General features: G+C 39.2%; 4 protein-coding genes and 1 long non-coding RNA gene across 5 annotated transcripts in view; 2 read left to right on the top strand and 3 right to left on the bottom strand.

The window, feature by feature from the left end:
- Nucleotides 1-15,976: 15,976 nt before the first annotated feature.
- LOC124264226 lies at nt 15,977-16,459 on the bottom strand. The gene is made up of 2 exons (XR_006895079.1): nt 16,404-16,459; nt 15,977-16,052 (listed from the first exon to the last, which is right to left on the bottom strand). It is a non-coding gene; the product is annotated as an uncharacterized LOC124264226 (long non-coding RNA).
- Nucleotides 16,460-18,750: 2,291 nt separating this feature from the next.
- On the bottom strand, nt 18,751-24,004 carry LOC124264227 (serine/threonine-protein phosphatase 6 regulatory ankyrin repeat subunit B-like). The gene has a single exon (XM_046698964.1). The coding sequence runs from the start codon at nt 23,752-23,754 to the stop codon at nt 19,810-19,812; it is 3,945 nt and encodes a 1,314-aa protein (XP_046554920.1). The 5' UTR covers nt 23,755-24,004; the 3' UTR covers nt 18,751-19,809.
- LOC124264213 lies at nt 23,760-36,508 on the bottom strand. Its single transcript, XM_046698952.1, has 5 exons — nt 36,435-36,508; nt 30,489-30,539; nt 25,386-25,409; nt 23,926-24,815; nt 23,760-23,777 (listed from the first exon to the last, which is right to left on the bottom strand). The coding sequence occupies exons 2-5, from the start codon at nt 30,508-30,510 to the stop codon at nt 23,760-23,762; spliced, it is 954 nt and encodes a 317-aa protein (XP_046554908.1). The 5' UTR covers nt 30,511-30,539; nt 36,435-36,508.
- Nucleotides 36,509-39,901: 3,393 nt separating this feature from the next.
- Nucleotides 39,902-48,791, top strand: LOC124264212 (indole-3-acetic acid-amido synthetase GH3.8-like). The gene is made up of 7 exons (XM_046698951.1): nt 39,902-39,910; nt 42,403-43,107; nt 43,891-44,097; nt 45,207-45,334; nt 45,683-45,816; nt 47,244-47,326; nt 48,558-48,791. Exons 1-7 carry the CDS (start codon nt 39,902-39,904, stop codon nt 48,789-48,791), a joined length of 1,500 nt encoding a protein of 499 aa, XP_046554907.1.
- Nucleotides 48,792-57,409: 8,618 nt separating this feature from the next.
- The window catches only part of LOC124264208 (dynein beta chain, flagellar outer arm-like), a gene marked incomplete at its 3' end in the record, with an annotated part of 23,233 nt that continues 8,553 nt past the window's right edge, over nt 57,410-72,089 (top strand). The window contains exons 1-7 of the mRNA XM_046698946.1: nt 57,410-57,542; nt 63,440-63,609; nt 65,736-65,929; nt 67,151-67,276; nt 68,359-68,580; nt 70,712-70,860; nt 71,136-71,247. Coding sequence (XP_046554902.1) covers nt 57,445-57,542; nt 63,440-63,609; nt 65,736-65,929; nt 67,151-67,276; nt 68,359-68,580; nt 70,712-70,860; nt 71,136-71,247 — 1,071 coding nt within the window. The remainder of the gene's footprint in view (nt 57,543-63,439; nt 63,610-65,735; nt 65,930-67,150; nt 67,277-68,358; nt 68,581-70,711; nt 70,861-71,135; nt 71,248-72,089) is intronic.

Here is a 72,089-nt window from a genome sequence, read left to right as displayed (position 1 = left end):
TTGGTCTTAAAACGTCTGGTATATGCTACATCTAGTCTATTTATTGGTCTTAAAACATCTGGTATATGCTAAAAATCTAGTCTATTTATTGGTCTTAAAACATCTGGTATATGCTGAATCTAGTCTATTCATTTGTCTTAAAACATCTGGTATATGCTAAACCTAGTCTACTTATTGGTCTTAAAGCATCTGATATATGCTAAATTTAGTCTATTTATTGGTCTTAAAACGTCTGGTATATGCTAAATTTAGTCTATTTATTGGTCCTAAAACATCTGGTATATGCTAAATCTAGTCTATTTATTGGTCTTAAAACGTCTGGTATATGCTAAATTTAGTCTATTTATTGGTCCTAAAACGTCTGGTATATGCTGAATCTAGTCTATTTATTGGTCCTAAAACGTCTGGTATATGCTGAATCTAGTCTATTTATTGGTCTTAAAACGTCTTACAAGTGTGTGCTTTATGTTTTCTGCTTGTTGATCTTATATCCTTCCTGACGTCAGCAGATCACGGTTACCTTGTAACAAGCATGGTGTATGCTTAATCAATGCTTATATGACATGTCCAATAAAGAAGAAAATATTTAATGTGCAAGATGTCCATGTCACTTGACCTTACACAATTTGTGAGTGAGTGAGTGAGTTTGGTTTTAGTCACCTGCGTTGATGTAGTCGAGGAAGAAGTGGTGACACTGAATAACCCACAGAACCGAACACCCCTTGGGATGTCGTTCAAATGTAAATCATTTATTGTTCGAACTGAGCTAACGTTCTATCCAGTTGTAGACGTCGATCATCGCATCCCCGTTCTCTGGGGGGGAGGCAGAGCTCGAGCTAGTGCTTTGTTTCTTGCACTGGTGCAGCACAATATTACAAAGTGCAACCTAGTTATGCCTTTTGGAATGATCTTTTCCCATAGGATGAGAGTCGAACTTTAGGAATGACAAGTAGCTGGTGATTCTGGGATCGTAATGGTCGGGTTGGGATGTACTGACACAGACGACTGGAGAAGTATTCAGGTGTTTGTCCATGTACAGCTTTGAAAGTGATACAGAGAATTTTGAAGTAAATCTGGAATTTGACAGGGAACCAGTGTAGAGACATCAGTGAAGGTGTGATATGATCTTTCTTGGACTTGAGGCAGACGATGCGAGCTGCTGAGTTCTGTAATTTTTGAAGTTTATGAAGTTGAGTTGAACTGATGTTTATGTTCCCTGAACAACCGAACAACTCCATGGTAATTTTGAACTGTTTGAAACACGGGTATCGGATCATAGTATGGAGCACCAAACGACAAGACAAAAGAAATAAACAAATAGAGTTATCTCCCTTCCATCGATTTGCATTCGCAAAACATCGGTAATTTCCGTACTTCATACCAGAGATCTATTATAACATATTATCTGATCATATGTGATTCAATGTTATTCGAGATAAAGAATTACTACTACAAAGTACCCAATGAATTTGGTATTCCCAGTGGGGTACATAGAAAATGTTACTCGCTTGCAAGCGGGGTACATTGAAAATAATAGAAGAGCACTCAGCCAATCAGAAAACGACATTTATGTGCGAGGCAAGATAACTGTGAATATCTTCAGGCAGCTTGTATTCACTGGCGTTTTCCCCCGATTGATTGCTTTTTCGCAAAGAGATTATCAGGGAAGTTGTGCATCTGTTTATGTCAACCCCAAGCATTAGCACTATTATCCAAATAGCACAGTTGAATAGGTAGCATTGTCATATTGATAAGTATGATATGGGCAGCAAAAGTGTATGCTTACAACACTTTGAGTATATTCACTTGAGCGGTAATTTGTTACAGGTCCCGGACTTGGAGTTTTACTTCTTCTATTAAGTGTTGTCTTGATGGACGTCATAAGATTGGACCCAAGTCGTCATCATACATGGACATCGCTTTTGAAGCAATGTATATATGGATAAAGAAATTTTATATCAGATCATACTTGACACCCAGCTACCTTCCTGTCCTTAGAGATGCAATAAATCAACAAAGAACCGTTCTTCGAAACATTCTCAAGTGGGGTTCAGAAACCGCTTATGGACTCGATAACGCCTTTGATTCTGTTACATGTCTCGAAGAATTTCGGTCTCAACAGCGTCTCACCTCACATGAGAACTATGACAAGTACATCCAGAGTATCATACAAGGAGAGTCTGATGTCATGTTTCCAGGACTACCTGACTATTTCACTTTGACTTCCGGGACTTCTTCAGGGAAAAGTAAGCTCTACCCCAGACAAATGGCGTTCGATTTCCAGAGGATGATCATTCATAGCGTCCACAAAAAGAGACAGTTGTTTAAAATACCCAACATAGGCAAGCTCAAATTCTGGCTAGATGTGAGGACAGCGCCATCTCTCACGCTATCTCCGGCTGGGGTCAGACAAGGTCCTGCGAGTGGAGCTGGGGCCTTCGTCTGTCCCTTTAGACCATCGCCTGATGCTGCATATGAAATAAGACAGGAGCAGGCATCTTTGTATGTCCACGCATTGTTCGGTCTGACGTGTAAAGACGTCACCTTGCTAAGCTGCCTCACAGCACCTACGGCCTTGAACTTCTTCAGGGTCATCGAGACACGGTGGGAAGCCATTTGTGATGATATAGAACGTGGAAACATCTGCAAGTGTCCTGGTCTGCAGGACGATGTGAGGCTCAAGCTTCAGAAGCATCTGACTGCTGATGCAGAGAGAGCTGGTGAACTGAGATGTATCTTCAAGGAAGGCTTCCACAATATTGGATCACGAATCTGGCCATGTTTGTCAGTGTTCCACACAGCGGCATCTGGAGCCTACATTCCAGTGGTGAGAAACTCACAAGCATTAAATGTTGTAACTATATAAATTTACCCAAAGTGTCATGTGTGAACACAATATCTGTTGCCAGGCTGTTGAGAAAACAATCTCTGGAATCAGCTACGGAGGTTGTATTCATGCGTCACCTTCAGCCAAACTACGTATTTGCATACCACCGTTTAATGTCAATAATGTGCCACGTTTAACCGAGTTATAATATTTATGACTACACTCGTTCAGATTGTATTTCGAGGGAAATTTGTAAGAAATAGAAACACTATCTAACGGAAGCACATGTGTAGATTTCGCAATCTCTATACATTTAATAACTCGTCCAGATTGTATTTCAAAACGTATATAACTAGAGAACGATAACGTCAACGCATACATGTTGTCGACATGGTAACAAACTCAGAATTAAGACGAATAATACGTAGACGAAGACCAATGAATACGTTGAGATCCAACTTCAAACTTCAGATAGTCAATCTTTATTTCGTACTGAAGAGGCCACAGGCCTTTAGTACATATACATATATAATGGGGAATTACATAAATAAATATATTTACATTACAGTGATAAAACTTTTGTTCTATACAACATTGCAATGTGGATGAACATGGCACGATTTTGTAATATATTTTGATTTTTACTGCTTATAAGGGTAGAGAATTTTATGATGCTTGGGTGGATATAGTAATATCTTTTAATGTATTTACATCGTATTGAATTATATGATGGACAGATGAGGAGAAAGTGATATTCATCTTCGATTTCATTTAAACGACAAAGTTTACATATTCTCTCTTCTCTTTTAACATTTTTATATCTGCCGCTTTCAATCAACAAATCGTGAGATGAACATCGGAATCTTGCTAGTGATCGCCTAAATTTCTTTATATTAACACATGATAAGTATACTTCATTGAATAAATCTTTTTTAAATTTTGAATAGTAAAAACATTTACTTGACAAAGATATTTTCTCACACCATGTTTGAAGATATATGTCTTTAAGTCTTATGGTTAACGACTGAATGAATGACGATTATCGCGATTCTACATATTGTGCATTCAAACGTTTCCGAAGCCAATAGAGAATAAGAAGTTCTTAACATGAGATGTCCACCTTCTTTGTCCATTTTCATCATACAATAACATCATATTATAACATTTTTTCGGTAACCGATATGAAGGCATATTTAACAGTTTTAACCAATATTTGACAACTTTTATGCTTGTAAACAAGTGCATTGGATATCTGCCATATTCACCGTAAACTACTGTATTAACTGTATTCAATTTAACACCAAGATATTTCTTGCATGCATACAAGTGTATTCTTTCTATTTGATGAAAAAGTCTGCTAATCCCCAGATTTCTGCTCCGTACGTCAAAATTGGGTTTATCTTTGCATCAAAAATCTTGAAAAAGGTTTGTAACTAATATCTCCAAGTGTACTTACTGTCTTCTCATAATACCAATAAGTGCCTTTTGCGCTTGGAGCGAGGCATATTTAACATGCATGTTCCAAGACAAACCATTGGTAAAATACAATCCCAAATATTTATAATAGCTAACACAGTCTAGATGTATACCATTAAACAACCACTTTTCTTTTTAGAATGTTTACCTCCCTTTTAAAGACTATGATTTTTGTTTTCTCTCTGTTTACTGTTAATTTCCATTTATCGCAGTAATGTTCGAGTTCATTTATTTGATTTTGGAGGCCACTAACGGTGCTTGAAAACAACACAATATCGTCTGCAAAACAACAGAAGGAAGATTTTAAATATTTCTGGGGTGAAGTTGTATGCCACTTGAACAATTAGTTTCGATTTGAACAGCAAGCTCATTGATGAAAAAAAATGAAAACAGGAAAGGGCTAAGTATACATCCTTGCCTCACACCAAGTTTTAATTCGAACGTTTCCGAAAAATTCTTGATTATTTTAACACATGCCTTCACGTTCTCATACATATTAGTCAAAAGTTTACTCATTTTGTTACTGAGACCATGATATTGAAATAAAGACCAAAGCTTGTTGCGTTGGACAGAGTCAAAAGGCTTTCGCAAAATCTACAAATAGGGCATATACTTTTCCTCCTTTTAAATTCAAATATCTCTGTATTATACTTTTGTTAAATAAACATGTTATCAACAGTGGTATATCCATGTCTAAATCCAGCTTGCGATTCATTTATCTTATCCATTGTATCTCCCGAGCTTACAAGTCTCTTTATTAACTATAAAAGTGAAAATTTTACTAAATATACTATGAAGTAATGTTATTCCTCTATAGTTATTTGGGTTATTTGCATCACCATGTTTATGGATCGGAACAATGATACCAATCGTCCAACATTTTGGGAAAGTACCATTTTCCAATATGATATTAAATAGTAGTTCTAGGTATGGAGCGATAAGGTCGAACGAGTGTTTAAATAATTTGATATCATTCCATCAAATCCTGGTGATTTGTTCGATTTAAGATTGTCAATACTTTCAAAAAATCTCTTTTCTAGTGATTGGTGAATCAAGTATATCTGCCGTAAGTTCTGAATTTTGCCGGCTCAGGTTGGTCTGCTCTATATTGTCATGATAATTATGGTCATTTTATTATCTACTGTATGAACACCACAAAAGAGTTGCCCAAAGTGTGCCAACCAATCGTGTGTATCTGAATATTGTTTTGCCTTACTTGATGGTTATTTAAACGTTTAAGTTCAGACCAGAAATGTTTGGAATTAGATATGCTATTTTCTATTGTTATTCGTTTTTCTCTAAAATAGTCAGTACGTTTTTCTTTGCAAAGTGCATTATATTGGTTTCTTACGATGCAATATTGATCAAATGAATGCTTGTCTTTACATTTCGGAACTTATTGAGAAATTTGCATCTTCGGTTTTCAGTTTTCGCAATCTGAGTCAAACCAACTTTTTCAAGTATGCTTTTTATCGACCAACTTTTTCTCATACAAGAAGCCGCTGAACAGATCGCATCTGTCATATATCGTATACTTTCATCTATACTAGTGAAAGCACAATCAACAGATTTATCTAGCAATTCCTGAACGTTTTCAGATAGCAAATTTTCCCTGAACTGTCCTGACTTATCATTATCCCAAGTAAACCTGTACGTAATTTCAGATCTTTTTATCATGTGTATCAGCTTTTCTATTATGATTTGATTTTATTCGTAATATAATGGAAGATGGTCTGATTCTATGCGTGATTGTATACTGAAATCATTTACATAATCAAATAATGCTGCTGACGAAATAACATAATCAATAACACTGGTACCATTCAGACCTATGTAAGTAAAATCTCCGAGTTGTGCATCACTGCCACAACGACCATTCATAATATGAATATTAAAAACGGAGCACATGTCAAGAAGTGTTTTACCAAACCTGTTTATAACCTTGTCGGCGGAGAACCGTTTAAGATGGAAATAGTCTATAAGAAAGTCCCAGTACGAATGGTTTTGAGTTTCAGTGTACTCCAGCAGATCATCCTCGATAAAATCGGGGTCTATTCCGGTACGCGCATTGAAATCTCCACCACACAAGATATAGCAGATCTGACGTGTAAAGACGTCACCTTGCTTAGCTGCCTCACAGCACCTACGGCCTTGAACTTCTTCAGGGTCATCGAGACACGGTGGGAAGCCATTTGTGATGATATAGAACGTGGAAACATCTGCAAGTGTCCTGGTCTGCAGGACGATGTGAGGCTCAAGCTTCAGAAGCATCTGACTGCTGATGCAGAGAGAGCTGGTGAACTGAGATGTATCTTCAAGGAAGGCTTCCACAATATTGGATCACGAATCTGGCCATGTTTGTCAGTGTTCCACACAGCGGCATCGGGAGCCTACATTCCAGTGGTGAGAAACTCACAAGCATTAAATGTTGTAACTATATAAATTTACCCAAAGTGTCACGTGTGAACACAATATCTGTTGCCAGGCTGTTGAGAAAACAATCTCTGGAATCAGCTACGGAGGTTGTATTCATGCGTCACCTTCAGCCAAACTACGTATTTGCATACCACCGTTTAATGTCAATAATGTGCCACGTTTAACCGAGTTATAATATTTATGACTACACTCGTTCAGATTGTATTTCGAGGGAAATTTGTAAGAAATAGAAACACTATCTAACGGAAGCACATGTGTAGATTTCGCAATCTCTATACATTTAATAACTCGTCCAGATTGTATTTCAAAACGTATATAACTAGAGAACGATAACGTCAACGCATACATGTTGTCGACATGGTAACAAACTCAGAATTAAGACGAATAATACGTAGACGAAGATCAATGAATACGTTGAGATCCAACTTCTTTAGCTGGTTATACAGAACATGACAAACAAATTTACAAGACATCAATGAGCTGGGTTGCCGGCTCAGACATTAATGAGGTCTGCGGAGTTCCAGCTCAACATTAAGGCGTTTCCTACGGGCGGCATTATCCTGCTCGCGGTCGTCCCTACACAGACAGTCGGAATACCGGACTGGTGACAGTGAGTGAGTGAGTTAATATTTAACGTCACATCGGCAATATCTCAGCCATATCGTGACGAAAACAATTTATACAATATAAAGAGAAAACGTTTTGAAAATTAAAACCTGTCAACGATGGACAGTAGAGAATCACAGATATGAATAAAACTAGCGAGCAAAGCAATTAACATTTCAATTAAAGAGGACAATACAGTATAAAACACGGGCTATAGATCGCCAACAACTTAAGGTAGATCACCATACTAGGAACCATGAGGACTTACATTACTTTTGCTACCTGCATGGACCCTAGCTGGATTTACACCATCCCTTCAGCCGCTGGCGATTGTAGGAAAATGTAGCCGGCAGGTAAAAGAACAAAGATACTACGTTTAAAATATAGTAAATTTACATTTTACTTTGAACGTTTTGGGACTTACTCTCTGAGGAGGACTGGACTGGTGACAGTACAGATATGAACATATATATAGTTATAGACAACAATGGACAGACGAAGAGTTAACAATGGACATGTAGAGAAACAATAGCATTGCCGTGGAGATGTGATGGCAGACATAAGGAGATGACTAATTAAGGCTATTAAAGTCATTAACAGTTATTAATGAAAATGACAGAGTGGTAAGGGTTCGCTGGCAAGACAATGTACAATGCTGGGGTGAATAAGAATTAAGAATAAAAATTAGTGTCCTATAAATAGTTCCAATCAAGTCTCACATGTCTTAGCTACATACGTTTTGGCCTTTGGAAATATTTGAACAATGACTGTCCTGAATCAGCAGCTGCGACAATAAAGACGGCATTAAACAGGAAGACATTTCATAACCTCTATATGATTAATGACACATGGAATAGCGCACCAGTATTACACCAAGACACGATGCATATTACCTGGCCTCATATACTGAAGAAGTTACTCTCTCAGTAGAACAGGCATTTAAAGATCATTAAGTCTTTTACATTGATAGCACCTTGATTTTCAGGTGAATATTCTGAGACGGAAGTACATAGTGGACATCCCAATAACCTCCAGCACACACGTGGCTTCCGAGGGGTTGTATGGCATCAACATGAACATTATAGACCAGATGAAGATGGAGTACACCAGCCTCCCCTGATCAGGTGTTTTACGAATTCATCCCTGAAGTAGACGTTGATCAAGATAATCCACAGACGTTGCTGGCTCATGAGGTAGATACATTTTTCTTTGTTTCTTTTGAAAGACTTGGCACACATAGAGTATATTATGTCACTGGTTTCGAATCTGCAAGTTTTGTGGATTTACGATACGGCAGAGGAGTTCCTGCTACACGTGGCTCAGTGTTTCTGTTCTGTTCTTCTGTATGTGAGGTACTGTAAGAAGTATCCTAGAGCGGCTAGTATGGTTATGAGACTGACTAGTCCTTCGCAACTGTGTCCTCCAGGTGGACATTGGGCAGAGTTATGAGATGGTCATCACAAACTGGTCAGGTCTGTACAGGTATCGTACAGGAGATATCATCCGTGTTACCAGCTTCACAGGCCAGACCCCAAGCTACGTCCTACTGCAACGGTGAGTACAACGGGCGATGATGTTGTGGATGTTGTGGTTATGTCTTCACATGCTTGTCATTGAACAGATGCTGCTGTGAACAGTGAAACCTCGTCAGTCAGAACAGGTGCTTTCTCAGTGGAATTGTGCATTGATATGTGCAGATTAATGAATCACAGAATTACTTTGTTTGCACCGATGATGTTCCAGATTGTATTTTATTTGACAGCAAATCTATCAGTATGAGTTGATAGAAATCTCAAAGCTCTGACAATCTTTGTCGATGTGTGTGTGACTCTGTCTCTCTCTCAGACTGTCTCTGCAAAGTGGAATCTCTCTCTCTCTCTACAATTTGCTCGTTTACTCTCTCTCTCTCTCCCGGCAGATCTCTGCATGTGTGTGTGTGTGCGTGGGCGCGCGTGTGTGTATACATTACGAAACTTGGTTTAACCCGTAATGTTGCTCACTGTTGCATCCTACAGGGCGGGAGACGGGTACGACAAATACCCAGAGTTCCTGTTCACTGAAGCTGTTTTGAGAGCTTCCAGAACGTGGACGTCAGGGACGATGTTCAACTATATGGCTGTCGGCAACTTCATCGTTGAGGAACTGACAGGTGAGTGGAAACTCAGGATAAAACAGGAAGCAAATTGTGGTAATGGATTGTTACTAAACCTCGCTGAAGTTAAGGATCCTTTTGGAAATGCCAAATTTTAACATAAAGGCATTTCTTTAATAGAAATTCAAAGCTGTGTTTGGTAGTGAAGTTTGTTTAGTATTGAGGCAATGTGTTTGGTAATGAAGTGTGTTTAGTGGTGAGACAATGTGTTTGAGAGTGAAATGTGTTAGGTGATCAGGCAAGGTGTTTAGTAGTGAGGCACTGCGTTTGGGAGTGAAGTGTGTTTAGTAGTGAGGCACTGCGTTTGGGAGTTAAGTGTGTTTAGTAGTGAGACAATGCGTTTGGGAGTGAAGTGTGTTTAGTAGTAAGACAATGTGTTTGGGAGTGCAGTGTGTTTAGTAGTAAGACAATGTGTTTGGGAGTGAAGTGTGTTTAGTAGTAAGACAATGTGTTTGGGAGTGAAGTGTGTTTAGTAGTAAGACAATGTGTTTGGGAGTGAAGTGTGTTTAGTAGTGAAACAATGTGTTTGGGAGTGAAGTGTGTTTAGTAGTAAGACAATGGGTTTGGGGGTGAAGTGTGTTTAGTAGTAAGACAATGTGTTTGGGAGTGAAGTGTGTTTAGTAGTAAGACAATGTGTTGGGAGTGAAGTGTGTTTAGTAGTAAGACAATGTGTTTGGGAGTGAAGTGTGTTTAGTAGTTAGGCAATGTGTTTGGGAGTGAAGTGTGTTTAGTAGTGAAACAATGTGTTTGGGAGTGAAGTGTGTTTAGTAGTGAGACAATGTGTTTGGGAGTGAAGTGTGTTTAGTAGTAAGACAATGTGTTTGGGAGTGAAGTGTGTTTAGTAGTTAGACAATGTGTTTGGGAGTGAAGTGTGTTTAGTAGTGAAACAATGTGTTTGGGAGTGAAGTGTGTTTAGTAGTGAGACAATGTGTTTGGGAGTGAAGTGTGTTTAGTAGTAAGACAATGTGTTTGGGAGTGCAGTGTGTTTAGTAGTAAGACAATGTGTTTGGGAGTGAAGTGTGTTTAGTAGTAAGACAATGTGTTTGGGAGTGAAGTGTGTTTAGTAGTAAGACAATGTGTTTGGGGGTGAAGTGTGTTTAGTAGTAAGACAATGTGTTTGGGAGTGAAGTGTGTTTAGTAGTAAGACAATGTGTTGGGAGTGAAGTGTGTTTAGAAGTAAGACAATGTGTTTGGGAGTGAAGTGTGTTTAGTAGTTAGACAATGTGTTTGGGAGTGAAGTGTGTTTTAGTAGTGAAACAATGTGTTTGGGAGTGAAGTGTGTTTAGTAGTGGAGACAATGTGTTTGGGAGTGAAGTGTGTTTAGTAGTAAGACAATGTGTTTGGGAGTGCAGTGTGTTTAGTAGTAAGACAATGTGTTTGGGAGTGAAGTGTGTTTAGTAGTAGTAGACAATGTGTTTGGGAGTGAAGTGTGTTTAGTAGTAAGACAATGTGTTTGGGAGTGAAGTGTGTTTGAGTAGTGAAACAATGTGTTTGGGAGTGAAGTGTGTTTAGTAGTAAGACAATGGGTTTGGGGGTGAAGTGTGTTTAGTAGTAAGACAATGTGTTTGGGAGTGAAGTGTGTTTAGTAGTAAGACAATGTGTTGGGAGTGAAGTGTGTTTAGTAGTAAGACAATGTGTTTGGGAGTGAAGTGTGTTTAGTAGTTAGACAATGTGTTTGGGAGTGAAGTGTGTTTAGTAGTGAAACAATGTGTTTGGGAGTGAAGTGTGTTTAGTAGTGAGACAATGTGTTTGGGAGTGAAGTGTGTTTAGTAGTGAGACAATGTGTTTGGGAGGGAAGTATGTTTAGTAGTGAGAGAATGTGTTTGCCAGTGAAACGTGTTTAGTAGTGAGACAAAGTGTTTGGGAGTGAAGTGTGTTTAGTACTGAGACAAAGTGTTTGGGAGTGAAGTGTGTTTAGACAGGAGGAGAAAGGCAGGAAGAGGGACTGCAACTGACGCAAGAGTGTTCATAACGGATTCAGTGTCGCAGGTATTTGATATCCATACCACTTGCAGGTGAAATATCGACGACAGCGCACGTGTATGGAGCTTTGACTGATCGAGGAAAACGTGTGGTATGTTAACAAAGTTCCAGAGAGTACATTAACTTTGTTTCTAAATAATTACAGGATTTGAAAGTTTTTAACATATCCAAGATAATACATGCCTTCAACTAAACATTTATACACAAACTCTGAGCAATGCCAAAACATGGATATATTATTTGTCAACTTGGCCATCAGAAGATCTAAAAGATGAATAATATCTCCTGCACATACGACTATTTTTAGTGTGTGAACAACTGATGACCAAACGTTCAGAAAACGTCGTAAAGGTTGCATTCCCGCGGGATGCATGTATCTACTCGATGTTTAGTATTTTTCTCATGGTTATGCATGAATATTGTATTTGAAGGTCACATGTCCTCAACCAGCAATGTTGTTGCAAGAAGCGACTAACGGGATCGGATGGTCAGGCTCGCTGACTGGGTTGACACATGTCATCGGTTCCCAATTGCGCAGACCGATGTTCATGTTGTTGATCCCTGGATTGTGTAGTCCAGATCCGATTATTTACAGACCGCCACCATATAGCTGGAATATTGCTGAGCGCGGCGTAAAACTCAACTCACTCACTCACTGAACCAGCAATGTTGTGAGTTCTTACCAGCTAGCTGCTCTGTGGTGAGGTAAGGTGTTTAGTGGTGAGGCAAGGTGTTTGCCTAGACACCTATCTCCTGTCTTTACGCCTGGAACCTGCGTACATACGCATACAAACCATGTTTATACACCTGCAACTTGTGTCTAGACACCCATGTCTATATTCTTGCGAATTTGCGCTGACACATCTGGAAGCTGTATGTACACACCTGGAAGCTGTGTCTGTACACCTGAAACATGTGCCTGTAATATGCAAGTTGTGTCTTTACACCTGCGACCCGTATCTGTACATTTGCATGAAGCGTCTATACACCTGTCACACTGTGTGTTTATTCGTCTAAAACGACAATTATTTTCACTGCTGATCTACATTTCTTACCACACTGACACTTATGTCGCTGTAGGTTTAAATTATCTACCACCCTGACGCATATGTCGCTGTAGATCTAATTGCCAACTCTCACGTCAGTTACTGTAGCTTTAAGACTTTTATTTCATAGCCAGTGACATTGTTCTTGTTTCCAGATCGACGAGAGTCTTCAAGAAACCCAAGATAGGTACAAACGTTTCCGTTCCAGTGGAAGCTATGTCCCTGCTGTTGTCGTTCAAGTGAGGCCTGGGACGTTAGAGGAAGTGAAGAAGATCTACATGAAGCTAAACCCGATCTTTACACAGAACAGTTCAAGTACCCAAAGTTCATAAAACACAAAGACGTTGTAGCTTGCTGGCTCTCTCGCAGAGTGATGTCTACCAGCTGAAATTATAGTATGACCAGAAATTATTGAGAATTTTAGGAATATGTTTAATTGGATTTCTAGTATAAACAACCTTGACCAGATATCAAGTGCTTGGTTTCATTCAAGAGAGACAACTCCGTTAATCCTTTTTCATTAGTTTGTGAAGAGTTACTCCCCTTTGTTACTTGCTAGCAGACATTTTCAGTGATCCTCAGTGTGGATGATTTAGAGAAGAGGAAGTTCCAGCTGACCTAACTAACGTGCAGTCTTGATTCAGTAATCTCGTTAATCTCAATCTCGTTAATCTCAATCTCGTTAATCTCAATCTCGTTAATCTCTCACAGAGGCTTCACCGCGAAGCCTCACACAACAACGCAATAATGTTCAAGAGAAACATTTTTTATGGATAAAAACATCTTTATTGCAATAGATGTGACGTATCAGTGTAGATGGTAACACCGTCATCAAGCAAGGGATACACAACATTGGCAAAACAAGCAACAATGTTCTTCGAGATTAACAAATGTCTGAATATGTTATGTGGTGAAAAGAGTTTTATACAAAAGGATCACATTAAATATATGATGATGGGATATGTTATATACTTCTGGTACCGGAATAAAATGCGCCCATGACCCATCCTATCTCTCAATATCCCTTCCGGAAATCCCTACATTTTCCCATTAAGTCCTGTGATTCACATTTTTTAAACGGAATCTCTGTAGCTCTACCCGGCAGTCGGAATTCAAAGTTATGTAAGATTCTATCCGGTCTATCCACCACTTCACTGTCTGGTTTGTTTCACCCGAGTTTCAATGGTCATTGAACAAACGTTCAAGAAAGTGAATCCTCTGGATCCGCCTATGCAGGCGTTTGCAATTTTAATCCATTCTTGTGAATGGTTGGTGCTACCGGTAGGTTAGAACTTGCTTACCATTTTTGGGAACACCCGGTGTCATCACATAATTTTCACAAATATCATTTCCCTTTACACCAAACGAAATGTATTTCTGAGGATAGTCAAGACTAAGTGTTATTTTGCATTGACGATCTACATATATTGTTGTCTACATATATGGTTGTCTGCATGTATTGTTGTCTACATATATTGTCGTCTACATATATTGTTATCTCAAACAGTACCATCACTCGATGCTCACCCTTCTGCCAATGAGTTGCAATGGGATAACGTGAGTCTGTGAGGTAGTGTGGACCATCACAGGGACCGTCCAGCTTTTGGTTGGTCAAGCTACTACCTTCACACACAACCTGACAATAATAAGTCATATATACTTGGGCCACTATAGACAGTAAACAAATCAGAACAGTTCATAACAACCTGACAATATTTAGTCATATATACTTGGGCCACTATACATAGTAAACAAATCAGAACTGTTCATAACAACCTGACAATATTTAATCATATATACTTGGGCCACTATATATAGTAAACTAATCAGAACAGTTCATAACACCCTGACAATATTTAGTCATACATACTTGGGTCACTATAGATAGTAAACAAATCAGAACAGTTGATAACAACCTGACAATATTTAGTCATATATACTTGTGCCACTATATATAGTAAACAAATCAGAACAGTCCATAACAACTTGACATTATTTAGTCATATATACTTGGGCCACTATACATAGTAAACAAATCAGAACAGTTCATAACAACCTGACAATATCTAGTCATATATACTTGGGCCACTATAGATAGTTAACTAATCAGAACAGTCCATAACAACCTGACAATATTTAGTCATATATCCTTGGGCCACTATAGATAGTAAACCAATCAGAACAGTCCATAACAACCTGACAATATTTATTCATATATACTTGGGCCACTATACATAGTAAACTAATCAGAAAAGTTCATAACAACCTGACAATATTTAGTCATATATACTTGGGCCACTATATATAGTAAACTAATCAGAACAGTCCATAACAACCTGACAATATTTAATCATATATACTTGGGCCACTATATATAGTAAACTAATCAGAACAACTCATAACAACCTGACAATATTTAGTCATATATACTTGGGCCACTATAGATAGTAAACTAATCAGAACAGTTCATAACACCCTGACAATATTTAGTCATACATACTTGGGCCACTATATATAGTAAACTAATCAGAACAGTTCATAACACCCTGACAATATTTAGTCATACATACTTTGGCCACTATAGATAGTAAACAAATCAGAACAGTTCATAACAACCTGACAATATCTAGTCATATATACTTGGGCCACTATACATAGTAAACTAATCAGAAAAGTTCATAACAACCTGACAATATTTAGTCATATATACTTGGGCCACTATATATAGTAAACTAATCAGAACAGTCCATAACAACCTGACAATATTTAATCATATATACTTGGGCCACTATAGATAGTAAACTAATCAGAACAGTTCATAACACCCTGACAATATTTAGTCATACATACTTGGGCCACTATAGATAGTAAACAAATCAGAACAGTTCATAACAACCTGACAATATCTAGTCATATATACTTGGGCCACTATACATAGTAAACTAATCAGAACAGTCCATAACAACCAGACAATATTTAGTCATATATACTTGGGCCACTATATATAGTAAACAAATCAGAATAGTCCATAACAACCTGACATTATTTGGTCATATATACTTGGGCCACTATACATAGTAAACAAATCAGAACAGTTCATAACAACCTGACAATATTTAGTCATATATACTTGGGCCACTATATATAGTAAACTAATCAGAACAGTCCATAACAACCTGACAATATTTAGTCATATATACTTGGGCCACTATATATAGTAAACAAATCAGAACAGTTGATAACAACCTGACAATATCTAGTCATACATACTTGGGCCACTATACATAGTAAACTAATCAGAACAGTCCATAACAACCTGACAATATTTAGTCATATATACTTGGGCCACTATAGATAGTAAACTAATCAGAACAGTCCATAACAACCTGACAATATTTAGTCATATATACTTGGGCCACTATATATAGTAAACTAATGAGAACAGTCGATAACAACCTGACAATACTTATTCATATATACTAGGGCCACTATACATAGTAAACTAATCAGAACAGTTCATGACAACCTGACAATATTTTATTCATATATTCTTGGGCCACTATATATAGTAAACTAATCAGAACAGTCGATAACAACCTAACAATATTTAATCATATATACTTGGGCCACTATACATAGTAAACTAATCAGAACAGTTCATGACAACCTGACAATATTTAGTCATATATACTTGGGCCACTATACATAGTAAACTAATCAGAACAGTTCATGACAACCTGACAATATTTAGTCATATATTCTTGGGCCACTATACATAGTAAACTAATCAGAACAGTTCATGACAACCTAACAATATTTAATCATATATACTTGGGCCACTATACATAGTAAACTAATCAGAACAGTTCATGACAACCTGACAATATTTAGTCATATATACTTGGGCCACTATATATAGTAAACTAATCAGAACAGTCGATAACAACCTGACAATATCTAGTCATATATACTTGGGGCACTATAGATAATAAACAAATCAGAACAGTTCATAACAACCTGACAATATTTAGTCATATATACTTGGGCCACTATACATAGTAAACTAATCAGAACAGTTCATAACAACCTGACAATATTTAGTCATATATACTTGGGCCACTATAGATAGTAAACTAATCAGAACAGTCCATAACAACCTGACAATATTTAATCATATATACTTGGGCCACTATAGATAGTAAACTCATCAGAACAGTTCATAACACCCTGACAATATTTAGTCATACATACTTGGGCCACTATAGATAGTAAACAAATCAGAACAGTTCATAACACCCTGACAATATTTAGTCATACATACTTGGGCCACTATAGATAGTAAACTAATCAGAACAGTCCATAACAACCAGACAATATTTAGTCATATATACTTGGGCCACTATATATAGTAAACAAATCAGAATAGTCCATAACAACCTGACATTATTTGGTCATATATACTTGGGCCACTATACATAGTAAACAAATCAGAACAGTTCATAACAACCTGACAATATTTAGTCATATATACTTGGGCCACTATATATAGTAAACTAATCAGAACAGTCCATAACAACCTGACAATATTTAGTCATATATACTTGGGCCACTATATATAGTAAACAAATCAGAACAGTTCATAACAACCTGACAATATCTAGTCATACATACTTGGGCCACTATACATAGTAAACTAATCAGAACAGTCCATAACAACCTGACAATATTTAGTCATATATACTTGGGCCACTATAGATAGTAAACTAATCAGAACAGTCCATAACAACCTGACAATATTTAGTCATATATACTTGGGCCACTATATATAGTAAACTAATGAGAACAGTCGATAACAACCTGACAATACTTATTCATATATACGAGGGCCACTATACATAGTAAACTAATCAGAACAGTTCATGACAACCTGACAATATTTTATTCATATATTCTTGGGCCACTATATATAGTAAACTAATCAGAACAGTCGATAACAACCTAACAATATTTAATCATATATACTGGGGCCACTATATACAGTAAACTAATCAGAACAGTCGATAACAACCTAACAATATTTAATCATATATACTTGGGCCACTATACATAGTAAACTAATCAGAACAGTTCATAACAACCTGACAATATTTAATCATATATACTTGGGCCACTATATATAGTAAACTAATCAGAACAGTCCAAAACAACCTGACAATATTTAGTCATATCTACTTGGGCCACTATATATAGTAAACTAATCAGAACAGTTCATAACAACCTGACAATATTTAGTCATATATACTTGGGCCACTATACATAGTAAACTAATCAGAACAGTTCATAACAACCTGACAATATTTAATCATATATACTTGGGCCACTATATATAGTAAACTAATCAGAACAGTCCAAAACAACCTGACAATATTTAGTCATATCTACTTGGGCCACTATATATAGTAAACTAATCAGAACAGTTCATAACAACTCTGACAATATTTAGTCATATAGTCATATATACTTGGGCCACTATAGATAGTAAACTAATCAGAACAGTTCATAACAACCTGACAATATTTAGTCATATATACTTGGGCCACTATACATAGTAAACTAATCAGAACAGTTCATAACAACCTGACAATATTTAGTCATATATACTTGGGCCACTATACATAGTAAACTAATCAGAACAGTTCATAACAACCTGACAATATTTAGTCATATATACTTGGGCCACTATACATAGTAAACTAATCAGAACAGTTCATAACAACCTGCCAATATTTAGTAATATATACTGGGGCCATTATATATAGCAAACAAATCAGAACAGTCCCTAACAACCTGACAATATTTAGTCATATATACTTGGGCCACAATACATAGTAAACAAATCAGAACTGTTCATAACAACCTGACAATATTTAGTCATATATACTTGGGCCACTATATATAGTAAACAAATTACAACAGTTCATAACAACCTGACAATATTTAGTCTTACACACTTGGGCCACTATAGACTGTAAACAATCAGAACAGTCCATAACAACCTGATAATATTTAATCATATATACTTGGGCCACTATACATAGTAAACTAATCAGAATAGTTCATAACAACCTGACAATATTTAGTCATATATACTTGGGCCACTATAGACTGTAAACAATCAGAACAGTTCATAACAGCCTGACAATATTTAGTCATATATACTTGGGCCACTATACATAGTAAACAAATCAGAATAGTTCATAACAACCTGACAATATTTAGTCATATATACTTGGGCCACTATGGACTGTAAACAATCAGAACAGTCCATAACAACCATCGCAGATGTTTATCTTATCTGTAATCTATGATGCATATGTATGAAGGGCAGTGGTCCCAATAACTGAAAGATACACAATCTATCAAAGTGAACCAACCACAAGAGATCATGACAACCTGTCAAAAACTAGTCATGTATACTTAAGGCACAATACAAAGTGAACCAAATACAGTGGAAGCTGTCAAAACCGGCAGCTGCCCAACCCGGCAAGTTGTCAACACCGGCACCAAATCTCAGTCCCGTCCAGGGCTAGTTCATTTATCGTCATATAAAAGCTCTGCAATCCGACATCTGTCAATTCAAGATCTCGGCATGAAATGAGCCGCCCGAATATGTGTTTATACAGTAATCAGCGCTGTCTAATCCGGCGTGTGGCGAGGAGTTGGTTGGATATGTATTGTCACCAATTAATCCTGCGTTGAAACTACATGCTTGCCGACAAAGATAATTTAATCTTAGTTCAATATGGGTATACTTGTATATGTAATTAGTGAGTTGAGAGAGAAATTGAGAAAACCATGTTATACAACAATGTATATGAGAGTGATAAAACTGGTTCAGTTCTAGTCTTAGGTAACCGTGTCAGCTCTACAATTCGGCACTCTGTCTAAAGTGGATTATTTCTTCAGTCCGGTTGTGTGCCGGTTTACACAGCTTCCACTGTACATAACAAATCAATATTTGATCAACTGGACATAGCCAGCTTCATGTTGTACCAACTCCATAACACACAATTGCAAGTACTGATTATATACACTGTAGAAAAATTACACAGAGAGAGCGAGCTTCATGACTAACTGAAATTGACAATTACTGATAAAACAAACTAGAGGCGATGTTAATCAGCCCCATAACTCTCTTTCTTTCTCCTTCAATCCTCAAAGTTCTTCATATCTAATTTGTTGATAAATCAATGACCAAGAACAACACTATCTTCTGTACACAATCACAGTGACTGCTTCTGAGCAACACGTCCCTGCAAAAGTGTAACGCTAGTTGTTTTCCCACCACGAGTTGCATAGTCAAGGGCTGTCATCCCTTGCTGGTCCGTTACAAAGGGATCAGCACCATTATCTAGTAGAAGTCTGACATTCTCACTGCAATAACCTTCAGCTGCATAGTGAAGAGCTGTTTTCCCAAGTTGGTCGCTCAGTGTTGTCCCAGAGCCTTTGTTCAGAAGTAGACGTACAGACAAACTAGAGTCACGCGCTGCTGCAAAGTGCAGTGGAGTTCTTCCTTCATTGTCCTGCTGACTTGCATCCACGCCATTGTCTAGTAATACCTTAATATTGTCTCCGTGTTTTGTTTCTGCTGCATAGTGAAGTGGAGTTTTCCCTTGTTGATCTTTGGCATATGGGTCTGCACCTTTCTCCAAGAGCCGTTTAACATTGTCACTTGTTCCTTTGGCCGATGCATAGTGGAGTGGTGTTTTGCCTTCCTTGTCTTTAATGAATGGGGTAGCATTATCGTCCAAGAGAAGTTGCAGGCTATAAACGCTACCGCTCTCAGCTGCACAATGAAGTGCAGTTTTACCTTGATTGTCCGTCACAGAATGACTGCATCCGTTCTCAACGAGGAGCTTAGCAATACTCTTCGTCTTCTTGATTCTTTCGGATACAGCCCGATAAGATGTGTCAGTGTACCTACAGATGTTAAAGACATACTCGGCTTCAACTGCAGCATGCAGGGCCGTTTTGCCTTGTTGGTCCTGTATACAGGGATCACCTCCACTTTCCAACAGGAGATTGGCACACTCCCAATTATTATGCTCTGCTGCATGGTGAAGGGGCGTTTTGCCTTCTTTGTCCCGTATACGCGGATCTGCACCCTTCTCCAACAATAAATCAATACTCTCTAGTTTGTGAATTGCTGCCAAGTGAAGAGGCGTTTGGCCCCCATCATCCTTCGCACAAGGATCAGCACCGTTGTCCAAAAACAGTTTCACACTCTCATCGCAGTTTCCCTCTGTTGCAAGGTGAAGAGGAGTTCTCCCTGAATGATCCTTTGTATTGGAATCAGCACCATGAGCCAACAGTTGCTCCACGCTGTCTTTATTGATATCTGCTACGTAGTGAAGGACCGTCATGCCTTTTTTGTCCCTGAGAGACACATCAGCACCTTTGTTCACAATTAACCGAACATTCTCATTGTGTCGATATTTGGCTGCATAGTGAAGGGGTGTTTCACCATTGTGGTTTTGTACACACGGGTCGAAGTTCTTATCTAAGAGAAGCTTAACAATATTTGAGTATTTTGTTTCTGCTGCATAGTGAAGAGGGGTCTTTCCATCTTCGTCTTGTACGTCCCATTCTTGACATCTTTCCAGAAGTAGCTCAACGTTCTCAGTGTTGCAATACAGTAATGCCCAATGAAGAGCTGTCATGCCTTTGTCATCCTGTACAGGGGAATCAACACCTCTCTCCAGGAACAATCTGAGAACTTCACTACATTTATTACGGGCAGCAAAGTGAAGTGTAGTCTCGCAGTGTTGATCCTGAGTGTGTGGATTTGCTCCATGATCCAATAACAGCATGACATTCTCTCTATCAAGACATTTTGCAGCAATGTGAAGTACAGTGGCTCCAAACGTATCCTGTACACAAGGACTGGCTCCATTTTGCAGGAGTAAGTTCATAATGACACAGTTCTGACTTTTCACAGCATAATGAAGGGCATCTCTGCCATAGATATCTGATACACTAGGATCTGCTCCTCCATTAAGCAGAAGCTTAACAGTCTCAGAGTCTTTAAGTTCTACTGCAAAGTGAAGGGCTGTTTTACCATTTTTGTCCTGAACATCTGGATTGACCCCTTTTTCTAAGAACAGCCTCACATTGTGAAAGTGTTGTTTCTTTACAGCTTGTAGGAGCACAGTCCGACCTTTTTCATCTGGAACACGTGGATCAGCGCCTCCTTCTAGAAGTATTGTCAGTTTGTTCTTGTCCCCCTTGATTGCAGCATAGTGAATCACTGTACGGCCCTGTTGGTTCTTTATGTTTGGATCAATACCATGGTTTAGCATTAGCTTAATAAAGCCATCTGATGTAGATATTGCATCTACAAGTGGGTTTGGGACAAAGGCATATAACAGTAAACTGTTCCCAAAGTTATCTTTTTGATTGAAGTCAATTTTTCTAGACGATAGAAAGTGCAGAATCTCCAAATACCCACTTTGTAAAGCTGACTTCACAGCTGGAAATAAGACAGTCCTTCCCAAATGGTCTTTTATACTCAAAGGCACCTGCTTCGTGTCAAGAAGATATTGAAGTTTCTCCACAGCATCAATGGGGGATGCTGCAGCCTTGTGAATTACTGTTTCCCCATTGTCGTCAGCTACGTCAACATCAGCACCATGTTCACAGAGCAACTTAACAACGTCAATATCAGCATTTCTACATGCAGCAAGAATAACTCTCTTACACAACTTTCGTTCTTCTGTGAGGGGCATAAGGGTAATGTTCATATGTTGTGTATCGATGTTCACGTTGGCTCCCTTGTTACACAGATACTTTACAAGAGCAAGATGTCCATACTCTGTTGCTTTATAAAGAAGTGTCCTGTTTTGTTCATCAACCTCATTAATGTCGCTTCCTGCTTTTATGAGTTGAGTAACAATGTTCAGATCTGGAGGGGATGTAAGTTCCATACACAATAAAGGTATACACCCATTGCTGTTTTTCATGTCAACCGGTGCATGCTTTGAAAGTAGTAAGTCAACAATTTCCACCTGGTTGTGTTTGACAGCAATATGAAGCGGTGTATTTCCATTTCTATCTAGTGTATTGACTTCAGTGCCTTTCTTTAGCAGCAGCGACGCACATTCAATGTTACCATGTTGAACTGCAGTGTGCAATAAGAACGCAATGCTGTAAATTACTTCTCGTTCCTGTTCCATATCCGACTTCACCTGTCCAGCTTGTGTGCAACTGAGGATTTCTTCCAGACAATCCCCTCCTCCATAGGCTGCTGCCTGTTGTAGAGGCGTTGGATAATATTCCTCTGTGCTGAACATGTCTTCACCATTTGAATATATATCCTTCACATGCACACCTTGCTCAAGAACAAGTCGCAAAACAGTTGCATCAGCATGAGTTGCTGCTTGCAAGGTGAGATAGTCAAAATCTACCTTGCATCCTGTGCCAAGGAGAATTCTGACTATTTCACTTAGATGCCTCATGTCATAGGGCATAAACAGAGGACACCTATAGCCTTTACTAAGCTCCCTGACAAGCTCTACTAATACATTACTGAAGATCCCCAAGCTGTGTGTGTCACCCTTTAACCTTTTGACCAGTAAGTGTACAATATGTACGTTTCCATTCATTACAGCTAGCCCAAACAGATCTCTTAGATTGGATATGGAATCCCATGTGAACCTTCTGTGCTCTGTCACAACAACGTTGAAAATAGTCTCGGTGACATCGGCGTCTATTTGTCTTGCTGGACAAAGAGCTCTGAAGCAATTTTCATCTGGTGTTGCTCCATTGTCAAGTAGGTTCTTGACAAGCTCATTTCTTCCGACAAACACAGCACAAGACAAACACCCCTGGAGGACGTCTGCACCTGTGTCTCTATTCATAGCAATCAAAATATCCACAAGTCTTTTGATGTTCTTAAAAATCAAACAGGGAACTATCTTCCGAAATCCAAACAGTGACACATTGTTACCTGGACTGGTGAAACACAACCGTTTTTCAGGTTCAAATGCATGCTGCCAGATAGCTTGTATTTTATCTTCGGATTTCCAGTTTGATATCAAACACTGAATGAAGTCGTCATCATGAAAAGCAGCATGGTTCAAGATTTCTATTGGAGCAGTTGGGCCCAACAATAATGTTGTAATCCGATCAGCAAATGTGGGATAGTGATCTTCAGTCAGTAATATGACCATCTCAGTCACATCAGGATAATTTCCTTTCGTTTGAACAAGTTCCAAAAGCAACTGTACAGGGCATGTCTTGATGCAGAGGTTGGTATCGATCTTTGACAATGTGACGAACACACACTCTGATATCGACTGATGCTGAAACTCATATCCATCTTGAGTGCGCTCTAAGTATACACCACAGAGTGAATCAGCCTTTTCTCGGATTCCAACAAGACTTGGATTCTCAGGTATGTCTGCACACACATCTTTTAAAGTTTCAGCTATGTTGCTGAACTCTGGCGTCCTCTTCTTAAGAAGTGTGTGTTTTATGCACCCGTTTTGCATTAGGATCAGGAGAAGAACTAGGTACCCCAAACCATCACTTTCTTGTAGTCTGTTTATCTCCTCTAAGACATACTCATGTGGTCGAAGGAAGAAACTAACTCCCTTACCCTGTGCTTGTTTGCTGTTTGCAAAGAACTTGCAACACTGAGGAAAACCCAGGGCTGCTCTTGATGCAGTAATAACTTCTATATCCTCCGTTGTGAAGCCACTCTTGATTGGACAGATAGTCTGCAGCATTTTCCCTTTCTCACTGTGCTGAAGTGCATATTCTCCCTCATCCAAATTGACACACGGTATGTCCTTCATCAAATTATATTTCTTCAGTTCAGCTTCACACTTGACACTTATTTCTGGTCTCGAAGTGATGACAAGAAGGATATGCTGTGATTCGATTGATGGCCACATAATATTAAATGTTTTTCCCCATTCACCTACTCTTGAAGGGACTAAGTTACTGGACCCAAATATGTTATCTATCATCACAATGTACCTGCGTCGATCACGGCCAGTTCTTTTGGGTATCAGTTTCCATTCCTCCGCTGATGTCAGTAAAACAGGTACTCTGCTGTTGTCTTCAGATAGTTTCGACAGAAGTCTAAGACCAAGCCTTGACTTGCCAGAACCAGATCTCCCTTTGATGAATATTCTTCCGTGGTCTGTCAACAGTCTTAAAGATGACCTCTCGTAATAGGTGGACACGAATGCTTTGTCATCATAACTGATAAGATCATTCGTTGAATCTGAAAAAGAAGTAGATTCGTTTTTACAATTCATGAAAGAAATGACGGTTAATTTTGTGTTAATTTTCCAAATAAAATTCAACTCAATGTTCAAAGGTTGGTAAACGAACTTTCCTTGAGTGTGCGTAGAAACATTTATATGCTGAAGTCATTTTTTCAGGCATGACATCACTTGATCATATCTTGTGAGGTGAGGTGAAATGGGGTTTAACGTCGTACTTAAGATTATTTCGCTTATATGACGACGTGCATGTGTGTGTATGTGTGGCTGCTTGTACTAGCCCAGACTTAAGCTGGTTTTATGGTGCCATCTCACTGAGATACCATGCCGCAGTTAAGCATGAATACCCTACTCAGACACATTATACTGACTCCGAGCCGATCAGCCGAGTACCAGGCAGGAACCAACAAATTCCCTAATTTAACGTCTTTTGGTATGAAGCGGGGGATCGAACCCGCGACCTTCCATTCTCCGGGCGGACGCTCTAACCACTACACCACGGAGGCGGTCGATCATATCTTGTGAAAGCCAGTTTGGGATCTGAATATTTTGAGTAACACAGTACATACCACACATATTTTGGAAACGTCTACCTGAAATGAAACAGAATAGAAACGTTAACCACGTGAAATACAATGCTGCATCTGAGACTTTTTTCAATTGGACAGTTTGTATATGAGCGATGGGATTTTTCTATTTAAGCTAAGCCCGTGGCTTGTTTGGTAGGACTGACTCATTAGTTTTGCAAACCCCATCTGTCATATACACACTTACAGTGAGTGTAGATCGGTTATTTTCAGTGGCATGTCAAAGTTAAATGTCAAAGTCCATGTCAAAGGGTCATCACTTCGATCTAACTAAGTATCGCTCTTCCAGAAGCCAGAAGAATCTCATTAACATTTGCAGGTAGAAGGTGCATTCATATGTCTCTCATGCAGTATTGTGTCATCGTGGTCAAAATGTTTACCGAAATGTTATTCCACTCAAGTGAAATATCGATTTGTGTTCTTTCACATATTTTCACAGATTAGACAACTCCATTTATTCTCTACCATTAATAAGTGATGATAATAAATCAATTACAGCCATATTGATGACATAACGTTATACTCCCAGTAAGAATGACATCACGTAATATTATCTGTATGTGTGATATCACAGTATGTTCTCTGTAAGTATGACTCTAATAATACTCCTTGTATGTATGGCATTATATAATACTATCGGTGTGGAATAATGCTCTCTGTAAGTATGACGTCAAATAATACTCCTTGTATGTATTGCGTTATATAATACTATCGGTGTGGAATAATGCCCTATTTGTGTGTAAGTATGACTCTAATAATACTCCTTGTATGTATGGCGTTATATAATACTATCAGTGTGGAATAATGATCTCTTTGTGAGTAAGTATGACGTCAAATAATACTCCTTGTATGTATGGCGTTATATAATACTATCGGTGTGGAATAATGTTCTCTGTAAGTATGACTCTAATAATACTCCTTGTATGTATGGTGTTATATAATACTATCGGAGTGGAATAATGCTCTATGTAAGTATGACATCAAATAATACTCCTTGTATGTATGGCGTTATATAATACTATCAGTGTGGAATAATGCTCTCTTTGTGTGTAAGTATGACTCTAATAATATTCTTTGTATGTATGGCGTTATATAATACTATCGGTGTGGAATAATGCTCTCTGTAAGTATGACGTCAAATAATGCTCCTTGTATGTATGGCGTTATATAATACTATCAGTGTGGAAAAATGCTCTCTGTAAGTACAACTCTAATAATACTCCTTGTATGTATGGCGTTATATAATACTATCGGTGTGGGATAATGCTCTCTATAAGTATGACGTCAAATAATACTCCTTGTATGTATGGCGTTATATAATACTATCGGGGTGGAATAATGCTCTCTGTAAGAATGACGTCAAATAATACTCCTTGTATGTTTGGCGTTATATAATACTATCAGTGTGAATAATGCTCTCTGTAAGTACAACTCTAATAATACTACTAGTATGTATGGCGTTATATAATACTATCAGTGTGGGATAATGCTCTATGTAAGTATGACGTCAAATAATACCCCTTGTATGTATGGCGTTATATAATACTATTTGTGTGGAATAATGCTCTCTGTAAGTATGATGTCAAATAATACTCCTTGTATGTATGGCGTTATATAATACTATCGGTGTGGAATAATGCTCTCTGTAAGAATGATGTCAAATAATACTCCTTGTATGTTTGGCGTTATATAAAACTATCAGTGTGGAATAATGCTCTCTGTAAGTACAACTCTAATAATACTCCTTGTATGTATGGCGTTATATAATACTTTCGGTAAGCAAGTGTGGAATAATGCTCTCTGTAAGTATGACTCTAATAATACTCCTTGTATGTATGGCGTTATATAATACTATCGGTGTGGAATAATGCTCTCAGTAAGTACAACTCTGATAATACTCCTTGTATGTATGGCGTTATATAATACTATCGGAGTTGAATAATGCTCTCTGTAAGTATGACTCTAATAATACTCCTTGTATGTATGGCGTTATATAATACTATCGGTGTGGAATAATGCTCTCTGTAAGTATGACGTCAAATAATACTCCTTGTATGTATGGCGTTATATAATACTATCAGTGTGGAATACTATCAGTGTGGAATAATGCTCTCTGTAAGTATGACGCTCTAATAATACTCCTTTGTATGTATGGCATTATATAATACTTTCGGTAAAAAAGTGTGGAATAATGCTCTCTGTAAGTATGACTCTAATAATACTCCTTGTATGTATGGCGTTATATAATACTATCGGTGTGGAATAATGCTCTCTGTAAGTATAACTCTAATAATACTCCTTGTATGTATGGCGTTATATAATACTATTTGTGTGGAATAATGCTCTCTGTAAGTATGACGTCAAATAATACTCCTTGTATGTATGGCGTTATATAATACTATCGGTGTGGAATAATGCTCTCTGTAAGTATGACTCTAATAATAATCTTGTATGTTGTATGTATGGCGTTATATAATACTATCGGTGTGGAATAATGCTCTCTGTAAGTATGTACTCTAAATAATACTCCTTGTATGTATGGCGTTATATAATACTATCGGTGTGGAATAATGCTCTATGTAAGTATGACGTCAAATAATACTCCTTGTATGTATGGCGTTATATAATACTATCGGTGTGGAATAATGCTCTCTGTAAGAATGACGTCAAATAATACTCCTTGTATGTTTGGCGTTATATAATACTATCAGTGTGGAATAATGCTCTCTGTAAGTACAACTCTAATAATACTCTTTGTATGTATGGCATTATATAATACTTTAATAATACTCCTTGCATGTGTGGAATAATAATCTCTGTAAGTATGACTCTAATAATACTACTTTGTATGTATGGCGTTATATAATACTATCGGTGTGGAATAATGCTCTCTGTAAGAATGTACAACTCTAATAATACTCCTTGTATGTATGGCGTTATATAATACTATCGGAGTTGAATAATGCTCTCTGTAAGTATGACTCTAATAATACTCCTTGTATGTATGGCGTTATATAATACTATCGGTGTGGAATAATGCTCTCTGTAAGTATAACTCTAATAATACTCCTTGTATGTATGGCGTTATATAATACTATCGGTGTGGAATAATGCTCTCTGTAAGTATGACTCTAATAATACTCCTTGTATGTATGGCGTTATATAATACTATCGGTGTGGAATAATGCTCTCTGTAAGTATGACGTCAAATAATACTCCTTGTATGTATGGCGTTATATAATACTATCGGTGTGGAATAATGCTCTGTAAGTATGACGTCAAATAATACTCCTTGTATGTATGGCGTTATATAATACTATCGGTGTGGAATAATGCTCTCTGTAAGTAAAGTACATCTAATAATACTCCTTGTATGTATGGCGTTATATAATACTATCGGTGTGGAATAATGCTCTCTGTAAGATGACGTCTAATAATACTCCTTGTATGTATGGCGTTATATAATACTATCAGTGTGGAATAATGCTCTGTAAGTATGACTCTAATAATGACTCCTTGTATGTATGGCATTATATAATACTATCGGTGTGGAATAATGCTCTCTGTAAGTATGACGTCAATAATACTCTTTGAATAATGCTATCGGTGTGGAATAATGCTCTCTATAAGTATGACTCTAATAATACTCCTTGTATGTATGGCGTTATATAATACTATCAGTGTTGAATAATGCTCTCTGTAAGTATGACTCTAATAATACTCCTTGTATGTATGGCGTTATATAATACTATCGGTGTGGAATAATGCTCTCTGTAAGTATGACTCTAATAATACTCCTTGTATGTATGGCGTTATATAATACTATCGGTGTGGGATAATGCTCTCTGTAAGTATGACGTCAAATAATACTCCTTGTATGTATGGCGTTATATAATACTATCGGTGTGGAATAATGCTCTATATGTACAACTCTAATATGTAAGTATGACGTCTAATAATACTCCTTGTATGTATGGCGTTATATAATACTAATACTATCGGTGGAATAATGCTCTCTGTAAGTATGACGTCAAATAATACTCCTTGTATGTATGGCGTTATATAATACTATCGGTGTGGAATAATGCTCTCTGTAAGAATGACATCAAATAATACTCCTTGTATTCATGGCATTATACAATACTATCAGTGTGGAATAATGCCCTTTGTAAGTATGACGTCAAATAATACTCCTTGTATGTATGGCGTTATATAATACTATCGGTGTGTAATAATGCTCTCTGTAAGAATGATGTCAAATAATACTCCTTGTATGTTTGGCGTTATATAATACTATCAGTGTGGAATAATGCTCTCTGTAAGTACAACTCTAATAATACTCTTTTTGTATGTATGGCGTTATATAATACTTTCGGTAAGCAAGTGTGGAATAATGCTCTCTGTAAGTATGACTCTAATAATACTCCTTGTATGTATGGCGTTATATAATACTATCAGTGTGGAATAATGCTCTCTGTAAGTACAACTCTAATAATACTCCTTGTATGTATGGTGTTATATAATACTATCGGTGTGGAATAATGCTCTCTGTAAGAATGGCGTCAAATAATACTCCTTGTATGTATGGCGTTATATAATACTATCGGTGTTGAATAATGCTCTCTGTAAGTATGACATCAAATAATAATCCTTGTATATATGGCGTTATATAACACTATCGGTGTGGAATAATGCTCTTTGTAAGTATGACGTCAAATAATACTCCTTGTATGTATGGTGTTATATAATACTATCTGTGTGGAATAATGATCTCTGTAGGTATGACGTCAAATAATACTCGTTGTATGTATGCCGTTATATAGCACTATCGGTGTGTAATAATACTCTTTGTAAGTATGACGTCAAATAATACTCCTTGTATGTATGACGTCATATAATAGTATCTGTAAGCTAGTATGCCGTCAAATCTGGCTCTATGTAATTATGATGTCAAATAATACTCGTTGTATGTATGACGTAACATTATCTGTACGTATGACGCCATATAATACTATCTGTAAGTATGATATCACGTAACACTCCCTGCAAGTGTACTGTGTTTCAGACTATCGCCGCGTCTACTACCTGTGCATTGTAGAATCTCCATTTTCTGTCTTCCTACTTCTTGTTGCAAATCTGTGAAACAAATGTTTTTGGTAAATTCTTTGGGAGCTTTACATCAGAGAAAGATTGCGTTGAACTTAATACACTATTCAAGGGAATTCGCTTAATAAACAAATGATACATTTCAGCTCATTTACATCGTTTTAGAAATAATCGTATATATTCGCAGAAAAACATGAATCTGATATTTTTTCTTTTCACGACTCGATTGTACTATTTAGGGCTTGCTATCGTTATAGATCATGGATATCGGTAATCGTTCACAAAATATCGATCGATTATCGAAAAATACGACATAACCTAGGGCAAAAATGTAAAGTTACTGTTTTCCCATCAAAATCTTCCCTCTTCGTTGATCGATTCCCAACGTGTTATAGACTCGTACGAATAGACTTGTCGACCGGTCTCAGGGTAGGTGGTGCAGTCTCGGAGACTATATCCTAAGGTAACTGGGGATATCAAATGTAACTTACCAGCTGATTTTTAGCTTGTGTATGTAAACTGTCTTTATGTTAAGCATCGCTAGCAAACCGCCTACAATGAACTGATAAAAACTACAGAACAGAGCACTCCAGCCTCATTGCCAATTAATCCCATCTGTCATGTATACTTTGTTCCGCTACCTTGGCTTCCTCCCATTGTTATTGTATCATTACCTACCCCACCTGCTATGTACACCTTGTTCCGCCTCCTCAACATTGGCTTCCTCCTATTGGTATTGTATTATTACCTACCCCATTTGCTATGTACACCTTGTTCTGCCTCCTCAATATTTGCTTCCTCCCATTGTTATTGTATCATTACCTACCCCATCTGCTATGTACACCTTGTTCCACCTCCTCAATATTTGCTATGTACACCTCCTCAATATTTGCTTCCTCCCATTGTTATTGTATCATTACCTACCCCATCTGCTATGTACACCTTGTTCTGCCTCCTCAACTCTGGCTTCCTCCCATTGTTATTGTAATATTACCTACCCCATCTGCTATGTATACCTTGTTCTGCCTCCTCAATAATGGCTTACTCCCATTTTTATTGTATTATTACCTACCCCATCTGCCATGTATACCTTGTTCTGCCTCCTCAATATTGGCTTCCTCCCATTGTTATTGTATTATTACCTACCCCATCTGCCATGTATACCTTGTTCTGCCTCCTCAACATTGGCTTCCTCCCATTGTTATTGTATTATTACCTACCCCATCTGTTTTGTATACCTTGTTCTGCCTCCTCAATATTGGCTTCCTCCCATTGTTATTGTATTATTACCTACCCCATCTGCCATGTATACCTTGTTCTGCCTCCTCAACATTGGCTTCCTCCCATTGTTATTGTATTATTACCTACCCCATCTGCCATGTATACCTTGTTCTGCCTCCTCAATATTGGCTTCCTCCCATTGTTATTGTATTATTACCTACCCCATCTGCCATGTATACCTTGTTCTGCCTCCTCAATATTGGCTTACTCCCATTGTTATTGTATTATTACCACCCCATCTGCCATGTATACCTTGTTCTGCCTCCTCAATATTGGCTTCCTCCCATTGTTATTGTATTATTACCTACCCCATCTGCTATGTATACCTTGTTCTGCCTCCTCAACATTGGCTTCCTCCCATTGTTATTGTATTATTACTACCCCATCTGCTATGTATACCTTGTTCTGCCTCCTCAACATTGGCTTCCTCCCATTGTTATTGTATTATTACCTATCCCCATCTGCCATGTATACCTTTGTTCTGCCTCCCTCAATATTGGCTTCCTCCCATTGTTATTGTATTATTACTTCCCACCCCATCTGCCATGTATACCTTGTTTCTGCCTCCTCAACATTGGCTTCCTCCCATTGTTATTGTATTATTACCTACCCCACCTGCTATGTATACCTTGTTCTGCCTCCTCAACATTGGCTTCCTCCCATTGTTATTGTATTATTACCTATCCCATCTGCTATGTATACCTTGTTCTGCCTCCTCAATATTGGCTTCCTCCCATTGTTATTGTATTATTACCTACCCCATCTGCTATGTGTACCTTGTTCTGCCTCCTCAATATTGGCTTCCTCCCATTGTTATTGTATTATTACCTACCCCATCTGCTATGTATACCTTGTTCTGCCTCCTCAACACTGGCTTCCTCCCATTGTTATTGTATCATTACCTACCCCATCTGCTATGTATACCTTGTTCTGCCTCCTCAACTCTGGCTTCCTCCCATTGTTATTGTATTATTACCTACCCCCATCTGCTATGTATACCTTGTTCTGCCTCCTCAACACTGGCTTCCTCCCATTGTTATTGTATCATTACCTACCCCATCTGCTATGTATACCTTGTTCTGCCTCCTCAACATTGGCTTCCTCCCATTGTTATTGTATTATTACCTACCCCATCTGCTATGTATACCTTGTTCTGCCTCCTCAACATTGGCTTCCTCCCATTGTTATTGTATTATTACCTACCCCATCTGCTATGTATACCTTGTTCTGCCTCCTCAACACTGGCTTCCTCCCATTGTTATTGTATTATTACCTACCCCCATCTGTTATGTATACCTTGTTCTGCCTCCTCAACTCTGGCTTCCTCCCATTGTTATTGTATCATTACCTACCCCATCTGCTATGTATACCTTGTTCTGCCTCCTCAACACTGGCTTCCTCCCATTGTTATTGTATTATTACCTACCCCATCTGCTATGTATACCTTGTTCTGCCTCCTCAACTCTGGCTTCCTCCCATTGATATTGTATCATTACCTACCCCATCTGCTATGTATACCTTGTTCTGTCTCCTCAACATTGGCTTCCTCCCATTGTTATTGTATTATTACCTACCCCATCTGCTATGTACACCTTGTTCCGCCTCCTCAATATTGGCTTCCTCCCATTGTTATTGTATTATTACCTATCCCATCTGCCATGTATACCTTGTTCTGCCTCCTCAATATTGGCTTCCTCCCATTGTTATTGTTTTATTACCTACCCCATCTGCCATGTATACCTTGTTCTGCCTCCTCAACATTGCTTCCTCCTCCTCATTGTTATTGTATTATTACCTACCCCATCTGTTTTGTGTATACCTTGTTCTGCCTCCTCAATATTGGCTTACTCCCATTGTTATTGTATTATTACCTACCCCATCTGCCATGTATACCTTGTTCTGCCTCCTCAACATTGCTTCCTCTCATTGTTATTGTATTATTACCTACCCCATTTGCTATGTACACCTTGTTCTGCCTCCTCAATATTGGCTTACTCCCATTGTTATTGTATTATTACCTACCCCATCTGCTATGTATACCTTGTTCTGCCTCCTCAATATTGGCTTCCTCCCATTGTTATTGTATTATTACCTACCCCATCTGTTTTGTATACCTTGTTCTGCCTCCTCAATATTGGCTTACTCCCATTGTTATTGTATTATTACCTACCCCATCTGCCATGTATACCTTGTTCTGCCTCCTCAACATTGGCTTCCTCCCATTGTTATTGTATTATTACCTACCCCATCTGCTATGTATACCTTGTTCTGCCTCCTCAATATTGGCTTCCTCCCATTGTTATTGTATTATTACCTACCCCATCTGCCATGTATACCTTGTTCTGCCTCCTCAATATTGGCTTCCTCCCATTGTTATTGTTTTATTACCTACCCCATCTGCCATGTATACCTTGTTCTGCCTCCTCAACATTGCTTCCTCTCATTGTTATTGTATTATTACCTACCCCATCTGTTTTGTATACCTTGTTCTGCCTCCTCAATATTGGCTTACTCCCATTGTTATTGTATTATTACCTACCCCATCTGCCATGTATACCTTGTTCTGCCTCCTCAACATTGGCTTCCTCCCATTGTTATTGTATTATTACCTACCCCATCTGCCATGTATACCTTGTTCTGCCTCCTCAACATTGGCTTACTCCCATTGTTATTGTATTATTACCTACCCCATCTGCCATGTATACCTTGTTCTGCCTCCTCAATATTGGCTTACTCCCATTGTTATTGTATTATTACCTACCCCATCTGCCATGTATACCTTGTTCTGCCTCCTCAATATTGGCTTACTCCCATTGTTATTGTATTATTACCTACCCCATCTGCCATGTATACCTTGTTCTGCCTCCTCAATATTGGCTTCCTCCCATTGTTATTGTATTATTACCTACCCCATCTGCTATGTATACCTTGTTCTGCCTCCTCAACATTGGCTTCCTCCCATTGTTATTGTATTATTACCTACCCCATCTGCTATGTATACCTTGTTCTGCCTCCTCAATATTGGCTTCCTCCCATTGTTATTGTATTATTACCTACCCCATCTGCTATGTATACCTTGTTCTGCCTCCTCAATATTGGCTTACTCCCATTGTTATTGTATTATTACCTACCCCCATCTGCTATGTATACCTTGTTCTGCCTCCTCAACATTGGCTTCCTCCCATTGTTATTGTATTATTACCTACCCCATCTGCTATGTATACCTTGTTCTGCCTCCTCAACATTGGCTTCCTCCCATTGTTATTGTATTATTACCTACCCCATCTGTTATGTATACCTTGTTCTGCCTCCTCAACTCTGGCTTCCTCCCATTGTTATTGTATCATTACCTACCCCATCTGCTATGTACACCTTGTTCTGCCTCCTCAACACTGGCTTCCTCCCATTGTTATTGTATCATTACCTACCCCATCTGCTATGTATACCTTGTTCTGCCTCCTCAACATTGGCTTCCTCCCATTGTTATTGTATCATTACCTACCCCATCTGCTATGTATACCTTGTTCTGCCTCCTCAACATTGGCTTCCTCCCATTGTTATTGTATCATTACCTACCCCATCTGCTATGTACACCTTGTTCTGCCTCCTCAACATTGGCTTCCTCCCATTGTTATTGTATCATTACCTACCCCATCTGCTATGTATACCTTGTTCTGCCTTCTCAACAATGGCTTCCTCCCATTGTTATTGTATTATTACCTATCCCATTGTTGTTGTTGTTAATCCCTTTGATGTATTCCCTCATGTTTTCTTACTTAATCCCTGTTACATGTATATAAGTCGGTTCTGTGCTGTAGTACTTTACTCTTGATTGACAACGGTATAAGAAGTCATACCGAAACGTCGCTTCATATCAAATAAAGAAGTTGTTATCCATAAAATATGATACTTTTCTTTTGAATGTGTGTGGTAATGACATATTATACATATTTCATGTATGTTACATGTTAACATCACACTTCTTGACAGCTAACACACACATTAAAATTACATCTTAGTTTTCGTTAAGGCAAAACAAAGATCGGGTGTCATCTCATTGCGGGCTATGTCATAACAACCTTATTTGGCCTCAGATCTCATATCACTCATTCGTGACCCACTCGTGTCATTCAGGGAAATGCCGAAGAATACGGAAAGGGGCGATTTGTGACAAGAACTAGTAATGATAATTCGTGACCCATTCGTGACCAGCTCGTGTTATTCCGGGACATGCCGAATAGCGAGGTTACGGAAAGGGGCGACTGGTAACGAATGAGTAATGATAACACAGATTGCCTCCCTTACCTGAAACCTGTGATTTTACAACCGCTCTTGTCAGTATGTTTACACGACAATAAGGGTCAAGCGGCTCTTTATAACAAAAGTCGTTTCGTCTCCTCCATGAACACATTCAGTATAAACAGAAGACAAACTGGCTCTGGAACACACCAGGGAAATCCATGAGAGGCATAACTGACGGACGTGTATGGGTCTTGTTGAGATAACAATGTTTGACCTTTAAAAGTCATACAGACATAACAGGCTATAAGCTGAAGCAAGAAGCTGCACCCGAAACGGTTTTGCTTGCCTAGATAATAATGTATATGAATGACAAATATGAACAGACAATGAAATATGATTTACCTGCTGGAAGACGAGGAAGGGTGGCAATGCGGAAACGAAGAGCAATTTTCCCGGAAGAGAAAAGTTTCCTACCCGCTTACCTCCCCTTATCTCCGACCACCCTGGTAGATTTTAAGTCCGCCACATGTTTTGACAGAGGTGCTGCTTGTGAACAGGTGCAAAGCAAATGATGAGAAGTAAATACACATAGTATCATAGGCGGACCCAGAGGAGTGTGTGTGCGTGCTCGTGCGCGTGCGCGTGCGTGCCACCTCTGAATAAAACAGACGACTTAACGAAGGTATCACCGTGACGTAATTGGCGGTCGGCCGTTTTAATGATATAAGCTGCAGTAAGTTGTGAAATACAGATTTGCGGTTAATACAGCCTTAAAATCAGGCGTGGCAAGAATTGTCATAGAAAAAAGATCCATTACAGAACAGAACTTTTAACACGCTCATAAGAGGTGCAAATACGCAGTTAAGATACATAGGATGTCGGGATGGTTTTCATGAAACATCACACGTGTCGCAGAGGTTACACGTTCTTTCTTCAGGTGGAATTTTGTGCCACCTTCCTACAATACTTTTATAACGAACACGGATAGGACGAACTGACGGCTATAGCGTACTGTTTTAAAAGTCCCGAATAAACCTTATATTATCATATGAAAAAGTGAATAACGAACACGGATATGACGAACTGACTGCTATAGCGAACTGTTTTAAAAGTCCCGAATAAACCTTATATTATCATATGAAAAAGTGAATAGCGAACTACGGATATAACGAGCTAATGTCAGTGGTCCCTTGGAGTTCGTTATAAAGGTATTTTACTTCTGCATGTAAACGATGGCAGGAAGTTTTAAACAAGAGGGATCTGGTCTAAAATAAACCATCCAACCCAATAGTTGGTTGTCAGGCTCGGCGTCTGTGGCAGCACCTGAGTCCGCGAGGAACCGGTTCGAGGTACAGGCCCTCGTGTCTTTGCGAGGATTAAAGATTGTTTAAAAATAATGTAAAACTTTGGGACGACCCCTGACTCGAAATGTTTCACAGTACAATTGTGGCTTGTGGTTCGAAGCCCAGCCGCGATAGAGATAAATTTCTGTGCATGCGTGCATGCTTGCGTTCCGATCCACAAAATGTTCTCTTACGTCCAGCATAATTTGTTTTCAGCAATTGCTAACCCATTTCAGACTGTGTTACCTCTTGCGACTAGTTATTGGGAACACTTGACACACCCTACCCTGAATGATAAACTTGAAGCTGGAATATTGCTGACTACGGCGGTAAACAATATTCACTCAACCAGCTAATTCTCTGGATAGAGAAAACACAACCATTATATGCAGACAACTTTTAATATTCATGTATGCATATTTGATATTAGATTTTTTACGATCTGTGGGCGGGTGAATTATTTGTTATGAATTCAAATTTTGACTTATAAAATGCCGATAAAACTGTGGCAATAAATAACAGTCACTCAACCAATTAATTCTCTGGATACAGGTAAAACACAACAACCATTATATGCAGACCACTTTTAACATTAATATGCATTTTATGATCCGTGGTCGGATGAACTGTATGTAATGAATTCAAAATTTGACGTATAAAATATAGAAAATGGCTGCATGTAAGGGCCTTCTTTTATCTTTTTAAACTCTGAGGAATATTAGTTATGCAACCGTCTACGTTTTTAAAGTCGTGAGATAGCAGTATGTCCCATCATTCGTCCCCACTCGCCTCTTTCCGTAAACTCGGTATTCGGCTTGTCCCGGAATAACACGAGTGGGTCACGAATGGATGTCACATCTCTCGACGTTCTTCAATCTTCGTTCTTCGTACACTGTGAGATAGCTGGCCTGTTGACATGTACCGGATATGGCCAAGGCATAACACCTTCAGCCCTTTATTACGACCAGTTGTGAAATTACAAAATGTTTAAATGTCGAGAGCTTAAAACAGCTTTGCATGCACATGACCTTTAATGTGAAAATCATACCTACTGTCTTACAAATTATATAATCACTGCTTCTATGTTATGTTTCCACTGTATTTGTAGAGTATCTCTGTTTGGTAATGCCACTCCTGTGTGGTAGCCCTGTGGAGCGTTCGCTCGTCACGCTGAAGACCCGGGTTCGAATCCCCACATGGGTACGATGTGTGAAGCCCAAGTCTGGTGTCGCCCGCCGTGATATTGCTGGAATATTGCTAAAAGCGGCCTAAAACTAAACTCACTCATTCAATCACCCCTTTGTAGCGATTTGTAAGTTTCGTTAATGTTTTTCTTATAGGGCCTATAACTCTCGCGAGGCGCTTCTTCCCATACTAAGCTGGTTCCCGGCTTCCTTTGCGCGCGCCAACTTGCGATTTGCGAGACGGGGTCCAGCTTATTTCCGGTACCAGATTTCCGGTGACAAGCGTATATTCAAGAACCAGTTCTGGCTCCAAATAGGAGTGATTGAGTGAGTGAGTTTAGTTTTACGCCGCACTCAGCAATATTCCAGCTATATGGCAGCGGTCTGTAAATAATCCAGTCTGGACTAGACAATTCAGTGATCAACAGCATGAGCATCGATCTGCGCAATTGGGAACCTATGACATGTGTCAACCAAGTCAGCGAGCCTGACCACCTGATCCCGTTAGTCGCCTCTTACGACCAGCATAGTCGCCATTTGTGACAAGCATGGGTTGTTGAAGACCTATTCTACCCCGGATCTTCACGGGTCTCCAAATAGGACTTTACTACACATGGCCAAGTGTACGTTGTTTGTACTAAGTGCTAAGGTCTCGCCAAGTGTCGTCTCCTACTTATATCACTTTATCTTTGTTTCCAGATTTCACGCCAACTTTTTTATGTACAGACTGCAGTTCCTATTTTGTTCAATCGACACAAAATCCGGTCCAAGTTTCAGACAGCTATTCAAGCTTGTCAGATTTACATAAATTATGCATCATATAACTCGCCATAAAAGCATCAAATATCACTCGAAAAATAGAACACCAACAGAGACAAGTCAGTCTGTGTCCTCGTTCAAACAAAAAGCAGCATATTGTGGCTGGATCACACAAAGAGCATTTGAAAATGTTCCCATCGTTTTCACCAAGTGTTTTGTGTGCTGGTACTGTAGCTTTGTTCCTGGGTGGACTGAGTTTGATACTGGGTACGGTCCTACCCGTGTCCAGGATCCAGTATGTTGCAGGTATGTTATCATCATCATCCTAATCATTATAGGTTCATTAGCTGACCTTAACGTCAAATTAACGTTGTCATGGTTTTTGTGAGTCTATCATGTGCCCAGTAGATGACCTGAAATCTGTTCAGATCTGCTGGACGTATCAACATCACATATATTTAACATGTACTGTCTGGGGTTTTCCTCTAGGAGTTAATTAGTGGAAACTACAGCATTTGCGCTCATCGCTTTCAGAAACTATTGGATATATTGGTTGTAAATTCGTGCTCATCCAGGATCCATTATGTTGCAGGTACGTTTACATAATGTTCCTAATCTGAATAAGTTCATTAGATCACACTGACGTCAAGGTGAGCTCCTGTCGTTATTTTGTGAGTTCGTCCGTCTGTCCAATAGGGCTGAATTGAAATATCTTTATCTCAAAATCTGTTTCCCCGACCGCGTCATACCAAAAGACGTTTAAATATGGTACTTGTTGGTCCCTGCCTGGCGCTCGGCATTAATGGGTACAACAAGGACTGGTCGGCTCGAGTCAGTATAATGTGTCTGAGTGGGGTATTCATGCTTCACTGCGGCATGGTATCTCAGTGGGCTAGCACTATAAAACCAGCAGTGGTAGTACAAGCAGCCGCACATACACATACACACGCATGCACGTCGTCATAATACGCGCAATATTCTCCAGCGCGACGTTCAACCCAATTTCACCTCACCTCACCTCGTACAAAGGATAGAACAGGCAGACACACACATACACACGCATGCACGTCGTCATAATACGCGAAATATTCTCCAGCACGACTTTAAACCCAATTTCACCTCACCTCACCTAGAACACACTCACCTCATAATACCGAAATATTCTCCACGCGACGTTACCCAATTTCACCTCACCTCAAAATCTGCTGATCACTTTTAGAGATCCAAACATATTTACATAAATTCTTGATTTAGATATTTCATCTTCAAACCGACATTACTTAACATATTTTGTCTGTGGTTTGACTCAAGAAATTAACATTGAATACAAATGTAAACTACAGGGCTCGCGCAAATTATTTGTCAGAACCATTAGCTATATTGATCCTACATTTTTAAAGTGTGTTTGCAACATTCTTTTTTACAAAATAGTAACGTCCATTCTAAATATAGATATTTATGAATACACAATGCCATCTTGAAAGTGGTCAAATGTAGCATATGTTTAACTTGGGATTACACTTTCTCAGTAAAGTACAGATTTTAGTACTTTTGTTGGGTTGAGTCCCATCCGGGATTCGAACCAACACTCTCAGAGCCAGGCACTTAATCGCCACCACACAAAGTCAGCCGCCTTTCCCGCTCAGCCACCGCGACAACTGGTTGTCTAGACCACGGATATTTTGTGACGGCAATTATGAAAAATAGATTGTTTGTAGCAAGTATTGTAAGCCCATCTGAGTATCAACATTTCGCCTTTTATTTTGTCTCTCCTTATGTATTTTAACTGTTGAGCAACCAGACGCATTTTATAGTGTTTACTCTGTCTACACATAAATGGCGGCTTTTGGAGGCCAAGTCCACTACCTATGTACTGAGTATATGCTCTTTTTAAAACTGCTGACAACATATATTGAAGCATCTAGCATCACTGTCTACTAAAAGAAAGAGTTTGTTTCCGTGTATGGACTTGAAATATGATCTATGAAATATGAAATAAGTCATAATTCCTATGCAAGAATATGGAATTGCAAATTTACTCAGAATAAATGTCCTGATTGTTGATGGACAACATCACTTGTCCAGAACATCTTTATTGTCACTTTAGCACTGGATGAAGGTGAACTGTTATACTTGATGCACTCTGGCTTATGGGTTCCCCGAATCTGAAGCGGTATGAGCTATGTCATATATACCGTTGCAGATAGATTCGTGAACAGTGGAATAGTGCCGTACACTATTCTATTTCATTACATTACAGGAACTTCATGTTTCCTGTATTAGCTATTTATTTGGAGACCCGCGAAGATTCGCGGTTAGAAATGATCTTCAGTAACCCATGCTTGTCGTAAGAGGTGACTAACGGGATCGGATGGTCAGGCTCGCTGAGATGTTGACACATGTCATCGGATCCCAAATGTGTGTGCTCATGCTGTTGATCACTGGATTGTCTGGTCCAGACTCGATTATTTACAGACCGCCACCATCTAGCTATAATATTATTATAGAGTGCGGCGTACAACTACTCACACATTCATATATTTGGAGTTAAGGTAAAGCTTAAAATATCATCCTTAGCGAACATATTGACGGTTTTTCCTGGACTGACTGATTCTCTAAGAGACACTGCATCCATACTTCTTTAACCATCCTTTCATGCCAGCACTGTGTATTAAAGGTATTAAGCATTTGGAATCGTAGACTTGTTATTGAGATGCATACGATACATCTAATTCAGGCTGTATAAACGTATCATTTGGTACACAGTGACTTGACCACTAATTCATTGCAGGTTCCGGACTTGGAGTTTTACTTCTTCTATTGAGTTTCCTCTTGATGGACGTCATAAGACTGGGCCCAAGTCGTCATCATACATGGACATCGCTTTTGAAGCAGTATATATGGATAAAGAAACTTTATATCAAAGCATACGTGACACCCAGCTACCTTCCTGTCCTTCAAGATGCAATAAATCATCAAAGAAATGTCCTTGGAAGCATCCTCAAGAGGGGTTCAGGAACTGCATATGGACTCGATAACGCCTTTGATTCTGTTACATGTCTGGCAGAATTTCGGTCTCAACAGCCTTTTACATCCCATGAGAACTATGACAAGTACATCCAGCGTATCGTACAAGGGGAGTCTGATGTGATGTTTCCAGGACAACCTGACTACTTTGCTGTGACTTCCGGGACTTCTTCGGGGAAAAGTAGGCCATATCCCAGACAACTCGTGTCAGATTTGCAGAGGCTAATGATTCACAATGTCCACACAAAGAGGAAGCTGTTGGATGTAGCCAACGTTGGCAAACTCAAGTTCTGGCTAGACGTGAGGGCGGCAGCGATTTTCACGCGAACACCAAGTGGTGTCAGGCGAGGTCCTCTAAGTGCAGCTGGGGCCTTCATCTGTCCCTTTAGACCATCACCTGATGCTGCGTATGAAATAAGACAGGAGCAGGCATCCTTGTATGTCCATGCATTGTTCGGTCTGACGTGTAAAGACGTCACCTTGCTAAGCTGCCTCACAGCACCAACAGCCTTGAACTTCTTCAGGGTCATCGAGACACGGTGGGAAGCCATGTGTGATGATATAGAACATGGAAACATCTGCAAGTGTCCTGGTCTGCAGGACGATGTGAGGATCAAGCTTCAGAAGCATCTGACTGCTGATGCAGAGAGAGCTGGTGAACTGAGATGTATCTTCAAGGAAGGCTTCCACAATATTGGACCACGAGTCTGGCCATGTTTGTCAGTGGTACACACAGCGGCATCTGGAACCTACATTCCAGCGGTGAGAAACTAAGACACAGTTTGAAAGTATTTGATGTTGCAACCCCATATATTTTCTAAACAAAATTGACGTATGTCTGGCCTATAAAGTTATAAAAACAATCTTTATTGCCATTCTGTCTATGGTCGAATCACCCGCTGTTCATGTTGTATTCATGCGCCACCCCCAGGTCCATTTTATGACAGCTTGAATGGTATTAAAGTGCAACGTATAGGTGAGCCCTTACAATGCTATCAAGTGATGACCTTGATGACGTCACATTGCTACGACATCGCTGCACTGCAAGTCTAATGGTAGTACTGTGTTCAGAGATGTATATGTTTCATTGAAAAGTAATGAAGAGTGATTTTTGATGATAAATAGAATCTCATCCGCGTGTGTAATGATATCAATTATATCAACACTTGTTGATAAATGTAAAAATATTTGTAATTTTATCAACCTGTGTTGATATAATTGATATTCGTAGACACTTGGGTGAGATTCACTACATATAACAAGACATGTTCCAGATAAAATAGCATCTGCATTTTTCAAAAGGACATTAAAACATCATTTACTTATATGTGACGGCATCGTGATTTTCAAGTGGCTATTCTGAGGCAAAAATACACAGACCAACTACCCGTTTTTTTTGTTGGCGTTGAATGTTAACAAAGTGCAGTAATAAATATATAACAATATACGTTCCAGATCAATCAAAAAGTTTCTAACGAGCGAGTTGTTTCAACAGGACATAAACATCAGTTAGTGTCTATCATTTCACAGCATCTTGACTTTCAGGTGAACATTCTGAGACAGAAGTACCTAGTGGACATCCCAATAACCTCCAGCAAACACATGGCGTCCGAGGGGTTGTATGGCGCCAACATGAACATTATAGACCAGATGAAGACGGAGTACACCATCCTCCCTGATCATATGTTTTACGAATTCATCCATGAAGTTGATGTTGATCAGGATAATCCACAGTCGTTGCTGGCTCATGAGGTTGGAACATTTTTTGTTTCTTTTGAATCACTTTGCCGAAATATTCATGATCTATTCACCTTGTGTGAGAACACGTTACCACAAACAACAAAGAAATGTTATATAATTAACAAATTGTATTCTAAAATCAAAGCGCCTTTGAGCAGCTGGGCTGGATGTTGGCGCTATACAAATGTTAGTATAATAATCCAAATATAATAATAAAATGAACTACGTTTACAAATCACTATAAAGGAATTGCAATGGCACTCCAAATTATATGGATGTATAAATTCAAAGTCAGAATGAAAGTATCATCAAAATGCCATCCTTGAAATGACACCAAATTCGAACGTTGTCAGCTTCTTCCAAAGAGTGTACCCGCGGCCGTCTGGGCAAGAGCTTTGAGTTCTGGGTCCTTGTAACCTACACACCTTTTCCTTTCTCAACAGACTAACAGTGAGAATGTTTATTACCCTCCCTTGAAAATTTAGACAGGTCGAAAGAATGGTCTATGAAAGTAACTGGTATCATTCTGAGAGGAAATTAGCCTCGCCTAAGCACGAGTAACAACACTGGAAGGAAACATACCTGGAAGTTCCTTTTCAAGATTTTCAGTACTTTCTGAAGCTCATTGACAAACAACAGGATCAGCCAAACATTTTCCCTCTGCCAGATCTTTACAATTGGCAAGTCCACACCTTCAAGAGAGGGTCAACAGCTCCAACTTGAGGAACAAATTTTCAACCGTCACTATTGTTAGTGGCATCAAGTATAGACCATCAGAGCTGATGGCCTCGCCTGGGGCCACAACTGTCTGTGGGGCCTCGTGTTGTAGGCTCATGATTTAAGGGTTGTGCTCTGGGGACATTGCAATTTCATAATCGAGGATGAATTCCTTTTTGTTTCTGTCTGTTGAGTTGGGTTTGTATAAGTGCGGTACCATATCTAAACAAACACATGCACATTGTGTGAGTGACGGGTGCTTCTCGTCAAGCTCATCCTTAGAGCGAAAACGTGATGTCCACACAGATTTTCAGAACTCCATTCCTATAACTTTCATCACTGTTTTACAAAGTGTTTCGACAGGCAATCGAGACTGACTGTTCCTTCGCAACTGTGTCCTCCAGGTGGACATTGGGCAGAGTTATGAGATGGTCATCACCAACTGGTCAGGACTGTACAGATATCGGACAGGAGATATCATCCGTGTTACCAGCTTCACTGGTCAGGCGCCAAACTATGTTTTACAACAACGGTGAGTATAATGAACGATGATGTTGTGGAACTCTTTTAAGTCTTCACATGTGAATCATCAGAGGTTGTTGTGAACTGTTAAACGATTGTAGACAGTGAAACCTTGTTATACCGGACAGTTGCTTTCTCAGAGGAACTGCTCAGATTACCACATTTTTCTAGTTCACGAATCACGAATAACGTTTTCCTGGCAGATTTAATTGTGATATCAAATTCCTCATCGGTGTTTTTTGTTCATGTCGGTGTGTGTTTTGGTATGGGTGTGGTGGTGGGAAGAAGGGGTGCAATGCTGCTTCTGTCCTTGTCAGATGTTACGTGTCACCTGTGACCTCCCTGTTGTATCCTGCAGGAAAGGAGACGGGTACGGCATGTATCCAGAGTTCCTGTTCACTGAGGCTGTTTCGAAAGCTTCCAGAACGTGGACGTCTGGGACGATGTTCAACTACATGGCTGTCGGCAACTTCATCGTTGAGGAACTGACAGGTGATTGCAAACATAGGGTAAACGGGGAACCCAAGTCAAATTCTGACTAAAATAGAGTAGCAGGTCGCACCGGGTTGGAATAAATTGATTCATTTTGTTTGTGATGTTGGAAACATACATACATATATATCCTGTTTTGATATATATATATATATATATATATATATATATATATATATATATATATGTATGTATGTATGTATGTATGTATGTATGTATGTATGTATGTATATATGTATGTATGTATGTATGTATGTATGTATGTATGTATGTATGTATGTATGTATGTGTATGTATGTATGTATGTATGTATGTATGTATGTATGTATGTATGTATGTATGTATGTATGTATGTATGTATGTATGTATGTATGTATGTATGTATGTATATCTATCTATCTATATCTTTTGTTCTTTCGGGTCTGTTTAATCTATCCTATTTACGTCCACACAGATGACTAAAAGGGGCAAAACGACGATGTTTCCAACATCACAAACAAAATGAGTCAATTTATTCCCTATATGTTTGGACGGCTTTCATTTTTTCCTAATAAAATCAGCTTTGGTCAAATATTTGCCATGTACATATTCAATCTTCACATATTACTCTGTGAACACCTACAAAATCTGCTTTTTCAGACTTGGGTAATACTATATATTTCATTATATGAACGTGGCACAAGATGGCATGGTTATCTAGAAACGTTCTACTTCTGGAAACAATCGGTGATTGAAATCGTGAGCTTCGATCAAAGCAGCTGGACAACAAGACAGGTATATGGTTGTGATGAATTTGTTTGGTAGTGGGTCAGGTGTTTATAGTGAGGCAGGTGTTTATAGTGGGTCAGGTGTTTATAGTGGGTCAGGTGTTTATAGTGAGGCAGGTGTTTATAGTGGGTCAGGTGTTTATAGTGGGTCAGGTGTTTACAGTGAGGCAGGTGTTTATAGTGAGGGAGGTGTTTATAGTTCGTCAGGTGTTTTTAGTGGGTCAGGTGTTTATAGTGAGTTAGGTGTTTGTAGTGGGTCAGGTGTTTGTAGTGAGTCAGGTATTTGTTAATTAGGTGGGCGTTTGGTAGTGAGACAGACATTTTGTAGAGAATTCTGTGTTTAGTAGTGAGGTTGGTGTTTGATAGTGACGCAGATGTTTGGTGGTGAGTCGGGTGTTTTTAATTAGGTGGGTTTCGGGTAGTGAAGGAGGCACTTGAATTGGGTCTTTAGTAGAGGTAGATGGGTGTTTAGTAGTGAGGTAGATTGGTGGTCAGTTGAGTGTTTAATAGTGAGGCAGACATTTGGTGGTGAGTAGTAAGGCGGTGATCAGTAGCAAGACGGTAGGAGAGATGAGGGAACACTTCTGAACCAACAACTGCAACAGTTTCCATAACGGGTTCAAATGCGTACGTATAACTGATAATTTATACCACTTACAGGCGAAATATCTACGACAGCGCATGTGTATGTCTTCATAGAAATGCTTGGTGATGGAGCTTTGACCGATCGGGAAAAACATATGGTATGTAGACTCGGTTTCAGAGATTAAATTAACTTTTTTTAAACCTTTTTTTTCCTTTTTTAAAGATTTAATATTTTAATCCATGGCTTCAACGAAATGTTGATGCACAAAATCTAACATGATGTAGATGTTATCCAAAATGTGAAGAATATTTCGAAAACATTTCCAGTGTCCGCTATAAAATGACCAAGTACTCCAATTCAAGAACAGAAATGTTGAGAATGTTTATCTATCTGGTGTATCTTAACGGTCTCATGGTTAGCCATGTATAACTGAGGTGAAAGTAATACACGGTTCTGTTGTACATAGGCTGTTCTGTGGAATTGTCCGCCCACGTATAGCCTGTGTTTATACTCCAACAACCTGTTCCTGCAGAATTGCGTCACTGTTGGGATACTTTGTCACATTGACACTTGTGCTACTGATGGGATACTTTGTCACATTGACACTCGCGTCACTGCATTGTCATAGTGACACCATTGTCACTGTTGGGTCACATTGTCACGCTGACGTCACTGTTGGTCACACTCTTACACTGACGTCACTGTTGGGTCAGAATGTCACGCTGACGTCTCTGTTGGTCACAATGTCACGCTGACGTCACTGTTGGTCACACTGTTACACTGACGTCACTGTTGGTCACACTGTCACACTGACGTCACTGTTGGTCACACTGTCACACTGACGTCACTGTTGGTCACACTGTCACGTTGACGTCACTGTTGGTCACACTGTTACCCTGACGTCACTGTTGGGTCACATTGTCACGCTGACGTCACTGTTGGGTCAAACTGTCATGCTGACGTCACTGTTGGTCACATTGTCACGCTGACATCACTGTTGGGTCACACTGTCACGCTGACGTCACTGTTGGTTACACGTTTGACGTCACTGTTGGGTCACACTGTTACACTGACGTCACTGTTGGGTCACATTGTCACGCTGACGTCACTGTTGGTCACACTGTTACACTGACGTCACTGTTGGTCACACGTTTGACGTCACTGTTGGGTCACACTGTCACGCTGACGTCACTGTTGGGTCACACTATCACACTGATGTCACTGTTGGGTCACACTGTCACACTGCCACTGTTCGTCTCATTGTCTGTCACCCTGAGACATACATTGTATGTGACTGTCTGATCTACATTGTCTGTCACCCTGTTACTTCAGTCACTATGTGTTTAAGACCTCGATTTGATGACCAGTGACATTATAATTGTTTCCAGATCGACGAGAGTCTTCAAGAAACCCAGGATGGGTACAAATGGTTACGTTGCCATGGGAACTATGCCCCTGCTGTCGTCGTTCAAGTGAGACCTGGGACGTTGGAGGAAGTGAAGAAGATTTACATGAAGCTAAACCCCGACCTTCACGCCCAACAGTTCAAGTACCCAAAGTTTATCAAGCACAAGGACGTTGTAGCTTGTCTGCTCTCCCACAGACTGAAGTCTACCAGTTGATGACGTCTATCAGCTGATTAATAACATACAGCATTTCCTCTAATAAGCGCCGGGCCCCTAATAAGCGCCGGGGGAAAGCAGCGGTTTAAGAAATATAAGCGCCGGGTCTCTTATAAGCGCCGGGTACGTTTTTTATAAATGTATTCACCCTTGATCTAAAAATAGATATATTAAGGAATGGTCCCTAAGTTCACTCACAATTAATTACGGTACACCCAGTAAACGCAATAAGCGCAAGACCTCCAAAAAACACCGGGGCTGGAGTCCGGGCGCTTATTAGAGGAAATACGGTACCTTGTGTATCATAAATCAACTCTTTCTGCTGATCTCATAACATACTTTCTGTATGCCAAATCAAGTATACCAGTATATGTCATATCGAGTCTTGTGTATGCTGAGTGTTGTGTACCTGTTGGTCTCCTAAATTCTGACGGATGCTAAATCTAGTCTACCTGCTGATCTTAAAACGTTAGGTATATGCTAAACCTAGTCTATTTATTGGTCTTAAAACGTCTGGTATATGCTGAATCTAGTCTATTTATTGGTCCTTAAACGTCTGGTATATGCTGAATCTAGTCTATGTATTGGTCTTAAAACGTCTGGTATATGCTGAATCTAGTCTATTTATTGGTCTTAAAACGTCTGGTATATGCTGAATCTAGTCTATTTATTGGTCTTAAAACGTCTGGTATATGCTGAATCTAGTCTATTTATTGGTCTTAAAACGTCTGGTATATGCTGAATCTACTCTATTTATTGGTCTTAAAACGTCTGGTATATGCTGAATCTAGTCTATTTATTGGTCCTAAAACGTCTGGTATATGCTGAATCTAGTCTATTTATTGGTCTTAAAACGTCTGGTATATGCTGAATCTTGTCTATTTATTGGTCTTAAAACGTCTGGTATATGCTGAATCTAGTCTATTTATTGGTCTTAAAACGTTAGGTATATGCTAAACCTAGTCTACTTATTGGTCTTAAAACGTCTGGTATATGCTGAATCTACTTTCTATTTATTGGTCTTAAAACGTCTGGTATATACTGAATCTAGTCTATTTATTGGTCTTAAAACGTCTGGTATATGCTGAATCTAGTCTATTTATTGGTCTTAAAACGTCTGGTATATGCTGAATCTAGTCTATTTATTGGTCCTAAAACGTCTGGTATATGCTGAATCTAGTCTATTTATTGGTCATAAAACATCTGGTATATGCTGAATCTAGTCTATTTATTGGTCTTAAAACGTCTGGTATATGCTGAATCTAGTCTATTTATTTGTCTTAAAACGTTAGGTATATGCTAAATCTAGTCTATTTATTGGTCTTAAAACGTCTGGTATATGCTGAATCTACTCTATTTATTGGTCTTAAAACGTCTGGTATATACTGAATCTAGTCTATTTATTGGTCTTAAAACATCTGGTATATGCTGAATCTAGTCTATTTATTGGTCTTAAAACGTCTGGTATATGCTGAATCTAGTCTATCTATTGGTCCTAAAACGTCTGGTATATGCTGAATCTACTCTATTTATTGGTCATAAAACATCTGGTATATGCTGAATCTAGTCTATTTATTGGTCTTAAAACGTCTGGTATATGCTGAATCTAGTCTATTTATTTGTCTTAAAACGTTAGGTATATGCTAAACCTAGTCTAGTTATTGGTCTTAAAACGTCTGGTATATGCTGAATCTACTCTATTTATTGGTCTTAAAACGTCTGGTATATACTGAATCTAGTCTATTTATTGGTCTTAAAACATCTGGTATATGCTGAATCTAGTCTATTTATTGGTCTTAAAACGTCTGGTATATGCTGAATCTAGTCTATCTATTGGTCCTAAAACGTCTGGTATATGCTGAATCTACTCTATTTATTGGTCATAAAACATCTGGTATATGCTGAATCTTGTCTATTTATTGGTCTTAAAACGTCTGGTATATGCTGAATCTAGTCTATTTATTTGTCTTAAAACGTTAGGTATATGCTAAACCTAGTCTACTTATTGGTCTTAAAACATCTGGTGGGGCGGTGGGGTAGCCTAATGGTTAAAGCGTTGGCTCGTCACGCCGAAGACCCGGGTTCGAATCCCCACATGGGTACAATGTGTGAAGCCCATTTCTGGTGTTCCCCGCCGTGATGTAGCTGGAATATTGCTAAAAGCGGCGTAAAACCAAACTCAGTCAGTCAGTCAGTAAAACATATGGTATATGCTGAATCTAGTCTATTTATTGGTCTTAAAACGTCTGGTATATGCTGAATCTAGTCTATTTATTGGTCTTAAAACGTCTGGTATATGCTGAATCTACTCTATTTATTGGTCTTAAAACGTCTGGTATATGCTGAATCTAGTCTATTTATTGGTCTTAAAACGTCTTACAAGTGTGTGCTTTATGTTTTCTACTTGTTGATCTTATATCCTTCCTGACGTCAGCCAGATCACGGTTACCTTGTAACAAGCATGGTGTATGCTTAATCAATGCTTATATGACATGTCCAATAAAGAAGAAAATATTTCATGTGTAAGATGTCCATGTCACTTGACCTTACACAATTTGTGAATGAGTGAGTGAGTTTGGTTTTAGTCACCTGCGTTGATGTAGTCGAGGATGATGTGGTGACACTGAATACCCCACAGAATCGAACACAGCCCTTGGGATGTCGTTCAATTGTAAATCATTTATTGTTCGAACTGAGCTAACGTTCTATCCAGTTGTAGACGTCGATCATCGCATCCCCGTTCTCTGGGGGAGAGGCAGAGCTCGATTTAGTGCTTTGTTACTTGCACTGGTGCAACACAATATTACAAAGTGCAACCTAGTTATGAGTCTAACTTGCACCAGGTGCAAGTCAATTTTTGAGAAATAAATCAACAATAAATCTAACATTATAGCACAAATATGTCAGCTCATTTTTCTTCTAAACTTTGAATAGCTATGGCACTGAAATATTACTATTCATATACACGTTTTGGCTATGACAGCTCTTGTAAACAGGGATCAGCTGTGTCTCTGTGTTCCTAGGTTTCATAGGTACTACACCACGGAAATATGTTTATGTGCACCGAAACATCTGATGTTTTACCACACTAGGTTGCAACTGGAATTTAGCTGGTGCAACTAGGTTTTTATCTAAGGTTGCACCTGGTGCAAGTAGGTTAACCTCACTTAAATCGAGCCCTGAGAGGTCATGAGAAACTATAGGCCATAAGCTGCCACCTCAAATCAGTTACAAAACGTGCAACATGTAGGCGGACACCTGATATGTCCATGAAATGGAACAAAGGGCAGAATTGATCTCGAACGATGGCCCAGTAGCGCACGCCGCTCAGATTGCTGTTACCATGGCAAGTTATATTTCCTCTTGAATTGTGATGCCACGCGATAAGTTCGAGGAGAAAATTCTTAGGAATGAACTAGGCATGACAGATTTCAGCATGCCGGTGGTTTCGATGGCTTTAGATTCATCTGTCCTGTAACAGCGGCAGTGTTGGGTCATAAACGTCAATGCACGTGCAGTTCATGGTAGTTACCTGTGCACTGCACAGTGATAGACCGTTTGGATCATTCACATTGACTACTTCTAGCTGTCATCATGAAAGCTTATTCAGATGATGCTAAACGTTTAATTAGAAATGTGTTGAATTTTGCTAAAAAAGAGAGCAAACGTAGCAAACCGATTTATAAGGTGTCGGAATACATGAAACGTACAACTTTTGCTCTTGGCATGAAAAAAACATCGTGCTAAAAATTGTGAAAAATAAACCAACAACCAATAAACAAAACCTTGTACAAAAATGTAGGAATCCAAAGTTAGATTCTTTTGACATCAGGGTCATCAGAGATGTCATTCGCCGCCTATTTGCTAGAAATGAACACCTCTTCATACCTGTCACGTGCATAGCTGACCTACATTGACGAACGTTGACCTTTATGACCCAACACTGCCGCTGTTACAGGTCATTGGCTCCCTCCCTCTGCAAGCATTCTGCGTTCTGCTGCTGATTTTGTTGACAGTTACATAGACAGATTCTTTAATACAAATGCATAAAATCGGTGATTTACAATGTGATTAGGTTGTCTGACAAAACATCCACTTGCACAGTTTGAGATCGATTGGGTCATTGGATGAAGAGATATTTACAAAAAACCGGGTCCACATGCATTTCATGCCAAACTATATCTGTCAGTTTGATGTGTTTTCCTAGGATGGGTACTGTCGACGGTAACATAACTGCCCCAAAATACATTGATTTAGTTGATGAGAATTAATGATCCGTAGTTGCCAGGCATTTCGTAAAGGGTGAAATAAAATTCTTACGTATTCCAAGATGAGGTGAGGAAGGTGAAATTGGGTTTTACGTCGTGCTTGAGAATATTTTGCTCATATGACGACGTGCATGCGTGTGTATGTGTGTATGTGTGGCTGCTTGTACTAGCCCAGACTTAAGCTGCTTTTATAGTGCTAGCCCACTGAGATACCATGCTGCAGTGAAGCATGAATACCCCACTCAGACACATTATACTGACTCCGAGCCGACCAGTCCTTGATGTACCCATTAATGCCGAGCACCAGGCAGGGACCAACAAGTACCATATTTTAACGTCTTTTGGTATGACGCGGTCGGGGATAGAACCTGCGACCTTCCGCTCTCCGGGCGGACGCTCTAACAACTACACCACGGAGGCGGTCTATTCCAAGATGATAATGCTCCCGTGCAGAGCCTTCAACGTCAGGAATTACAAGACGGAAAACAATATAGTAACGCATGTTACATATGGGATTGCACTTTCTTAGTAAAGTACAGATTCTAGTACATTTGTTGGGTTGGGCCACTACCAAATTGTTAACCTTGAATGCTAACACTTAAATTCAGAAATACTTGAAGAAGAAAATTTGACTGTTATGTGTTTAGCATTATTGTTTAGGTGAAGTTGAGAGTTACGGTCGGTGGTATTAGTGGAGCCCTGCTGATATCTTTAGGCTTGTTCTCTTATGAAAAGGGGCGGCGGGGTAGCCTAGTGGTTAAAGCGTTCCCTCCTCACGCCGAAAACCCGGGTTCGATTCCCCACATGGGTACAATGTGTGAAACCCATTTCTGGTGTCACCCGTCGTGATATTGCTGGAATATTGCTATAAGTCGCGTAAAACTAAACTCATACACTGACACTTATGAAAAACAACAACACTGACACAGACACATATATAGACGAAACCTGATTTGCGCACTATCCAATCTCATATAAGATAAAAGATAAGATAAGATAATTCTTTATTATCCCAATAAAGGGAAGTTTGTTTTGCATCATACGTTCTCCAGTTTTTCTTTCATAAAGCAGCCATACATATGATTTCAATTGGTAAGCATAAAACTATTGTTTAAAATAATCAGGATATAAATACATCAATTTAGTACACAAATATAGATATTGGCTAGAATTAGGACAGTTGGAAGACAAGTCATTCATTGAATTAGTGGTTAATACATCTAATACTAGCTGGAACAAATGAGTGGCGAACCCTGTTTGTTCTAAAAGTCGGGGAGCGGTGGGGTAGCCTAGTGGTTAAAGCGTTGGCTCGTCACGCCGAAGACCCGGGTTCGAATCCCCACATGGGTACAATGTGTGAAGCCCATTTCTGGTGTCCCCCGCCGTGATGTTGCTGGAATATTGCTAAAAGCGGCGTAAAACCAAACTCAGTCAGTCAGTCAGTCTAAAAGTCGGCATATGCAGCCTGCGTTCAGAAGGTAATGATGAATATTCAGAAAAGAGTATGTGAGTAGGATCACTTAAAGTTTTGTTTGCCTTTTTGAAAATTGCCGGTCATAACAACTGCCGATACTTTCGATAGGAAGCCCAATAATTTTAGACGCAGTGTTTGCGATTTTTGAGAGTTTGTTTTTATTCTGGACAGACAGGTTCCCGAACCAACTCACGAAATATAAGGTTATCACACTTTGAATGAAGGTTTTGTAAAATAACATCATGATAGTTTGGTCGATTTAAAAATGTTTCAACATTTTAGTTTTGTTTCAATATTTGTAGTGTAAACTAGTATTTCAGATTGTCCGTGTTTGCACTAATCACGAGCACTTCCGTGAAGTTCTTTGGACATAAAAACACTTTCAGGTGAACATTATCAACAATTCTCTGTGAATGTATATTTAGACAAAACTATCTTATGTTTATCACAGTTTGGAAATGTAATACACAACCATACGGGTTTTGGCGCTAAATTGACTTTACTCTGATATTTATATGGAAAGTCTCGTGGTTAAAGCGTTCGTTCGTCACGCTGAGGTCCGCATTCAATTTTCCACATTGGTATAAGACCAGTGAAGATCCGAGTTAGAGTTGATCTACAGTAACCCATGCTTGTTGTGAGAGGTGACTAACGGGATCGGGTTGTCAGTCTCCCCTGACCTTGTTGACACATGTCATCGTATGCCAGTTGCGTAGATCAATGTTCATACTTTTGATCACTGGATTGTCTGGTCCAGACTCGATTATATACACCAACGAACGGACAAGATATACTTCTGGGCAGTGTCCAGTTGTCCTGATTCGGGACAAGCTTTCTTCACTTCCATACTGCTGTCAAGAAATTATCTTCCCATATTTGTTCAGAATAACCCTCCTAACCGGTGCATATAAAATGTAAATAAAACCATAGTTTAAAGCATGCTAGTACACGTCAATATTTAAACAATGTTGTCAATATTGCTTATGGGACATTTTTCGATGGTTCGTATGCATAATATTTGGCTTATTTACAAGCTTTTGTAAGAACGGAACGAAATGATAAAAAGAATAAGAATAACCCTAAGAAAAAATATAGATCTTGAGTGGGTGAGTTGGGTTTTACACCGCTTTTAGCAATAATACAGCAATATCAAGGTGCTGGACACCAGAAATGGGCTTCAAACATTGTACCCATGTGGGGAATTGAACCCGGGTCTTCAGCGTGACGAGCGAATGCTTTAACTATTAGGCTATTCCACCGTCCCTGAATCCTAAAACGTTGTGTTTCTACAATGACTGAACAAAGTAAAATATGGTACTCTCTCCAGAGTTGCTATTTGTACGCATTCTATATGAGTAGATTATAACATTAATGAGTATAAAATGAAGTTGGCATTATGTTCACTTTGGTGTTTCACTTTTACTAGGGAGACAATATAAGGTAGAGAGAGTATCCCTGGTTTTATTGAGAAAATGTGACGTTTTGATTACATTGCCTGACTATATTGACTAGTATCCGTTTTCATAATATAGAACATCTCGAGCGGATAATGTTACATAAATGAGTGACCCCGAATGATATGAAACTGATTTTTCCTAAGAAAAACTTATCATCCGAAACAAATAACCGTTTTAACGGACCATTTTGGCAACGGTCCGTTTTGATCCGTTCAAACAGGTGCGTTCGGTTAATCCCGGTGTGTTCACAGAAAAAAAATTCTTATTTCCCACCTCGGTTTTGTATTTTTCATACTTACTAGATATTGCATTCATAAAGTATGACGACAGTTTGTAGTTTGAACATTTCTGTTAATGTTTAAGAATTTCACGGAGACACGGTAGTTACCGGAAACACTCGAACATCTCTAGCAACACACAAACAATATGGCGGCCTGTTAACGCGGTAGCAGACAACACAAATGTGCGTTGAGGAATTTAGTTAGTGTACACCTCGGGAGAACGCAAAAGACTGACAACAATATACGGTATTGTCTTTTTACTTGATTTATTGAAAGTAATTTAATTTCTTTGATGCCAGACAACAGTTTCCACAAAATATTCCTCTTTCTGCAGAAATGTAAACTTCTTGTCGTGTTCTACAAATCTTGGGACGCGACCACACAGGTAGAATTTTGAGTTATTAGTATTTGTTATGCTATTCATTTCATGCAATTAGTTCTATTTGGGCTGGTGAAGACGATATTTCTCTCTTTCGTGAAGTTAATTTCTGATTTTGTTCATTCAAGTTCTTGTAGAGAGCCTTATCTTCGAAAGAAGTTGTGTATCTTTGACTTACATGGAATGAGGAAACACTGATTTGTATATAAATTATTCAATATGCTACATGAATGAAACTGCAGTACATTCCAGAGTAATTCCAGAGTAATTTCATTTGTTTTTATTTCAACACAAAGTTATTTTTCTAATGCAATAAGTATATTTTTATCAGGAGTAGAAATATGTGTTCACGATATCACATCATCAATGAACAGGAAAACATGAATGTGTAAAACACTAGAGAAAATTTGCTATTTCACATCACACATAGAATCACACTGAATATGCAAAGAGTTTTTGTTGCCATGGAATTGGAATTGAATAAAACATAGGACCCTTGTCATATTTGTTTTTAACTGTGTTGAAATCTCAGCAAGTGAGGGTTCTAGGAAAGACTTCCGCCAGTGTCCCCCCTTAAATTTATATTCAGATCATATCAACTGAATCTATATTCCTCATCTGATAAGTTAGGTGGGATCTGAGCGGAAATCTTACCGAGTTCTATGTAACAGCATATCACACGATTGTGTAATCATACTTGACCTGTTTATTATCAATGTATTAAGTTGGTTTTTATTTTCATTTCTTTCACAGATTTATACAAACAAGATAAGCTACCACAAGTCAGTTCCAAGATGGATGAAAGACTACGCTGGCTTGAGACTCGTATCAGTTCATCTCTCAGGCCCAGGAATGAAGAACTGAAAAACCTTTTCCTCAATGATGACAACAGGTACTATTCACACAGTACTGGCTGCCGAACAGTTATCGCCATATTTTAGCGGTATTTTCAAAATTACTCTGCCGATTGTTAAATTAATGGAACAGAATTAATTATGATACTTCATTAGCTATTCACCGATGTGTCTAGCCGTTCACTGCCGCTGATCATGTTTTTATATAACGAGCCGGAAGGGAATCATGGCAGTAGAAATAGATATTTTCTCACAACTAACTCAAACAGTCATCGCCATTCCGAATTTCTCATGCCATTCATGAAATAATATATATTTATATCATACAGTAACCTCGAATATTTGATTGTGTGACTATTTGAGTGTTTCTTTTACAGTAGATTGATAGGGAATGAACAATTAATGACTTGTGAACTTGAACTTGCTATTATATAGGTCGTGGGACTTACCCCTGAATAAGCTAAATTGTTTTTATAGGGTTCATAAGTTAATCTTTAATTTTTCTATTATGTTACTTACCGTGAAGAATTTTCTTTTGCTGTCCTTTATTGTTGTCAAATACCATGGGGAAAAAAACCCGGAATTGTAATTGATCGGAACTGCGCATGTGTGATACTTATGTATTGGCGATAACTGTTACGCGGCGATAACTGTTCGCTAGCCAGTACCTTTCCTGTAGTTTTTTGTCAGATATATTCCACTTTTGTGCTGCAAATATTTCTTCAGACCATGTTCATGTTTACACGTGTGTATATGTATCACAACATTAATAATAATAATAAGTCATCCTCTATAGCGCACAGTCTCCAAACACCAAGTGATTGCTCGCGGCGCTTAATCAGAATCTGATTCTTATTACCCCGGATAACCCAAGCTGCCTGTTAGTCGCTAGAAGGTTATAGTCACATGACTTTATCCAACCGGGTACCCATTTTCTGCTGGGTGAACAGAGGCACTTGCCTAAGGTGAGACCACATGTATCACATGTGCTTCGTTGTGGGGCAGGACTGAAGTCCTAGAAAACTCTCAGTAGTCAAGCTGCCAAACACGGTCACCCATCCAAGGATTGTCCGAGCTCGACGTTGCTTAACTTCAACTGATTCGTGACCTGAGCTTTGTGCACAGGACCACGTGCCACCACATTACATTGTACCGACTAGGAAGGGTTAGTAGCATTGTTAGATCTTTAGATAAAAAGGCTAAGCGTGATGCAGGAATTCTGCATGTTGGATGTGATTTCCTACAAATAACTCTGTTAGCCAGATATAAGATGTTTAATGCAGAGGAATAATGTATTTGTTCATTCTAACCAGTAGTGTAACAATAATACATTTTCATATCACAAGGATAAAAATTCACCCTAGCCCATGTCAGTTTCCCTCATGTTAAAGCACCCGTGAAGATCCAAGTTAGAATTGACCTTCAGTAACCCATGCTTGTTGTAAGAGGCGACTAACGGGATTGGGTGGTCTCGCTGACTTGGCTGACACATGTCATTGTATCCCAGTTGCGTAGATCAATGCTCGTGCTGTTGACCACTGGATTGTCTTTTCCAGACTCAATTATTTACAGACCGCAGCCATATAGCTGGAATATTGCTGAGTGCGGCGTAAAACTAAAATCACTCATGAACATAGAGATTTTTCTGGGTTACATCTTCTTTATATTCTTGAGTACAATGTTTCAGGGCATGTTCTGGCCCCATCATCAGGTAAAACTCTAAAACAGGTAAAACAGGTAAAACAGGTCTTCATTGTGACGAGCAAACGCTTTAAAACAAGTAAAACAGGTAAATCATCATTACTCACTCATGTTAGAGGTCTCAATACTTTTTTAGCAATTCAAATCCATATATTCCTCCCATGTTTTACTGAAGTTGTTCCATGTATTGCTTAAGTGACACCTGCAGCCATAAAACCTCTGTAACCTGTCACCAACATAACTGTAGTACTTTATTTGTGAGGTAATATAGTGTTTTTGGTGCAGAATAGGGCTGCGATGAATACACTATGAGGTGAATACAATATGTGTTCCTGATATAAAGTAACAAATATGAATATGTATTCATGAATACTTTATGGTAAAAATATAGGGAATAAATGACAAGAATTGTATGCAATTGCTCAAGTTGAAACATTTAGTTGATATAATTTCGTGCTTTCAAGTTTACACAGATTCCCGAACGTTGGTTGGTTGAGAGAGCGGTCATGTGATCTAAATTTCAAGGTTCATTACTCTTGAACCCCTCTAATCGTTCATACTTATGTAAACACCGTTCATACGTGTGTGAACGTTTTTCGCTTCGGTTTCAAGGACCCCCAATAATTGGTGATACCAATTTCGCGAACGAACCTGTTTCAAGTCACCCCAAGTTTGGCAATGTCACTACCAAACGGATTGCCGAACATTGTTCCTTTTCACAGGAGTTTAATGTCTCGCGAGTTTGCGGGGTTCATCCGCGGTTTTCTGCCCGAGGTCTGTTTAACAACTGCTCAATAAATTTCACAATAAACAATCACAAATAAATAGAATACAACAAGATCTGTTTCCTATTCGCCACGCGCACAACTTCGAAGTCGGTCAGTGTATTATTACTGCGGTCAAACAAGGTATTTACAAGTGAAAAGGTACAATGCCAGTTTGTTAAAATGGTATTGTTATTGCTTCTGATATTTGTTTCTGTTTGATACTGTTATTGATTATACTTATTAAAGCAGGTTTCAAAACCTCATAATGAATTTGTTGTTATATTTTAAAGATCGAATACTTTGAGAACTATTTCTTCAAGGGTTGGGATACATGTGTAAAAGAAAATCGCTGTGTATACAAACATCGCTGCAATACGTCGTTCTTGAACCGAATGGCATTACAACATTTTACAGGTATTAAAACACACTAAACAATGATCATCTACAAGTGGGTGGAAAAGCGTGTATGTGTAAACTTCAAAGTCGCGAAATTATAAGAATTGAATGTCAGTTTGTGTATTGCACTGAAAATGAATGATGTCAAAGCGTTGTTCAAAGCTCGCGTGTAAACTCGCTCGTAAACTCGCTCGTTCACACGAGTTTGAACACCGCTTTGACATCGTTCATTTTTCAGTGCAAACACACAAACTGACATTCAATTCTTAAATGTACTTAAGTAATGCAATAGTCATGATTTCACTGATACTCAAAATGAATTTCGAACATTGCGCTCCAGTTATGGCGTGTTCTGTAATAGGGCTGGAACAATTGAACGAATAATTGGTCAATCAACCGATATCACTTGCATTGTGACTAATTAATATTCATAAAAATTTAAACGTCAAATTAAACTTTAGAAAGTATGTTTATTGAATCAAAACCTGACAACTGCAGTTTGGTTACTTGTAAAACTGCAATATGAACAAAATATTTGTGTGAGTGTCTCAAGAGGAAATATCCTTGATCATATTGATTGTAGTATTAATCGGTGCCTGTTTTGTTTACACAATGTCACATGATTGTGTCCCGTTATTTCCCATATGAGTTTTGTGGTGGGTTTATGATTACCATTGATTATTGATCGATTACTGAGCGCTGATTATCTGTCGGAAATAGAAAAAAACTGTTTTTAGGCTGTTACTCTGTATCCCTAAAATTGACACAATTGCAAATAGCATATGTTGAAATAACCCACTTCGGCCTAACTGGGCGTTCAGTTGGATGCGTAATACGATATCCAGAAAAGCATGTTTACTCGTAAAATCGGCCAACACTTAGAAAAAATACGAATAACTGCTGAAAACAATAGATCAGACTATAGATGGCAATTAGGTCGCTCTGCCAGGTATGACGATGGACCGTCGACTCACCTGGCATGAAATGCATGTGCTGCCTACAGGCACAAGGGGTCATCTCAAAAATATTTTGTGCTTTTTCATGTGTGTTGACTATGTCTCATCTACTGATTAACATCTTACGTGTCTTTCTTTCATAAAGTTTATGTTGAGATATGTAAGAGAGTATGATACCCAAAAACCATAGAAACGCGTCGTAGTATATAGATGGCATGACCACCCGAAGATCGACAGGACTGGATATTATTTGTAAATTGTTATGACGTGCCGTGTACCTCCCCAGTATAATTGCCCTAAAGGATTATCTTATCTTAGCTGATATCTCTATCCCCAAGCCCAACCCCAGGTTTTGCTTTTGAGGCGACCCCTCCTATCTGTTTCTTTTTATAGTGACAGTGAGACTGCATGGTAGCTACATCCTTAATAGTTTCGACATAAAAGTTATTATTTTTTGTACACGTCAGCTATCGTTTATAATGAATCTCGTCCTAATTTCAAATTGGGCATTTAAAAAGTGACCTTTGTAATACAATATCGTCGCACACTAATTTGCATAAAGCCATGGTCTGTTCCAAATAAGTCTTTTTGAACTTAGAATAAAACCGCATTGCTCATTTCTGCACTAATTTCCCCTCAGTAAAGTCCTTTTTCTCCGTTTCCTATCTCCCTACCACTGAGACTGTAGTTAGGCCGAACTTAGTTTAACAGATATTTCACACTTTCACATATCAACTACATAAATTGTAGAGATAAATGAGAAAATACAGTTTTTTTCTATTTCCAACAGTACTATAGTGTGTGTCTAGAAACTTAATGTCAGTCTTTGCCAAAATGGTTTTAATCTGCTTACACAAACTTGGCTCTAAGCATCATATTCAGTGCATTTCAGTGTTATCACCTAGTATTTATCATCTGAGTGAGTAAGTATGGTTTTATGCCGCTTTTAGCAATATTCCAGCAAAATCATGGTGGGGGACACCAGAAATAGACATCACACATTGTACCCATGTGGGGATTCGAACCCGGTTCTTCGGTGTGACAAGCGAACGCTGTAACCACCAGGCTACCCCAGTGGTCTTTATCACCTGAACTGAACAAGAGTTTTCTGGACTAAAAAGTAGACCAGTAGCAAATGTTGCAGTCTGTAACATTCAGGATTGTTCTGTATTTTATCTTGTCGGCTTAAACTTTTAAGGAAAACTGTTAAATGACTCCAAATTATAGCCATGGCAGAAAATATATGCCGCCCATGCAACCCCCTTCCTATGAAGATCCGGGATAGGTTTGGTCTTCAGTGTTCCTTGCAAGAAAAAAATTTACAGGATCAAATGGTGATGCTCACTTCCTTAGTTGATGCATGTTATTTATTGTATTCTTATTGCATCAGAGGCCAAGATAAGCTGCATATCCAGGTAAAATACGCATAGAAAATTTCCAATTACGCATTGAAAAATAATTGTTGCGTACCAATTACGCATTTACACTGTTAGATACGCCAAGAGTTTAAAACAAATGCGTACGGAATATATTTATAAAAATCGCTTGCGTAATGAAAAAGACATCGATTGCTATCAAGTTGTACTGTTAGTATAGGACTAGTGTTGTACTGTCAGTATAGGATGACTGATTTTTTATGAAATCATTTCCCTTATATTTAAGTTGGTTTTGAGTAGGTATGACATAAGGCAGAACATACCTGCTTAGTAAACTTACTCAATGACATAATACTTAGGTGAGTAAAATGACTGAAATATGCACATATTTCAAAGCAGTGGGTAACGGAAAATGAAATACCCACTCAACATTCATAATACCCACTCCAAAAAAATACAGTGGGTACAGTACCCACATTAGCTAAATCTTATCTGGAGCTCTGTGCATTGATCTATGCTCATGATTTCAATCCCAGGACTGTCTAGTCAAGACTTGACATCTATCTTATCTTTGGAACAATGCTGAATGGTGCATTGCACAGCATGAAAAATGGAAAGCAGTGCAGTAAATCCTAATCACAATTGTGACAATGATAGACACTAAGATGAAATGGGATGCAAAAAAGTCAATTCTGTTTATTTTTCTATTAATGAATCCTATAATATCCATTTATTTCAGACTTGCTTTCTATGAGTTTATCAACAATGAAGACATCAAGAAGCTGTTTGTTTACGTGCGCCCGATGCGACAGTTTACAGCTGCGCTGCAACCTCCACATGACCTCAAATCCAAATCAATATTCTTCCTCAAGTGCAATCCTGGAACCAAACTCACCAAAGATAACATGGGTAAGTATGTCAAGTTGATTAGATGTAGAACAGGAGTATTTCCAAATAGAATGGGAAAATCAAGAGATTATTTAAAATATGAAATATTATGTGTTATTATAATGTGAGACTTAGATAGCCCTTGTTTTCAGAGGTGTGGTGAATTTGGGTTTAACGTCGTGCTTGAGAATATTTTGCTCATATGACGATGTGCATGTGTGTGTATGTGTATGTGCGGCTGCTTGTACTAGCCCAGACTGAAGCTGGTTTTATAGTGCTAGCCCACTGAGATACCATGCCGCAGTGAAGCATTAATACCCCACTCAGACATATTATACTGACTCTGAGCCGATCAGTCCTTGATGTAACCATTAATGCCGAGCGCCAGGCAGGGACCAACAAGTACCATATTTTAACGTCTTTTGGTATGAGGCGGCCGGGGATCAAACCCAAGACCTTCCGCTCTCTCGGCAGGCGGACGCTCTAACCACTACACCACGGAGGTGGTCCCTTGCTTTCAGAACCCATGAAGATTCGGATTAGAATTGGTCTTTAGCAACCCATGCTTGTCGTAAGAGTCGACTTATGGGATCAGGTGGTCTCGATGGCTTGGTTGACACATGTCATCATATCCCAACTTTGGACTAATTGTAGGTCGATGCTCATGATGTTGATCACTGGATTGTCTGGTCCAAACTTGATTATTTACAGACTGCTGCCATATTGGAATATTGCTGAGTGCAGACAAACAGACAAACCAAACCAAACCCTGCTTTCAGATCCCATAGCAGCAAACCATCATTGCATCCATCATTGTCAACAGGGGTACTTGCACAAAATTAAGACGTCTTTAGTTGGTAATACAGTACATAATAAACAAATACACAAAGACAACAATGAGCAGATTTTCTGGTCAAACATAACAGGGGTGGAAATAACCCATTGCCCGATGCCCGGGTCCAGTGGTTTTTTCTGTCGGGCAAGCAAATTTGTATATCACACTGTACCGGTGTCCAGTTGACTTTCCAATATTAATTATGTTGTTCATTTAAAAAATCAACAAGAAAACGGCCGGTATAGTGGAAAAATTATCAGGGCAAGTGATTTTACATGTGCCACTGTACCGAAGTACACTAGCAATTTTAAAGTTATTTCCACCCCTGCATAAATGAGAAGCGTGGACTTCAAGCTCAACCTCAGGCCGTTTCCAATTGGCAACATACTAAAGGACCTCAGTTCCACTGATGGATCATTCACGACCAGTTTGCCTTCGAAATGTACCATTAGTACATAATGTGGACACGTGGAACCCTGCTTTTGTTGCTGTCATTGAGTGCTGGGGTAGCCTAGTGGTTGAAGTGTTCACTCGGCAATGACCTGGGTTCGATTCCCTACTTGGGTCCAGTGTGTGGAACCCAGTTCTGGTGTCCCCTACCTTGATATTGCTGGAATCTTGCCAAAAACCATACCTACTCACTCGCTGCTGTATGGCAACCATATATATATGTCTTCATTGGTTATGAATAAATTTAGTATATATATATATACACATCCCTGAAATATTATCAATGTTGCTATCCTGTGAGGTTCACAAAGGATCAGGGCGCGGTGGGGTAGCCTAGTGGTTAAAGCGTTGGCTCGTCACGCCGAAGACCCGGGTTCGATTCCCCACATGGGCACAATGTGTTAAGCCCATTTCTGGTGTCCCCCGCCGTGATATTGCTTGAATATTGCTAAAAGCGGCGTAAAACTAAACTCAGTCAGTCAGTCAGTCACAAAGGATCAGGGTTAGAATTGGTCTTCCATAACCCATGCTTGTCGTAAGAGGCAACTAATGGGATCGGGTGGTCAGGCCTGCTGCCGTAGTTGACACGACATCGTATCCCAATTGCTCATGCTGTTGATCACTTGATTGTCTGGTCCAGACTCGATTATTTACAGACCACCACCAACCAACCTTTGTGGTTCATTTTTACTTTTGCTCAGTGCGTCTATCAGAGTGTCCATGACATATGCTCTCTGGTACTTCAACTTGAAATCAGCTAAAACAGATATTTAAAAATTAATAATTCTTTAGAAACAAATTTTAGGTTAGCCTACCTTTCCAACGTATTTCACTCAATTTACAATCAAATATTTTTTTGCAGATCAAGAAGTGTTTTATATGGACTGTAACAATGTGCCCCTGGAGCACCTGGAACTCACTATTAGAGAGGTGTACCTGCCTTTACTGGGCACCAACCAACCCAGTGTCATGGAGGCCGGTATCAACGGGGACAAGATCATGGATATCTTGCATAGGCTAATGGCAGCAGTGGAGGTCACACAGGGTCATGTCAGGGTAAGCCAGTCTGTGGACAGCATGGTCAGGGACTGTGTTCCAAGCAATCTTAACATTATGATGATCATAAGCCTATGTTCAAGCATGGAAGTTACGATCACCTTTCTGATTTTGAAGTATGGGTGTTACGATCACCTTAGTGTTGTTTTAGTATGGGAGTTACGATCACCTTAGTTATGTTTAAGTAGTGTTAAGATCGCTTTGTGGACAGGGGGCTGGGGCTCGTTCCACAAAGCAATCGTAGCTCTATGACTGTAATAAGTCTATGTTAAAGTATGGGAGTTACGACCACCTTAGTGTTAACATCGCTTTGTGGAAAGGGGCTGGGGCTCGTTCCACAAAGTGACTGTAGTGCTATGACTGTAATAAGTCTATGTTAAAGTATGGGAGTTACGATCTTCTTAGTGTTAAGATCTCTTTGTGGAAAGGGGGCTGGGGCTCGTTCCGCAAAGCGATCGTAGCGCTATGACTGTAATAAGTCTGTGATAAAGTATGGGAGTTAAGATCACCTTAGTGTTAAGATAGCTTTGTGGAAAGGGGGCTGGGACTCGTTCCACAAAGCGATCATAGCCCTATGACTGTAATAAGTCTATGTTAAAGTATGGGAGTTACGATCACCTTAATGTTAAGATAGCTTTGTGGAAAGGGGGCTGGGACTCGTTCCACAAAGCGATCATGGCGCTATGACTGTAATAAGTCTATGTTAAAGTATGGGAGTTACGACCACCTTAATGTTAAGATTCCTTTGTGGAAAGGGGGCTGGGGCTCGTTCCACAAAGCGATTGTAGCACTATGACTGTAATAAGTCTGTGATAAAGTATGGGAGTTACGATCATCTTAGTGTTAAGATCTCTTTGTGGAAAGGGGGCTGGGGCTATCCACAAAGCGATCATAGCACTATGACTGTAATAAGTCTGTGTTAAAGTATGGGAGTTACGATCATCTTAGTGTTAAGATCTCTTTGTGGAAAGGGGGCTGGGGCTCGTTCCACAAAGTGACCGTAGTGCTATGACTGTCATAAGTGTATGTTAAAGTATGGGAGTTACGATCACCTTAGTGTTAACATCGCTTTAGGGCATTGCACTGGCCCAAAATTGTCTTGTTCTAAATATCTGGTGCCTTTCAAGTCTGGTTTCGACAGAGTTCACTGTATATGACCGAAGTCACAAATCCAACCCCTGTCACTGTCAAATGGTTTAATAGGGACAATGTGTTGCACAGGGTCAGATAGTGCTGAACATGCCGTCTATAGAAGTCCTGGCCGAGGCAGCAGCATCACCAAACAGACGAGGAGCAGTTCTACACGTCCTGGAGTCAACAGTCATCAACTGGATCAAACAGATCAGGGTAAGCATCATAGAACTGGCTGGCACGATTCACACCATCATAGAGATGCTTATAACACTGTAGGTAGTTACAATAATATTTTCATGCTTGCAGGTTTTGGACACTGACAGACTATTCGCTAAAAGTTAAAAAAATATAGAAATGATTGTAATTATTTGGATTATGCTTTCAAAGTTTTGAAAAACCATTCATCTTCAGTGAAATCTGTTAGCTACAGTTCCTAGAAGAAAATATCTCTTTATTTCTTTATGTTTTTGTTGATTCTGTCAGTTGCTGTTCTTATGTTTTATTCAATAGGATCATAGTCAAATAACATCTTTATACATTTATACTTTTTCAGTGTCATGAAATAAGGCACCATGTGTGTGAGTTATTCATGAAAGTGTTATTAAGTCAGCTCTCGTTAATCCGACACTCATTAATCTGACAATCACGTTAATCCGACAAAAAAATTAGTGAACCATTTAAAACAGTGATAATTACTCTTGTTCGTCCGACATTCTTGCATTCCAACTCCGACTTACCAATCTAGCAACCTGTTATTGTAAACACGTTGTAAAAACATTCGTTAATCTGACAATCAACACAATCGGTGGGATAATCCGACCGTTAACAAACAATCACACGTGAGTGGTAATTACAGCGTGCCTTACTGGCTGCTTGACACCGACGACATGGTGGTATGTGAATATTTTTACATACAATGAAGATAATTAGATCTACCTTTTCTGATATGCATGCAACAGTATCATGACATTTAGTAAACATTGATATTTTCACACAAATACATTAATCCGACATTCTCGTTAATCCGACATATTTCTATGCAACCACAAGTGTCGGATTAACAAGAGTTGACTCTCGATATTTGGGATTCATTATAGACAGTGATTTTGAAATCTGTAAACAATTATGTCTGGACCAGACAATCCAGTGATTGACATCAGGAGCATGATTCCATAAGTCGTGTCTTATTATGACAAGCATGGGTTGCTGAAGACCAATTCTAACCCAGATCTTCATGGGTCGCATCACCGTGAGCAAGTTTGCTATCAGCCTAAACCAGTTTTATCTGTAACCAGGTGGTGTTGAAGCATGATCCTACAGCAGACTTACAGAATCAGTTCGGCAACGAGCCAGGCCCCTTGGAGGAGATGAAGATGTGGGAGAACCACCTGGACCGACTCCACTCTGTCAACACCCAGCTGGACTCTGACATGTCCCTGGACATTCTACACAACCTGGAGCAGGCCAACAGCCAGTACGCCCACTCCTTCAGCAGTGTGAGGAAGGAGATCAATAAGGTAAATATCACCGTATAATGGTGACATTATTCGAATATTTAACAGATTAGGTTAGGTTACATTTAGCAGTAAAGGTGCCGATACACCTAGAAACATAATCATATTATGGCCTGGATTCAAACCACCCATGAAAGATTCAGTCAGATACCCAATAACCTGATCAACGAAAACGATCAACCCGATCATATTTAGATGCTTGATTGATTTCTAAATCTAAATCAATCAACAATTTTGTAATTGATCCATTAATTTTGCAGTAAACGACATCTTATATATTCATAATAACATGTATTCTATTAGCCATGTCATCTGTATCTATTGACCACCACATGTATTGCGTCGTCATAGCATTGTGACGTCATAAGCATTGTGACGTCATGGCCAGAGTTAACAGTTACTGTTCAGTTTTACCTGATGATGGGGCCAGAACAAGCCCTGAAACGTTGTACTCGAGAATAAAAAGAAGATGTAACCCAGAAAATATCTCTATGTTCACCGATCATATTTGTCTCCCTAAGATGCTTCACTTTCATGCATACTTTTATGTATTACGTCACACTGTTTTGACTTCACTGCATCATTCTTGTCTGCCCCCTTGTAATCAAATGTACCTTTGGTAACCAACGTCACAATGCATGTCAGCTGTCATCAAACTACTCCGTAGCACTCCGTTTCCTGCTTTGAGTTGCTTCACTCCTCTAACATCATGTTGCGTTTAACTTTTGTCGACGGATAAATGTCTCAGCTCGAATCACAATTAAACAGTGATACAGCAATGTTCGCTGATTGAGCCTATGTGCACAGTCTCACAATGCATCGGTGGAATGTCGCGTGATTAGTCAACTTCATCTGGATTTTACTGTTCAAACCTTACATTTGTGTGATATTCACATTTCCCAATGTGGGTTAGGATAATCATATACGTAATACAAGACAAATAACTAGCCCAGAAACGTTGTGAAAAATAAATCAAGAAGTTGTTATCCATAAGATTTGTCTTGTATTACTACACCAACTTCTAAATGCCTTTGAAGAATTTAAGCATATACGTAACTAAAGTAATATTTAACCTGAACGTAAACCATCTTCAAACTGTTTATCATTTGTTTTCACTGCAATGTGCATCTTAACGAAGGGGGGCAGACACGCCACTGGAAGAGCCCATCAATTAGCCCTGAATTAGTATTGTTAATTTAGGTCATTGACACCGTCCCTTTTCTGTTTGTTTTCTGCCTAGATTAATTCCTGTGTGTATTAAATTTGGCATCTTAGAAAAGAAATACAAGCATCCTTGTACTTTAACTATAATAATTAAGGGCCAAAGTGTATTGTATTTCTTTATACATGGGGGTAGAATGAACTGTATTTCTTGATTAAAAATTCAACTAGTGTGTCCATAGTTTTCAATCCAGATGATAGAAATCCTGTTGCACTCTTGTTGGAATGATTCAGCTTCTGGACCCAAACTGATATGGCTCAAAGATGTCCATGGACATTAGCCAGATATCATTTAAAGCAGTGGTCACTTCAGTGGGCTACCTGTTACCCCATTGGTCACTGACAATGTTGATATATGTATGGCTGCTTATAGTCTGTTTGCAGTGAAAATGTACAGGTGAATTTCACTTTAAACAAAAATGTAAATCGAATACAGTGAAATTAAGATTGCGAATCCTCATAATTCTACCTTGCCAATTCAAAAATTAAATCTTAGGTTTTTATTCAACTTAGGAAAAAGTTGTTTAACAAACGATCATTGTTTCAAATCGCTTATATTGGTATGTATTACAAGGGGGTAAGCGCAGTAGTTGGAACAGTGAAACAAATGCACTTGCGGAACGTGATGAGCGTTAACTTAGACCAACCCTCCTTGTTCTCGGTGTTTCATTTAATGTGCATACCCCCTTGTAATACAAACGAATAATACCGATTTGAAACTATGATCGTTTGTTACTCAACTTTTACCCGAAGTTGAATAAAAATCTGAAATTTAAATTTTGAAATGGCAAGGTAAAATTATGAGGATTCGCAATCTTAATTTCTCTTTTTTTGATTTACACTTTTGTTTAAAGTGAAATTCATCGGTACGTTTTCACCGCAAACAGACTATACATGGTTGCTCCTGTTTCAGGCTGTAGCCGAGACTAACAAGATCTTGAAGTTCCTGAGTACAATGAGGCCGTGGTTTGAGAGACTTCACATTGCCACAGAGCCACGGCAGATGCTAGTGTTGTTCAAACCTCTAATGACAGTACTCAAGCTTGTGTGGAGCAGCTCCACGTAAGTACAGAATAGATTGCATTATCAATAAAATATGACTGACTGACGGACTGAGTTTTGGTTTTACGCCGCTTTTAGCAATATTCCAGCAACATGACGGCGGGGGACACCAGAAATGGGCTTCACACATTGTACCCATGTGGGGATTCGAACCCGGGTCTTCGGCGTGACGAGCCAACGCTTTAACCACTAGGCTACCCCGGCGCCCCAATAATAAAATATGAAGTGTTTTAGGTGTCCTATTGTTGTTTCACCCATGATGTTTGTTGTTGAAGGTACTACCACCAGATAGACAAGTTCCACAACCTCCTCAGATTGCTGTCAAATGAAGTTGTTCACAGAGCCATAGCCATGGTTGGAGAGGATGTACTGAGAGAACCATTAGAGGTGAGTGGGTGGGGCAGTGTGGTGGTTATAGCCATGGTGGGGGAGGATGTACTGAGAGAACCACTAGAGGTGAGTGGGTGGGGTAGTGTGGTGGTTATAGCCATGGTGGGGGAGGATGTACTGAGAGAACCACTAGAGGTGAGTGGGTTTGCTAGTGTGGTGGTTATAGCCATGGTGGGGAGGCCATACTGAGGGAACCACTAGAGGTGAGTGGGTGGGGTAGTGTGGGGTTATAGCCATGGTGGGGGTGATGTACTGGGGAACCACTAGAGGTGAGTGGGTTGGGTAGTGTGGTGGTTATAGCCATGGTGGGGGTGATGTACTGAGGGAACCACTGGAGGTGAGTGGGTGGGGTAGTGTGGTGGTTATAGCCATGGTGGGGGAGGATGTACTGAGAGAACCACTAGAGGTGAGTGGGTGGGGTAGTGTGGTGGTTATAGCCATGGTGGGGGAGGACGTACTGAGAGAACCACTAGAGGTGAGTGGGTTTGGTAGTATGGTGGTTATAGCCATGGTGGGGGAGGATGTACTGAGAGAACCACTAGAGGTGAGTGGGTGGGGGGGTAGTGTGGTGGTTATAGCCATGGTGGGGAGGACCGTGCTGAGGAGAACCACTAGAGGTGAGTGGGTGGGGTAGTGTGGTGGTTATAGCCATGGTGGGGGAGGATGTACTGAGAGAAACCACTAGAGGTGAGTGGGTGGGGGTAGTGTGGTGGTTATAGCCATGGTGGGGGTGATGTACTGAGGGAACCACTGGAGGTGAGTGGGTGGGGTAGTGTGGTGGTTATAGCCATGGTGGGGGAGGATGTACTGAGAGAACCACTAGAGGTGAGTGGGTGGGG

This window comes from Haliotis rubra, unplaced genomic scaffold, assembly GCF_003918875.1.
Source record: "Haliotis rubra isolate DU_JTF1 unplaced genomic scaffold, ASM391887v1 Scf914, whole genome shotgun sequence".
Lineage (NCBI taxonomy): Eukaryota > Metazoa > Mollusca > Gastropoda > Lepetellida > Haliotidae > Haliotis > Haliotis rubra.
This window is presented reverse-complemented; position numbering and strand designations above follow the sequence as displayed.

Bases quoted from the DNA above. Each gene is read 5' to 3' on its own strand.
- LOC124264227 (XM_046698964.1), bottom strand. From the start codon at position 23,754: ATGGTCATATTACTGACTGAAGATCACTATCCCACATTTGCTGATCGG.
- LOC124264213 (XM_046698952.1), bottom strand. From the start codon at position 30,510: ATGGAGATTCTACAATGCACAG. The intron at 25,410-30,488 runs GTAGTAGACGCG...GTTTCATTTCAG, and splicing joins GGAGATTCTACAATGCACAG to GTAGACGTTTCCAAAATATG. The intron at 24,816-25,385 runs GTATGTACTGTG...CTTCTTTTTCAG, and splicing joins ACGTTTCCAAAATATGTGTG to ATTCAACGAATGATCTTATC.
- LOC124264212 (XM_046698951.1), top strand. The intron at 45,335-45,682 runs GTGAGTATAATG...TGTATCCTGCAG, and splicing joins AACTATGTTTTACAACAACG to GAAAGGAGACGGGTACGGCA. The intron at 47,327-48,557 runs GTATGTAGACTC...AATTGTTTCCAG, and splicing joins CCGATCGGGAAAAACATATG to ATCGACGAGAGTCTTCAAGA.